The sequence below is a fragment of the Marmota monax genome, unplaced genomic scaffold (assembly GCF_021218885.2).
Source record: "Marmota monax isolate L192 unplaced genomic scaffold, Marmota_monax_Labrador192_F-V1.1 WCK01_AAM20220418_F8-fsc00064, whole genome shotgun sequence".
Classification (NCBI taxonomy): Eukaryota; Metazoa; Chordata; class Mammalia; order Rodentia; family Sciuridae; genus Marmota; species Marmota monax.
The window spans coordinates 8,490,321-8,551,268 of record NW_026694542.1 but is presented as its reverse complement, the minus strand read 5'-3'; the positions used below and the strand labels follow the sequence as shown (position 1 = coordinate 8,551,268).

Here is a 60,948-nt window from a genome sequence, read left to right as displayed (position 1 = left end):
GTAGAGACCTTTTAGGTAGTTTTTGTTTGGTTTGGTTTGGTTTGGATGGTGCTGGGGGGGGGGGGCGGCTTATGCATGCAAGGCAAGCACTCTACCAACTGAGCTATATCCCCAGCCCTATGTAGTTCTTTTTACACTCCGAAATATTTTCCAAATACTTTTCCAAAAAGCAGGTCAGTCTCAAAAATTGATGGCCAAGCTGGTTCAGGGACAACTTCCCCTTTCCCTTTTCTTCCTAGAAGGTAAAGCAGGGTATTAGCATTAAGGGGAGGGGCTGGATAATTTGGGTGGTGAGAGATAAAGTGTAGAAACAAATGCAGAACAGAAGACCCTTAAAGAAAAAAAAATTGAGACCCTCTTCCATTTAGTGAGAGTCACAAGAATAAGTATTTCTGAGAATTTCTGGCTCCTCTCCCTTCCTGAGGTTTATTATGGGGAGGAGGGGAGGTAGTTTCAGAGAACCGTAGCCCAGTCCCTGATCCAAGCTAAAATTTGTTTTCTTTTGTTTTTGCCATTTCTGGCGGCGGCTTGGGAAGCAGCTCTGTTGTGGCGGGCGAGTGAGGCTGAGGCCGCGACCGACCTCTAGGCGGCGCCCTGGCGTTGAGTCCTCCAGGCACAAATCCTCCGGCAGCTCTGTGTTCGGTGCTGGGTGAAAGGGCCGGTTTCTGCCGACGCACTGGGCTTGGCCTGGAGTTGGCCGCCGGCGCGTCGCCTTTGGCGCCCTCTGCCAAGCAAGAGAAACAAGATTAAAAGAGTGCGGGCTGGAAAAGGAATCACAACTAATCAAGGACCCACCGGCCCCTACCCACCCCCCCCCACCCAGCCCCATCCCCGACGCTAGGGAGCCTTCCAGACCCCGAATCTTCTTTGATCTCCCCAGCAGCCGGCTGCAGGGCAGCGCCAGCGACTTTAACTCCCTCCCTCAACTTGCAGAAGACGACACTGGGGTTCGAAGAAATTAAGTGTTTAGCCCAAGATCAGAGCAGCTTTTAATAAAGTGGTGAAGCAGAGGATGTGACTTCCACTTCGAATGGAATTTTCTTCCTCCAAATTATGACAACCAGCCACCCCAACAAACTTGTTTTTCTGATAATTCATTTCTGGAAAGACAGCCTTTGGGGGTTGTCTTTGTTGGAAGTGTGGGGGCTTGGGGGGCATATTGTGGGCACTGCATAAGAAAAGTGGAGGCCGATACAGGGGCAGCTCAGCCAGGACTCGGAACCATGACAAATCCAGTCCCCTCCCTTCCAGGAAATGGCCAGTTTATAACTTTCCTAACTGTGTGATACTGGATGAGTGTTTTCAGCCTTTCAAAGGCCCTAATGAAAAAGACCTATTGGACAGGGATATTGTGAGCTTTGAATAAGAGGTCCTGATAATTAAAATAAAATGTTGGCTATAGGACTGCTTCATAAACTCAAAAAAACAGGGACAATTAGGGTTGGTGGCAGGTCACTATTCTTCTTGGCCTAAATGAGACCTCTGTTAAGTCCTAGGTGGAGCAAAACATGAGAGCCCTTCCCTGGGACTCAACAACTCTGGGTCTGTGCTCAGAGTCATCCAGGACCTGGGAAACACTGCATGGGAGAAATCAAGGTCCCCTGGATCCCTTCACCCAAGGCACAGGCGCCATTTTACATGGCGGAGCCCTAAAGCTCTCTGCTTAAATTATTCCTAGGGGAGAGGATCCAGAGAATCCCCAGTAGGGGAGGAAAAGGAGAGAGGCCCAGCGGGACGCTGGGGCGGGGCAGCAAAGAGCATGTCTACTATAGGCCAACTACAGCGATGGGCTTGCCGGGGTCTTCAGTCCCAGGAGATGCTCCCTTCCCAGCCGGGCAGCAGTTCTCATGGACGCCTAATTACTGCGTGCACATCTGGAGCAGCTGTGCCCCACCCGGCCTTGGGCCCATTATTTCCCTCCAAACCCTATTTTCATTCCCAAGGCTGAGTCATAAAAGACTCTGGAGGCAGAATAAAGTCGGGTCTGTGTGTGTCAGCATTCCTGTGTGTGCGTGTGCGCGCGACCGCGCGGCGTCTGTGCGTCTCACTGTGATTGCCCAATGGATTCGCAAAAGTTGGGAGGAAAATGGAGTAACATCAGGCGAATTCAACTGCGAACATACTGTCAGCCTCATTATCCGCCCATTTCAAGGGAAAGCATTTGGGTCTAGGAATTAGCCAGTTAATTGCCTCACTTCTTTGTTCACTTTAGGGCAGGAGAAACTATTTGCCTTCTATTAAAACATTCTATATTTCAAAACTTTTTAAGATCTTCTCATTCTCCATTTTATTTCCATCTCGTTATACCCTTGAACATTTAGATCTGCCAGTATCACATCAACCTTACCGAACACACACACACACACACACCCGGGTGACTGGAAAACTGTTTCTGTGCCTGAAAAATCTGGATATCTTAACTCTTAAGTCTTTTTGTAATGATTGATTAGTGTCCTGTGTGCCTAGGATCTAGTACAATTCCTGGTGCACAGAGAGCATTTAGTAAATGGTAGCTATTGAGGAGGAGGAGGAGGAGGAGGAAGAGGAAGAGGAGGAGGAGGAGGAGGAGGAAGAGGAGGAGGAGGAGGAGGAGGAGGCGGCGGCGGCAGCGGCAGAAGGGGGAGGAGGAGGAAGCCTGCTTTGTTCTCAGAGAACCAGTCTAGGTTGGAGGGTGTGAGTCTCAGCCTGCATGTGTATAGTGTATTCTTTTGACTTAGAGCAATGTCTATAAAAGTGAGGCCCCTTGAACCCCTTGGCCTGTAACTACCTCTTCAATAAGGAACAGAGAATTGGGGCAATTATCTGGCTCATTTCAGGTTCAAACTCCTTTTAGCTTGAAGAATCTGGGTCTCATGGGGAAAAGTCTGGGAAGCCAGCCACAGCATATATTCAATTGACTTCTAGGTGAGCCCTTTCCCTTTGCTGGAGTGAGCAGGATAGGATCCTGCCTTAGAAAATGGATAAAAAATAAAAATAAAAACAGGGGTAAGGGGACTGGAATTAAAGAGAACAAATGAGAAATGCTTGAGATAAATCAGGTCTTATCCACTTCCTGGGGCAGTCAGGAGGTCTTGGGGCTCTCCATGCTCCCACCCAGAAAATCTTCAAACCAGTCAGGATTTTACCTGACGGGGACTTTCATTCCATATTCAGTGAACATTTATTGAGCACCTACTGTGTGCCCAGCATTGGGCTGAGATGTGCAGCTCCAGTGGGAGCCACACCCCACCAATCAGCAGTGCTGACTTGGCAGACATTGAGAGGTCTAGCTCCCAGAAATAAGCCCAGGGACAGGAGAAGAGGGGAAACCCTGCTGAGCAAGAACTTTTGGCCAATGGAAAGCAGCTTTTCAGGGCCAAAGTCCTGGTGCAGGGGTGGAGCCCAAGGGTCAGGGGAGCCCCCCACATTGTCTGTCAGAAAGAGGCCAACTCCACAGTGGAGACAGCCCTGTGGGAGTAAGGGTGGGGTGTAGGGGAGCAAGGAGGGGTGGAAAGATGACTAGAGGCTCCTGACCCTCAGTTGGAAGTTCCTGAAAACATTAATTAGCTTTCTTTAATTAGTAAAGTAGAGAGCAAATGGGCATATATTCCTTCTGCTCTGATTAAAAGCATTTAGGTCAGGTTTTCACAGCCAGGATTATTCAGTTTAAGCTGCCCCAAGCAGAAAATTGTTTATTTTTTTCTCTTTATCTTCAGGCAGGGGTTTGAATACTATTGGCTTCTTGTCACAGACCAGGGCTATAGGTGGGCTGGTAGGTGGTCTTTGTGCCAGTTCAAAGAGGGGCAATCGGAAATGGTTGGAGCCTTATCTGCTCCAAGTCACCTTTATTCAAAATGTGTAGGTAATTGAGGAACAGCCAGGAGAGCCGGGGCATGGTGTGTATATGTGTGTGCAGGGGAAGGTAAAATTGACCAGATAATTCTGGTTTCCTTAATATGTCTGAACATAGTCCTAGAAAAAAATTTGTTTACTTCCCAGACTCCAAAAAAGCCTAGCTTTTCTTCTGGAAGATCTGGCTTGGTCAACTCATATCATTTTACTAGGCTAGGCAAGAAAAGCTAACTCAACTTCTATATGGAAATAAACTACAACACTTGAAGCTGGGTAAAACTGGGAGATCTCCAGGACTGTCAGAGATTACATACTGTTTGGCTGTTATAAATATACTGTTTGGCTGTTTATAAAGATTATAAAAGTATTTAGGAGCAAATCCTCCCCCTTCCAGCACAGAGTTTTATATTCCCCAGCCTCAAACCTTGGTTTAATTCCTCAGTTCCCATGCCTAGTTGGAATACCTGAGGAAACTGAACAGATAGATCAATAAGGGACACAAAAGAACATTCTATTGCCTCATCTGATCCCCATTTTGCTTTCTTGGCTCAGAACATTAGCTATGGGGTTGTCTCTGGATACCCGTCTCTCTCCAGTAGAGTCCCAATAGAGTTTTTAGCAGCTGGGAGGCTGCCCAAACCTGGTCCCACCCATAGCCAGTCCAAGATCAACTTTCCCCAGTAAAACTCTTCCTACTGTCACCAGCTCCCTGGTGTCTGGAAAGAAACACTGACCGCCCCCCCCCCCAAGTCTGGACCTTACTGGCAATAGTGGGTATCATTGCCACCTGAATGTTTTGAAAGGTGAAGGTTGGCCTGGAGAACACAGAGGCAACAGTCAAAGGGAAAAAGTGACACTGTGGCATTTTCTGAACACCAGCTCCTTTGATCATTCCAAATAGGAATTCTTAACTTAGGCTCTGAGGAGACTAAAACCCTCTGAAATGGTGGGTTTGGCAAGTATAATAAAGTGCATCTTTCCCCTGGATAGATCAGCATTTTTCATCAAATTTCAAAATATCAGTGGGTGATATTTAAAATGATAAGAACTTCTCATCAACCATTCACATATAAGCACTCAAAAATGTGAATCAGAGGGAGGAGAGTGAACTGGACTTGGTGCCTAAAAAGACAAATTAAAAGACAGGACAATCATGTGCACAAAGGTCAGGTAGATACTGTCACCTGGTCTTGCCTGAAATATCAGGCATCTGATCAAATATGCTGAAATCTCTAGGACTAAGGCAAGGCAGCCCACAATATCCAATGCCCACTTCATGCACAGTTGCTTCATGGAGAAGGAGTATGTAAGCTGTGTCTCTAATCAAAATGATACAGAATTTGCTCCACTAGGGCCTGTACCTTCTCCTACAATGTGCTGCCGTGTCTTAAGCTGGTCCATACTGAATGTTTCAGGAAACATTTCCCTCCTCAAAAAGGCCCTCCCCTTCAAGAGGAAATATTTTTTCCGGTGTCCAGCTACCACAGTTACAGCCAAGTCTAAGGAGCTCACTCTGGACTAAGGAGCAGAGACCGCCAGTGGGGCCGCCTCCTGTAAACTTTGAGTTCTTTTGGCCCTCCCCTCGTTGGGGCCTGAAAAGGGCACAAGAGACAGCTGGTAGATAGAAGTAGGTAGATAGAAGTAGGTACAAAGAAAGTGATCCTCGACGACCGGCAGAGAAAAGATGGAGAAATACAAAGAGAAATTAAATAGCTGGTCAGGAAGAGAGAGCTGGAGCGCTATGAGCAGGTGGAGCAGTCAAAACCCGGGTGCTGAGAAGGGCTCAGAGGGGCGGCAGAGGCGGCCAGGCGCGCCTCTGTTTCCCATCCTTACCGGGAGGTTAAAGACACCTCCTCAGCGCCCCCTCGTTCCAAACCGCCCCATTACAACTTCTCGGGCTCCTTAATGTTCTGATTAATTGGCTGGCTCGGGGATAAAGGTACCCCTCTGCCAGGGACCTGGGGGTTAGATCGTTTGTTAATGATGAGGAGGAAGGTAGAATCCGGAGAGGAAAAAAACACACAACTGGAGAATGGGGCGAGCGACGCTGGCGCCGGCGGCCTGGAGAGAGCAAGTGAACTGTTCTTTGGGGGCAGCAGATATATTTTGGAGCGCTGAGATCCAGGCACTAGGACCCACTCCCCTCTGGGCAGATGATCGTGAAGATCTTGCTCACTCGTTACAGGCGAGGGAGTCCCGCGTGACGCTCCGCCCTAGGGTTAAGTCGGATCTCTCTCTATTGCTCTGTCCGCGCGGTCAAGATCCCGCTTGGGGCGAGGCGCTAGGTCGCGTTTATAGGCTCTCCTTGAGCTGATGTCTGGACTGAGCCTTCCGATCCCAGTTCATTTCCTCCCATCCCATACAGTAGAAGTTGTGGGTCTTTCAGGCTTTTGGCTTTGTGGGACTTGAGGGCGCATCTGTGTTAACTGCGATCTCCCTTTGCCCCTTAGGTGCTGCTTTGCGACCAAGGCCGGATTTGAAAACCTCTTTTCTAATCCTTCTGTTAGGCATCCTCCCCTAAATTCTGGGACTCAAGGCCTCCAGATTCCGCCGCTGCGGCAACTGCGTTATGGAGGCCTGGGCCGGAGGAGCACAGAATTCCAGAGAGCCCCTGACCCTTCTCCTGCTCCAACACTGCAGCTTCTGCACCTCCCTGTCCTTTGCAGTCATGATGCCCACAGTAGAGATGCAGTCTGAAAGGGGGCCAGCGGCTTGCACAGAGATCACTCTGTGCCCAGCCCAGCCAGAGGCGAAGGTACAGAGCCCCAGAGGGAAGCACTGCGGGTGCGCGCCGTCGGGGTGCGCCATGGAAGCCTGCGCAGGGGAATCTAGACTAAGGACTTGCGTTGGTTCTGCGCAGTACCAAGCTGTTCCGAAGACTGCTGTGGAGGGGTGCAGAGGTCTCCAATACCTCATTAAGACTTCCGACTTCCCCGACTACTCTACCTGGACTACTCTACCTGCGTGAGACCTGGTCCCACAGCAGTGACGCTGTCAGGAACAGCAAAGCAGGGGCCTCTTAGCTCTCAGGGGAAGACCAGCAGGGAGAAGGTTGCTGCAGGACCTATGTTTCCTCTGGTTCACCTCGGAGTCGTATTGAAAAAGAGGTAAGAGTTTTAACGAGTAGAAATTTGGGCCCGCTCCCTTTTATTGTTTTTAAGGAGTGAGGTATCTGGCCATTGATTTCTCTCTCCATAGGGAAGTTTTCTGCGTTCTGGCCTTGCTGGTCTGCACCTCAGCGCCCTCCCTGAGGACCATTCAAGGGTAACTTTTCTGGGTGGGTGAGGCTTGCCATTTCATGGATTTTTGTTGTTTGTTCGTTTTGTGATGCTGGGAATGAACCCAGGGCCTCCTGCAGTATGGACAACTGAGCTATACCCCTAGCCTCTCCTGGTCATGTTTTGTCATTATTATTACTAATATCCAGATTATTGTGAATTAAGGTCCCCTCCTCCACTCTGGCTGAGATTCTACCTTAAACAGTAGTCTAGAAATACTTCAAAAGAGAAGGGTGGTAAGTTCAAAGCCAGTCTCAGCAATGGCCAAGGCTCTAAGCAACTCAGTGAGACCCGGTCTCTAAATAAAATACAGAGAGAGAGAGAGAGAGAGAGAGAGAGAGAGAGAGAGAGAGAGAGAGAGAGAGAGAGAGAGAGAGAGGGAGAGGGGTGAGAATGGAAGAGACTCAGAGGGCCCCAAGATGGATGACCAGCTAGTGGGGATGCTTTGGCATTAATTATCCCTGCAAGGTAAAGGCTGTTCTCATAGCCTGTGGAGAGGTAAGGATGGAAAATAGGATCAGGGTGGCAACTTGGTATCTTCCCAAGAAAGAAGGCATTGTATTTCAGATCCAACTTTTAGGCTCTGGGTATTTTTTCCCTTTGATTTACAGTCAAAGGTAGGGAGGGACACATTGCCACCTGGGTGTTTTTAAGCTAAAGGTTGACCTGGTTAGGATGAAGATATCAACTGAAGAGGGGAAAAGGGAAGATCTACACTCTACTGACCATATTTGGTTTTACTCTCTTCCAGGCACATATTTCTCTGATCAATCCTAATAGATCTTAACCTAAGGTTTAAGGAATCTGAGTCCCTCTGAAATTGTGTGATTTCACAATTCTACCAAAAAAAAAAAAAAAAAAGAGCTAGATGTCACTTTCTGAGAAGCCCTGGGGAGGGGGTGTGAGCAAAATCGGGCATGGGGAAAGGAGGTTAGCCCTGCTGTCTAACTCCATTGAGTTCAGGACCCTCAAACTCTGAAACTCAAGCTGATCCTATCCACATTGCCACACTGATGGATAAAGATTTTCTTTATTGCTTTCAGAATGAGTCTGAGTGCTTAATCAGGGCTTCTGCCCTTTTCTTTAAAATATTCTTTATTTTTGGCCCAGAGTGGATTTGGTGGGGGGGCTTGGAGCAGTTAGATAGGAGAGGGACCTGGGCTTCTAGTATCTGATTTCACCTCTAGCAGTGAAGAGCTCAAGGTTCCCCACCAGCAAGTTCAGAACAAAGCCTGCCTTACATAGTTGCTCAGTTGGTGTCAGGCCTTGCCTCAACCCTCCTTCCCTCTACCCCCAGACTCCTTTCTCTGTGTGCCCAGACCTCCTGACCAAACTACAGACTCCCTCTACTTCTAGCCACCTAAATAACTAGTGATTTTTTTCTTCTCTCATTTTTGAAAACTAAAGAAGCCCCAAACCTTTAGTTCCTCTTGAAGAATAAGATGCTTTTGGATCTTGGAGTGGAAAGAGGTATTGTGGAATTAAATAGCCTGTAAATCTCAGAGAGCAGGCTCCAATATGATAATTTGGTTCCAATCATTGTTTGGGTACTGCCTGAATGGACCAAATATCTCCTCCTTTCCCTTGCCATCCCGTTCCTTCAAGCCCAGAAGTCATGCATTTTCTGACTTCCAGAGTTTGGAGAAAAAGAGAAGACAAAACCTATGAGTAAGAGAGAGATGAGGAAGGTGAAAATGAGAGAGAATTCTAATAGATTAAAATAATGAAACACTCTTTCTAACCCAAAAGCATTTGAAGGCTTATGTTTGTTTTAATAGGAAGAACAAAAGTTGGAGGTGGGCTGAGTAGGAGACAAAGTTCCCATCCCAAAGGACACTCCCTAAGGATGCTTCTTACATGGGTTCATTGCCTTTTGAGGTGATGCAAAGGTAGAACTGACAGCCATTTGTAGTAGTGGGTCTTTCAAATTGTACTGTGGTAGAGCAAGGATCCAAAGAGATCCTCAGAAATCTTCCCACAATACCCTACCTGGGGCTTGTTAAGTTTTTCCTTGCATTTGTTTTTGGGGCAGTGTGTACGTGTGTGTGTGTGTGTGTGTGTGTGTGTGTGTGTTGTGTTAGGGTAGTGGTTCTAAATTATAGCACAGGGCAGGCAGCTCTCCTCCTGGGGAGTCAAGGGCTATCTGGTTAGGAGTGGAGGTTGTTTCATCCCAATTAGGCTGGAGGGGGTAGGGGTGTATCTGGACTTGGATCCAAGCGGACTGGTTCAGACTCTAGGGAAAGGAAGGAGCAGCAGCCCCAAAGTGTGCAGGAAAAGCTTCAGCATCTTTTCCTCAAAGGGTCAGGGAAGTTCACTGAGAAACAGGAACTTTCACTCAGAGAACCCACCTTCTCCATTATGAGTCTTTGTACTTCTATTTATCCTGAGCACAGCCCTATGCAGTACACTGCCAAATTTAGCATGTATGGAGTACCTGAAAGGTACTATGTATTGTCTTACTTTGGAGAGGGGGTGCACGTTTCTTACCTATTACCTTTATTATAGAGCACAACACAATTGGAAGCACACAATTTTGTCTCTTTTGCATGTTTGGGTAAATCGTCAATCTTTTTTTAAAATATGTTTTGGTTGTAGATGGACACAATACCTTTATTTATTTATCTTTATGTGGTGCTGAGGACCGAACCCAGTGCCTCACCCATGCTAGGTGAGTGCTCTACCACAGAGCCACAACCCCAGCCGTGAATCATCAATCTTTACACGATGAGAGGAGTTGCTGTCATATAAGATTCCTCATTGACTCCTGCAGCTAATTCCTCTGAGACCACACAATACTCACAAGATCCACACCTTTCTTCAAAAGGGAATAATTTTTGTATTGACCCAATAGCTGGTTCATAAAGATTGAGACCCTTTTCCTGCCTTCTGCCCACTCCCATAAACAACAGGCCACTCTACAAAAATGCACACACGGTGTTTTTGTGAGTGTGAGTTTCAAGTAAGATGGCGGCGCCTGGCACCCCTAGAGAATCAGATGCACGCTTTCCCGGGCAGGAGGCCACCGGAGGCCCATCGCAGTTCAGAAGAGGAAGGAAACCTAGGTCCCCTTGCCGCCCCCAAAAGTGAAGCAAAAACTTCCCTGAGAATTCTTCCCCTGTTCCAGAGGGCAGCTAGAGAGAGCTGATTTTACACCTCGGGACCTGGGGGCTCATGTCTGGGCCCAGAGTTCCAAACAGAAATTTCTAATTTTTATCCAGAAAACGGCCTTTTTTCCTCTTCAAGCGTCTCCACCCCCCTGGGCCGCTGGACCCTGCCTCTCCCACTACCGCGGTTGGGGGCGGGAAGAACCGGCGCAGAAGGCCTGAGATTGAGCAGCACCGGGCCCTGGGGAGCCAGAGTAGCGGGTAGAGCGAGGAGGGGCGCCCCGCTCGCCCCCACGCACACACCTCCGCTTGGAGTGAGAGAGGAAGGCGTGAGCGAGTGGAGAGGCCAAGGCGTTCTGGGTGGGCGCTCGAGGCCCCACCCAGGAACCTGGTCGGTCTGGAGCTCAAGGTTAGGTTGTGGCCCGGAGTAGCCCACGCTCGCCACGGTCAGTCCTGGAAGCCTGGTCGGGGGCCGCCCAGCCTGGAGAGGGTTTTTTTTTTTTTTTTTTTTAAACACCGCAGCTCTGATCTGCGTGGTTGCGGCCCCCAGCAGCGAAAGCAAGAGCGGGGAGCGGCTCACCTACCTTTCACAACCGCGCCGTCCTCCTGCGTCTTCCCAAGAGGAATCCTGGGCTTCTAGGGACGAAGGTGAGGGCGCTCAGGGCAAGGGGCTAGGTGGCCCCGGGTGGCCGCCCGGACCGCCGCCCCTTTGAGGCCTCTGAGGCCGTGTCTGTGGCGGGGCGGCGCCGACAGCGCTGGGGGCGCGAAGGGACTCAAGCGTCCTGCGTCCCCCTGGCGCCGGCGAGTTTGGGGGAGAGGACTGGGCCGGCGAGGCGGATTGGCACCGGCACCTCCTTCCTTCGCGTCTGCCCGGGCGGGGCTCCAGCCAATCTCACCTGCCCCCGCCTTGGGGCGCCGTCGGATCACCGCGTGGCGGTTACTGGGATGGGCCTTGCGCGTTTGTGAAAGGCCAGAGCAGTGGCGGAAAGGCGCCGCGATGGCTGGGAGGGAGGAGGTTGGAGAGGGTGAGGGTGTGTATGTGTGTGCGTGCGCGTGTGTGGAGAGAGAGAGAGAGAGAAGGGGGGTATATGAATGAATATAACAGACAAGAGAGAAGAAGATCCAGGAAACGCTCCTGGAGAAACCGTCAAATGCAGGAATAGACAAAAGAAGGGCAGAAAGCAGAGGCAGGGGACGGAGGGAAGCCCCTGGCGTCTGAAGCGAGCGACAAGTTGTCCTTGGGAGTTGGAAATGTGAGAGGGAGGGGCGAGGCGGAGGAGCCTGAGAAGGGGAGGGGGCGCCCAGACCCTCAGCGAGAGGCGACACATCCAGGTTTAGGACACAGATGGGTGGGGGGAGAGTAGGGCCCTCCGCCACACCCCTCCTCCGCCCGGTTGCAGCCCATCTTCAGCTCTGCGGCTGGCTTCCCGCCCTTCACCAAGACCCAGCAGCTTCTGTCTGGAGGGCTGCACCAGACAGCAGGCTGCTCCTCTACCTGCCTCCCTTCTTCCCAGGGCGTTAAGTGGGATTCTTCCCTGTTGAAGGAACAAGTGAGCTCAGAAGGAACGACCTTGGCCAAGGTCACAATAAGAGCTTGGAATTTTCACTTTCCATACCAGCCCCTTGGAACTTCTTTGCTATTTGACCTGCGGGTTCTTAGGGTGTCATCCTGAAACTGCAGGTTCCTCTTACTTCTTTCTGAGATCCAACTTACCTACAATCAGTGAACTACAATTTTCCTGGCTATCCCTGTCTGGTTTCCAAGCAGTTGCCCCACTCTCCTGGCCTCATATCCCAGAGTTTCCTGCTCCTCCAGCCGTGGACTGCGGACCCACTCAGTCCAGCCCCTTCCTGAAAACAGTTGTCCAGGAGTCAGCAGGGGTCTGTCTGAAATCTGTGTTTTGTTTTGTTTGGAACAGGGTCTAAGTTACCAAGGGTCTTGCTAAGTTGCTGAGACTGGTCTCAAACTTTCAAACCTCTCGCTTCAGCCACCTGAGTTGCTGGGATTACAGGCCTGCACCTAGTGAGATCTGTGTTCTAGACCTAGTTTTACCGCTAACTTATTGTGGAACTTCAGCCCCTCTCCTCTCTCCTCTTTTGGTCTCAAGTTTTGCCTCCATAAAATGAGAGTAGGTTGAGTGACTTATGTTTTGCTTTTGTAGCCTCCTCCCATTTGCACATGTTGGTCACCTTAAAATACTGAAGGAAACAAAAAACACACACAACATCCAAATGGAAATTTTATTCTATGTGCATAGAAACATAGGAAGAGAAATATGACAAATTAAACTTTGTCTCTGATGGATCTGCTTTTAAATTTTTATTTTCTGTACTTTTGATTTATGGTGCACAGGCAATAAAGGACACTAAAATTAAGTGTGTGGCTCAATGTATTTTGGCATATGTACATAACTATGTAACCACCACCTAGAACAGGATATCTGCCATCTACTGAAAGACTCCTTGTACTCCTTCCCATCAGCAACCTTCTAGTCAATACTTAGCCCCCGAAGTAACAATGATTCTGTCTTCTCACCATGGGTTAGTTTTGCCTACCCTTGAACTTCACATAAACAAAATCAGTGGTTTATATTCTTTTGCATTTATCTTCATCTGCTCGATATTATTGGGGGTGGATGGACAATACATGTTGCTGTGTCCGAAGTTAATTCTATTTTTTGTCATATTCCATAATATGAATATATCACAATGCACTTGCCCATTCAGCTCTTGGTGGATTTTTTTTATTTGTTTTCAGTATAGGGCTATTGTGAAAATCTGCTATGAACATTCCTGAGATGTCTTTTGATAGACACCTGCATTTGGAGACCCTGGAGTGGAAACATCAGGTAGTAAGGTAAGGATATGTTTATCTCTGTTACATACTGAGACTTTTCCAAAGTAGTTGACCAGTTTAACACTCTCAACCAGTAATGTTTGAGAGCAATAGTTGCCCCATATCTAGTCTAACACCTGGAATTATCTTAATCATTTTAGTCACTGTCATGCATTTATAGTGACCTTATCAGTGTGACTTTGTTTGTTTTGGGAGATTTTTGTGCATTTAATAAATTGTAAGCACATACAACAAATTAATCATCTTAACTATTTTTAATTATACAGTTCCATAGTGTTAGGAACATTCACATTGTTTTGCCTCAGATCTCTTGAACTTTTTGCAAAACAGAGATTCTATGTCCATTAAGCAACAGGTTTCCACTGCCCCATTTTTCTAGCTCCTGGGGACCACCATTCTGTTTTCTGTTTCTATGAGTTTGAATACTTTAGATACCTCATATTAGTGGAATCATACAATATTTATCATTTTTGTGACTGCTTTATTTCATTTTACATAATATCTTTAAGATTCGTCTATGATATAGCATGTGACAAGATTTTCTTCTTTTTATAAAGTTAAATAATATTCCACTGAATTTATATACCTCATTTTGTTTTTCTGTTCATCCACAGGTGAGTATTTGGGTTGCCTCCACATGTTGGTTTTTGTGAATAGTGCTGTAATGAGTGAGTATACAAATATCCCTTCAAGATCCTCATTTCAGTTCTGTTGGATATATACCCAGAAGTGGTACTGTTGAATTATATGGTAGTTATATTTTTAATTTTTTAATTTTTTTTTATTTTTCTGGTACTGAGGTCTAGACCTAGGGGTGCTTTACCATTGGGCTACATCCCCAGCCTTTTTTATTTTTCATTTTGAGACAAGGTCCCACTGAATTACTGAGGCTGGCAAGAGTTTGTCGTCCTCCTGCCTTAGCCTCCAGAGTCAACTGGGATTACAGGTGTGTGCCACTGCGCTCAGTGACTGTATTATATTGTATGGAAGCACCACAATTTGTTTATTGATTTGCCAAGTATTGGACACTGAGATAGTTTATAGTTTTGGCCTATTATGCATAAAGCTACCATAAAGATTTACTTTAAGTCTTTGGTATGGACACATGTTTTAATTTCCCTTGGAAAAAACACCAAGCAGTGAATCAGATAGTTGGCATATATTTGACTTATAGCCTGTGGCCTTGTTAATATTTCTTATTACCTCTCCTTGCTTTTTTTTTTAATTCCTTAGGATTTTTTTTTTTTTGGTACCAGGGATGGAATATAGGGGTGCTTGACCACTGAGCCACATCCCCATCCATTTTTTATTTTGAGACAGTTGCTTAGGGCCTCTCTAAGTTGCTGAGGCTGGCTTTGAACTTGTGATCCTCCTGCCTCAGCCTCTTGAGCTGCTAGGATTACAGGCATGTACCATTGCACCTGGCATTCCTATTTGTTTTTATGATTGATTAATTGCAGTATTGAAAACTGAACCCAAGGGCTCTCCACCACTGAATTACATCTCTAGCCTTTTTTATTTCTTGTTTTGAGACACAGTCTCACTAAGTTACCCAGACTATGCTCAAACTTTTGAACCTTCTGCCTCAGCCTCCCAAATTACTAGGATTACAGGCATATGCCACCATGTCCAGCCCCCCTATTTGTCCCTCTTTTTGTCTGTTTTGTTTTTCCTTTTGGATTGAACATTTTTAAATATTTCTCTTATTTCAACTGTTGAAATTGTAAATTTTTTTAATATTTAGTGGTTCCTGTTACCCTAAAAATAAAAACATATTTTTATCAGAGTTCTAGGCCAGAGGTCCAGCTCTGTGGATCCAACAAATTAGGTCCATCCACTTGGACCCACAGAAAAAGTAATGGTGAAAAGCATGAAAGGAATTTTAATCAGTGCAGCTCTATGGGAAGTAAATGGGATCCATGCCTTTAGCTATGTCTTTGAGGGGCTGACAATGACTTGGAAGTTTTAAAGAAGGGGGAATGTGGGCAGGGATTAGGGATTTGCACAGCTGGAGGCTTTTCATAGCTGCCAGTGGAGGTGATCTTGATCAGGTGTGGTCTGTCCATCATTATCCCAGGTCCTAATAAGAAAGTTATTGTTGCATGGCGGGGGTGGAGGGTGGTGGTGGTAAGCTTCAACTCACCGCAAGATGTTTATCAAACCAGACTTTGTTCCTAGTTCCAAGGTGACTAGGAGCAAAGAAAATGAATGCAAAATGGAAGCAGACATGCCAAGTCTTTAATCCTGCTTGTAGTCAGCCATTGCACATTCACAGGCAAAAGTGAAGAGTCTAAGCACTTGCTAGAATATCAGCCAGAGTTCTCTAAAACACAGAATCAATAAGAGATATGTATATATAGAGAGAGTTAAAGAGCTTTATTATAAGAAATTAGCTCACCCAATTATGGAGGCCAAGAAGTCCCAAGATAAGCAGGTAACAGGTTGGAGATTCAGGAAAGTTTATGGTTCCAGTCTGTGTCTGAGCCTGAAATGCTGAAGATTGGTGTCCCAGCTCAAAGACAATCAGGCAGAGAGAATCTTCCTCTACTAATAGAAGGGCCTTTTGGTTCTGTTCAGATCTTCAAATGATTGGATATGGCCACTTCACATTGAGAGGACAATTTGCTATATTCAGTCTATCAGTTTAAGTGTTAATCTCATCCAAAAATATCCTTCTAGACACACTCAGAATGTCATTTAACCAAATAGCTGAGTACCCCATGGCCCACTCAGGTTCACACATAAAATAAACTATCACATCAAAGATTTGCAGTTTGCATCTTTAACTTATCACAGTCTATATTTAAATAATATTCTATCACCTTATGTACAGTGACACAATAGTGTACCTTCATTGTCCCCTCGTTTTTGGATATTGCCTGAGTATAACTTATTTATAGCTATGAACTCTTTAATACATTGTTATATTTTGCTTAAAGAGTAAAGTTATCTTTTATTTAAAATGAAAAAATATTATCTATTTATTACTGGTGATTGAGCACAGGACTATTCTCTGAGCTACATCCCCAGCCCTTTTTATCTTATTTTGAGACAGGATGTTGCTAAGTTGCCCAGGACTCAGCCTCTTAAGTAGCTGGAATTATAGGCACATGCCATGATGCCCAGTTTTTCTATGCATTTTTATCTTATCTGATGCCCCTTGTCCCTTTTATAGACCCAAATATTCATCTTTGTCATATTTCTTCTTCCTCGTGTTTATTATTTCTTCCTTTATACCTTCCTTCCCTCCTCCTTTTTTCCTTCCTTTATTTTTTGAGATGGGGTCTCAGCGTGTTTCCCAAGCTCGTTTGAATTCCTGGGCTCAAGTGATCTTCCCTCAACCTCCCCTGTAGCTGGAACTATATGCATGTGCAACCATACCCAACTTCTGATCTATTTTTTAAAAAATATTTTATATTGTGTAGGTCTGCTGATGACAGTTTCTTTCAGCTTTTATTTGTCTAAAAAAAAAAAACCAGACATTTCACCTTTAATTTAAAGTTTATATTTTCAAAATTGCTCCTGGAATTTCCATAAACTCTGTTCCCAGTTTCCCTATATGGTAGCATCCTACATAGCTACAAATTACTATCAAAACTAGGAGATGAACATTGATACAATACTATTAACTCATCTAGAGACCTTATTCAATTTTTGTCCTTTATCCTTTTTCTGGTCCAGTATCTAATCCTGTATGACTTATGGCCTTGAATTGTCTTTTCTCCCTGGTCTCCTTCACTCTGGGACAGTTCCACAGTCTTTCTTTCTTGACATTTGTACTGGTTGTTTGTGGTTGCCCTGCAGAGCAGGGATCAGCTCCTTATCCACAATTTGGTTTGGATGTGGAGACTGATGATGTATACCATGAAGACGTGAAAAAGTTAATCACTTACAAGATGAGACTTTCTGGGCAGAGCAGAACAGGCCTTCAAATGCCTGTTGAGAGAAAGGAAGGGGCAAATGGCCCTGGATTTTATTAGGGCTAAAGGATGAGGCTTAAATGAGGTTCCCATGCACAGGCCAGTGTTTTTATGATTTGGACTTCCTGCCAGAGCCAAGGGAAGAAGCATCTAGGCTTTTTTTTTTTATCTACCAAATGTAGGGCTAAAGGGAAAGGGGGAATTGTGAGGCTTCAAATCTGTCAGTGGGCAAACATCAATCATGGAATCAGACTCTGTTGCAATTCACCCTGACAGTAGATGTGAAATGGAAATGTGTCATATTTCATTTGATAAAACTTAACCTTGGGGAAGTAAACTGATATTATGCTCTATGAGGCCTGCAGGGCCAGGGCTAGTAAGGGAGCTGAGCATTTTGTTGGATGCTTTGTTCAAGAACCCAGTCTGATGCATTTTTTTTAATATTTAGTTTTTAGATGTAGTTGGACACAATACCTTTATTTAGTTTATTTATTTTTATATGGTGCTTAGAATTGAAACCAGTACTTCGCACATGCTAGGCAAGCGCTCTACTGCTGAACTATGACCCCAGCCCCCAGTCTGATGCATTTTTAGAAGTGAAATGAATGTCTTGGTCACTCTCAGTAATGTCCAAAACTCTGAAGAGGACAAAGCATGTCTTGGTGAGACCTTGTATTGTGGCTCTAGTATGTCTGACCCTGATTTATATTTTTGCATATCTTGAAACAAGACATTCCCAGAGTTCTTTACCTCAAAGAGGGTAACCTTGGAAAAGGCATCATTGCCATTGATTTGACCAGATGGCCAGATGATTAGCAATTACCTAACCATCTGAAAAATGTTACGTGGGGTCATTTGTTGTCCAGGACACAAATTTTAGAGCTAATATGAATGCCTTAAAAGTTGGGCACAGTGGCACATGCCTATAATCTCACCTACTCCGGAGGCTGATATAGGAGGATCACAAGTTTGAGGCCAGCCTTGGAAACTTAGTAAGAACCTGTCTCAAAAAAATAAAATAAGAAGGACTGGGCTGTAGCTCAGCAGCAAAGAACCATTGGGTTCAATTCCCAGTATTAAAAACAAATACTTTTTAAAAAATTGTGTGGGAGTTAGGGATATTGCTCAGTGGTAGAGCACTTGCCTAGCATGTGCAAGGCCTCAGCTTTAATCCCCAGTACCACACACACACACACACACACACAACAACAACAACAACAAAATACCAATGATAAAATTTAAAAATATGTATGGATATTTGGGTCCTGTCTTTCATCAGCGAAGTCTGTTAAGGGATGAAAGGTGCAAGTAGAAAGCAAGCACTGTGGCTTGGGGTGTGGCTCAGTGGTAGAATGCTTGCCTACCATAAGCAAGGCACTGGGTTGGATCCCTAGCATCACATACATATGCATGTGTACACACACACACACACACACACACAAGCAGAGGCACTGCCACCCTTATAGTATATGAACTCCCTTTACTGTTCACCCAGTTAATCCCAAGAGGATCCCTAAGTAGCCAAGAAGTCAGGAAGAACATTGTGGCATCTGGTCAGGAGATGAGGACAGTGGAATCTGCCTGTGCTGCAGGTAGGATATGCTACAGGACTCTATTGTAGCATATCTATACTGTGGATACCAATTTCATATTAGCAAGAAGGCCTCAATAGCCATGCCAAGATTGTATGATGCTGCTCCCATGGCCCAAGACATAATGGACAGCTGGGTAGCATGGTCTCAAGTGCTATGAGAGCCTCCTTTATGGAAGAATCCTGTATGAAGCTAGTAGTTCTCAGTCTAATGGTATATAGCATGGAGCTGGAGGAGAGCAATTTCTTGCATCAGAAGTCTGTAGATAAATTATAGGCATCATGGATGATTTAGAGACTAAGGAAACATGAGAGGAGGTTGTTAAAGCCTCTATGGTGAAGAAGTCTTTTGTGGGGGCATTAATAAAGGATCTCTTGTATTGCAATTTTTTTTTTTGGTACTAGTGATTAAACTACCAGGGATGATTTGCCACTGAGCTACATCCCCAGCTCTTCTTATTTTTTTTTAAATATTTATTGTTTAGTTGTAGAAAGACACAATATATTTATTTTATTTATTTATTTTTATGTGATGTTGAGGATAGAACCCAGGGCTTCGCACATGCAAGGCGAGTGCTCTACCGCTGAGCCATAACCCCAGCCCTTATTTTTTTTTATTTATATATGTTTTTAATTGTAGGAGGACACAATATTTTTATTTCATTTTTATGTGGTACTGAAGATCGAACCCAGTGCTCCATGCATGCTAGGTGAGTGCTCTACCACTGAGCCACAACCCCAGCCCCCCCATTTCTTTTTTTTTTTTTTAGAATTTTTTAATGTTTATTTTTCAGTTTTCAATGAACACAACATCTTTATTTTATTTTTATGTAGTGCTGAGGATCGAACCCAGCGCCCTGTGCATGCCAGGCAAGCGCTTTACCGCTTGAGCCACATCCCCAGCCCCCCCCTTTCTTATTTTTTATTTTGATACAGGGTTTGCTAAGTTGCTCAAGTTGGCCTTGAATTAAGGATCCTCCTAACTCAGCATCCTGAGTCACTGGGATTACAGACATGTGCCACCATGCCCAGTCTTCGACTTGTTTTATCATTAACTATATTGAGGGTCAATAGATGTTTCTTTTTTCTTTTTTTTTTTTAAGAGAGAGAGAATTTTAATATTTATTTTTTAGTTTTCGGCGGACACAGCATCTTTGTTTGTATGTGGTGCTGAGGATCGAACCCGGGCCGCTCGCATGCCAGGTGAGCACGCTACCGCTTGAGCCACATCCCCAGCCCCCAGTAGGTGTTTCTTGACAGCATCAGGGATGTACAATCATCAACTTAACAAATAATGTTCAGAAATTTTATGAGGTGATTTGTATTTATATTTTCTATTTTGTGTGAAGCAATGACTCATCCTTTTTTCTGAACTTCTTTTTTAATGTTTATGTCTTAGAGTGTCCAATGAGAAGAATGTCATTGACCTAATGTATGTCACATCTAATGAACATCATCAATTTAATGTCATACCTGTGTTCCTGAAGAAAGTTGGATGTAATAAAGATCTTGCTGGTGAAGATTGTATGCAGTGGCAAGTCTCTCCAGGTGCCATGTGGGTAGCTGGGTAAAGATATATTGTGTTGCTTCAAAGGTGAGGGTATGCCTGTAATCCCAGCTGCTTGGGAGGCTGGGGCAGGAGGATCACAGGTTCAAAGCTAGCTTAGGAAAACCCTATCTCTAAATAAATTATATATATATATATATATATATATATATATATATATATATATATATGTATATAAAGGAAGGCTGGGGATGTGGCTCAGTGGTAAGTGCCCCTGGGTTCAATCCCCAGTACCAAAATAATAAAAACAATAAAAAATGGTTGGAGGGGCCGGGGTTGGGGCTTAGCGGTAGAGCGCTCGCCTAGCACATGCGAGGCCCTGGGTTCAATCCTCAGCACCACATAAAATTAAATAAATAAAATCAAGGTTAAAAAATGGTTGGAGAGATGGCTCAGTAATTAAGTGCCCCTGGATTCAATTCCAGGTGCCAGGAAGGAAAAAAAAAAAAACAAAACTAGAGGGCAAACTGGCTGAAATAGGCATTTGACAGAACATACTAACCAAATATGATTGTGAAGTATTTGCCAGTTGCTGATTAAATAGAAGCAGTAATTTTAGTAATATAGGATAAGGAGGCTTGTCTGTTCTTTTTATTTTTATTTTATTTTACTCATAACACTTTTATTTGGGGTGGTGCTGGGGATTGAACCTAGGGTTTCACACTTAAGTGCTCCACCATTGAGCTACATCCCCAACCTTTTTTTTTTTAATTTTTTATTTATTTTTTTTTAAAGAGAGAGGAGAGAGAGAGAGAGAGAGAATTTTTAATATTTATTTTTTAGTTTTTGGCAGACACAACATCTTTGTATGTGGTGCTGAGGATCGAACCTGGGCCGCACGCATGCCAGGCCAGGGCACTACCGCTTGAGCCACATCCCCAGACCCCAAACCCTTTTTTAATTTTTATTTTGAGCAAGGTCTCACTAAGTTGCCAAGGACTGGCCTTGAATTCGTAATCTTCCTGCTTCAGCCTCTTAAATTGATGGGATTACAGGCATATGCCACAATGCCTGATTTGCTCACAACATCTCTGATGGCAAAAGTGTGAGTTTTTCTTATACCAACTCAATTTAATTCTGATACTATCTCCCTTGGGTATCCATCAAATCCTACAAGATTGCCTCTACTTCAGATACCAAGTCCCAGGGCTCCTGTACTTTTCATTAGGAATTCCCATGGTCAACTCAAATTTGACGTTTTATTAGAACTGCTCACAGAACTCAGGAAAATGCTTTATTTTGTTTACCAGTTTGTTATAAACATACAACTCAGAAACAGTCAAATAAAAAACATGCTTAGGGCAAGGTATTAGGCCTAAATAGCTATCAACCAAGTAGCACTCTGAACCCCAAAGGTTGGGGGTTTCACAGAAGTTTCATTACATAGACATAACTAATTAAATCATTGGCCATTGGTAACCAATCACAATCACAAATCACCAGTCACAGCCCCTTTGCTCACCCTAGAGATAGGGAATAAGGAGCATTCCAAAGCTATATAGCCTTTGTCTTTCAGGTAACCAGACCCATCCTGAAGCTACTTAGGGGCCCCAGCCACCAGGCATCTCATTAGCATGCAAAAGATACTCCTCACTGGAGAGTTCCAGGTTTTAGGTTGCCAGGAATGGGAGACAAAAAACAATATATATATTTAAAAACAGTACAAAAGTCTTAGTGCATGGAACTACAGCACTTTGATTGTGGTAATCCACCATCAGGCATCATTCACTAATTTTATGTTTAAGACTAAGACAAATCGGAGTGGAAAAAAATGGGATAATCAACCCTTCTTTTTATCTTTTATTTATTTATTTTTTAATTTGTTCTAATTGGGCTAGGGATATAGCTCAGTTAGTAGAGTGTTTGCCTTGCATGCTCTGGGTTCAATCCCCAGCACCAAAAAATGAAGAAAAAAAGAAAAAGAAATTTTGTTCTAATTTGTTATACAAAACAGTAGAATGCATTTTGACACATTGTACACAAATGGAGCACAACTTCTCATTCATCTGGCTGTACATGGTGCAGAGTCATACCGGTAGTGTTGTCATACATGTATGTAGGGTAATGTAGGGTCTGTCTCATTCCACCATTCTTCCCACCCCCACACCCCCTCCCCTCCCCTCACTCCCCTCTGCCCAATCCAGAGTTCCTTCATTCTTTCCTGCCACCCCTGCCATTATGGAGCAGCATCCACTTATCAGAGAAAACATTTGTCTTTTGGTTTTTTGGGTTTGGCTTATTTCACTTAGCATGATATTTTCCAACTCCATCCATTTACCTGCAAATGCCATAATTTCATTCTTCTTTAAGACTGAGTAATAGTTCATTGTAATCACCCCTTCTTTAAATAAATCTTATATATAATGGGTTTTCAAAATGCTTTTTTTTTTGTACTTTTGTTCCACCCAGGATTGAATCCATGGGTGCTTAACCACGTAGTTACATCCCCAGTCTCCTCTTTTTAAAATTATACTTTATGTTTAAAATTTTTTTAATACTTATTTTTTAGTTGTAGTTGGACACAGTACCTTTATTTTATTTATTTATTTATTTATATGTGGAGCTGAGGATTGAATCCAGGCCTCACGTGTGCTAGGCGAGCCCTCTACCACAAGCCACAACCCCAGCCCCCCAAAAATTATATTTTATTTTTGAGACAGGGTCTGGTTAAGTTGCTGAGGCTGGCTCTGAACTTGAATCCTCCTGCCTCAGCCTCCTGAGACACTGGGATTACAGGTGTGCACCACCATGCCTGGCCTAAAAATGTTTTGTTTTGCTTTTATTCTTTGTAGTCCTGGGGATGAAAGCCAGGGTCTTGCACATGCAGGTGAGTGCCCTACCACTGAGTTATACCCCTGGCCCTATACAATGGGTTTTCAGTTGCTAAAGCCCTTATATTAATCTATATTGGTCTGTGTAAACAATTTTAATAGATGTGGCAAATCTGTATGTTCCCATTTTGCTAAGCCAGTTGAAGATTTAACCTTGTTTTCATTTAGTTCTCTCTAGATCAGGGTATATGCCCATTATGAGATATTTTAGGGCAATGAACATTATGACCAGAGGAGTTTTGCACACCTATTTGCCCTCTATTTTGTGTTTGGCAACATGTCTAAGAGTATGGGGAATACTTTGTTTAAATTTAGTATAACTGTGATTTGAACCCCTGCATCCATTAAGACCATGAAGGCTTGCTAATTGGTGCATTGAAGCAGAAGTTAAAGTTAATTTAGAATTTATGCTTTTAGAAGGTCAAAAAACAATCAGGACTGTCTCTCCTGCTGGAGAATGATAGCCCTCATTCTCCCTTGAATATATATTTTTTTCTTTACCCCAAAGGCATCTCTCACTTTTGAGATTGTCCCCATTCTCCCTTTAATATGCATCTACTTTCCTAAATAAACCTGTATATGTCTTGTATATGCCAAATCAGCCTGTGTGTGTGTGGGGGGGTGGTACTGGGGATTGAACCCAGGGCCTCATGCATGCAGGTAAGCACTCTACCACTGAACTACATCCTCAATCCCTTAAATACTTTTATCTTACAGGTTTAAAAGTAAATTTTAGACTTCCAATTGGGTTAAATCATGAACTTCTGTTTCAGTTTTTGCTCTTTCTCCCTGATTCAAGGGCATGTGGGTTGTGTGTGTGTGTAACTGGCTATGCCTTCGGGAAAGGATCCTCTTTTCTCTGCTTATATTTTTAAGTTGATTCCTCTAGAATTCCAAATCAGTACTCTTAGGATCAGGGGCATCCTTCATGGCAACTGCTGTTTCGCTTGATTTAGGGACCCTGGGCTTAAGCTGGGTTTGAATGAATCCCTTGGTATGTTGATAAGCTATAGCATTTAATCAAACCCACATTCTTCCTGGGTCTGGTTTATAGTTATCTGGTTGGGTGATGGCATCTTCTAAGAGGAATGAGGTAAAACATTCTGGGCTACTTTTTATAATGGTTTATTCCATGAGTACTTGGACATATTTCTGTTTAATCCTGGTGACTGCTCTTCCTCACAGGAGCAAGAACATGATGGGCCTGTACATTTCACAGGGCATCTGTCTTTCCCTTGAAGGCTCTATATAGAACATAGGCATTAGCTGGTGCCTGGTTGAGACATACCACCAATGATCACAAAGTGATGACTTACTGTCATTTCTTTGAGTCTCAGCCATGGTTCCTGCTGGAATGAAGAAGACATATGAGGGCTGGGGATGTGGCTCAAGCGGTAGCACGCTCGCCTGGCGTGCGTGTGGCGCGGGTTCGATCCTCAGCACCACATACAAAGATGTTGTGTCCGCCGAAAACTAAAAAAATAAATAAATAAATAAATATTAAAAAAAAAAAAAAAAGAAGACATATGATATAATCTAGCTGCACAATAGGTCCATGTGGGTACACAGATCAGGGTAACTTTAGGACAGCCTCAACCTCGTACTCCTATGGGTAAATCTATAACAGGTATATTAGGGCTTAACAAATGTAAAACAATACTGCACAGCTCAAATTATTAGTCTTCTAATAGGCAGCAGAATCAGTTAGCAAGCCAGGCTGAGAAAGCCCCTTGGAGTTGGGGATCACCATCTAAGCCACTTGGTTCGCTATGTTAGTTGTCTTGTGATTGTCACTCAGGAGACAAGATCAAACCTCTACCCAAAATCTGGTTTAGATGTCAGGATTGATGAACACACACACACACACACACACAAACACACCTTTTGGAAAGGTTTATTAATCATATAATGGGGCTTTATGTGCAGAGGAGGGCAATTTCTCACACACGCCTCATAATGGCTTTCAAGGAGGAGTGAATGATCCTGGGGTTTTATTGTTAGGGAGTAGGACCAGAGTGAGGATCCTGATGCAAGGGTCAGGGTTTTCATGGTTTGAATTTCCCTGATGGTGCCAAGGGTGGGGAGTGCCCTATCTTTTTTTTTTTTGGACATAAGAGAAAGCAATAGGGGGAAAATCTTGAAAAATGTCAGCAGTAAAATATCAAAAATGGAGTCAAATACTTTATTATACTGATCAGTAAAAGGAAATAATAATTTTGTAATTTTTTTCTCAATTTTAGTTTGATATTTCTCATGACTAAATAGAAGGTATAAATTTTGGCATGAGCTGGGAATGGTAGTTCAGGCCTCTAATCTCACAGCTTGAGAGGCCAAGGCAGGAGGATCAAAAGTTCTAGGCCAGCCTCAGTAATTTAGAGAGTCGCCGAGCAACTTAGCAAGACTGTGTCTCAAAACCAAAAATAAAAAGAGCTAGGGAATGTAGCTCAGTGGTAAAGTGTCCCTGGGTTCCAATCCCCAGTACCAAAACCAAAAACGAAACAACAACAAATATTTTGGTATAAATATTCCAGAAGTGATGTTGAACCCTTCTCAGTGATGACACCAGGAGTTGTAGACATTTTCACTAGGGAGGGTGTGTGTGTGTGTACGTGCGTGTGTGTGTGTGTGTGTTCATCAATCTCTAAGTACTCTTGTTAAGATTTTCAACAATTTGATTGTGGTACATCTTGGTTTGGATATTATCCAATAAGGCACTGTTACTTTTGTGTGTTTTTCTTTGTGCTTTATTTTGAATAGTATCTATTGCTATGTTTTTGTTTTGGAGTTTGTTTGTTTTTGTTTTGGGTACCAAGGATTGAACCCAGGGATGCTTAGCCACTGAGCCATATCCCAAACCCTTTTCATTTTTTATTTTGAGAGAAAGTCCCACTAAGTTACTGAGGCTGGCTTTAAATTTGAGTCCTCCTGCCTCAGCGTCCCAAACCACTGGGATTATGGGTGTGCACCACTACATCTGGCTATTGCGATGTTTTCAAGTTCACTAACCTTTTTGTCTGCAGCGTCTAATCTGCTGTTAATTTCATCAAGTGTGTCTTTCAAATTTGATCATGTTTTTTTCATGTCCTGAAGTTCCATTTTGGGTCTTTTTCATACCTTCCTTCATCATATTTGTTTTTCTTTATATTCTTGAGCATATTTCTGAGATTTATAATGGCTGTTTTAAGGTCCTTGTCTACTAATGCCAACATCTCTGAATTTGGGGGTCTGTTTCTGTTGCTTGATTTCTCTCCTGATTATGGGTATTTTTTTTTATTTGACTACCTGGCACTTTTTTATAGGATGCTGAACATTGTGTATTTTTGTTGTTGTTGTTTTTAATTTTAATATTTATTTTTTAGTCTTTGGCAAACACAACATCTTTGTTTGTATGTGGTGCTGAGGATCGAACCCGGGCCACACACATGCCAGGCGAGCACGCTACCGCTTGAGCCACATCCCCAGCCCAACATTGTGTATTTTGGTTTGTTGCATGCTTGACATTGTTTATTCCTTTAAGAGTGTTACATTTTTTTTCTGGCATACCATTAAGTTTCTTGTGATTTCTTCTCTTATGAAGTCTTGTTCTTAATCTTTGTTAGGGCAGATCCAGATCAGCCTCTATTTCGGAGCTAATTTAACATCACAAACTCTTTACCCTTCTAAAGACTACCTAATACATTTGTGTTATGAGGTCTGGCTACTAGAAGCATGAACCATTCCTATCCCTGTGTAAGTTCCAAGAATTGTTTGGTTTACTGCTTTCTGGTTAGCTTTGGGAGTTTCTTGTGATACACATTTATGCAGATCAGTGCCAGCCAACGGTTTGAGGAGATCCCTCTGAAAGTCTGTGGGGCTAGGTGTTTTTTTTTTTTCTCTCTCTCCCTTATTTTTTTAAAACTGGGTATTGAACCCAGGGGCAGTGTACCCTGGGCCACATCCCCAGCGTTTTTTTTTTTTTGGTGCTGGGGATTGAACTCAGGGCCTTGTGCATGTGAGGCAAGCACTCTACCAACTGAGCTATATCCCCAACTCCCAAATCCCCAGCTTCTTTATTTTTTATTTTGAGACAGGGTCTCACTAAGTTGCTGAGGGTCTCCCTAAATTGCTGAGGTTGGTTTTGAACTTACAATCCTCCTGGCTCAACTTCCCAAGTCATGGGGATTAAAGGTATGCACCACCACACCTGGCTTTCTCTCCCTTACCTTGCACTCTGTTACAAATTCTGGCAGCCTTAGCTGCTTTGAATTCCAACTTTGTCTCCTAAACTTAGTGAGGCCCGTAGGCTGTGCTTTAGCAGCCTATGCAGCACCCTTTGAGCTGTCTCCAGGCAATCACCTGGGGCACTTGTGAGGCTCAACTCATTTGTTTCTCTTCCTTAGAGATCTTCCTTTTATGCTACCTGCTGTCCAATGTGTGACAACAGTTGTTTCATGTATCTTGTTCAATTTTCTAGTTACTTTGTGTGCAGAGAGGGGAATTCCTATAGCAGTTCATCCTTCCTGGGCAGAAGCAGAAGTCCCTCATTGATCCTTTTAAAACACAAGGCTAAAATTCACTCCTATGCTTAACATTTCAAATATTGATTTGGCTTCATAATTCAAATGATTAGCTGTATCTAGCTTTATATTTAGAATTAACAGGCTTCTAATATTTGAGTGTACAACTTGAAGACCAAATAAAGAAACTCTCACTTCTTGATTTAATTAGATTGAAAGAGATTGGGTCTGTGGAAGGGGATTTTCTCAGGAATCTTTTGCCAAACAAGGGAGAAAGGACCTTGGAGCATTGAAAGAACAGGAAGCAGGTCAGATGTAGCTGGAGCAGAGGGAGAGAGGAGAACAGTGGTTATGGACTGAGATTGGAGAGCCAGGCAGAGCCCAGATCATGCAGGGTCTTGGAGGCCAGAGTGAGGAATTAGGATCTTATTCTGAGTTTAATGAGGGTCACTGAAAGGTTTGAAGCAAGGGAGTGGCACAATCTGATGTGTGTGTGTGTGTGTGTGTGTGTGTGTGTGTGTGTGTGTGATGCTAGGGACTGAACCCAGTGGCACTCTATCATTAAGCTGTATCCCCATTTCCTTTTCTTTTTATTTTGAGCTAGGATCTGGTTAAGTCCTGAAGGCTGACCTCCAATTTGCAATCCTCCTGTCTCAAACTCCCAAGTCATTGGGATTACCAGTGTGCGCCACTGTGCCTGGCTACCATCTGACTTTGAAGAGCACTCTGCTGGGTGAGCAATGGATTTCACGGGCAAAAGGCAGAAGTTGACCATTGGGAAGCTGCTGTTGTAGTCAGGGTAACCTGAACAAAGGTAGTGAAAGTTGAAGGAGACAGGAGTAGACAGGCTCTAGCTATATTCTGCTAGGAGCTGGGAAAATAACAAATGCATAAAAGTGATAAGTTCCTGCCATGTGGGGTCTACAGAAGAATGCAGTGGCTGGTTGTTAACATTTTGGGTTCACAGACTCCTTTGAGAATTGCATGAAAGCCACAGGCCCTCACCAACAAGGAAAACCATTTTTGTGTCATTTTATGACTATTTTACATTCATAATGATAAATTCACCTGATCTAGTAGATACTAAAGGAAGAGCAGAGATTCCGCTGTGTGTAGAGAAGTAGCGCAGACAGAATTATGGAGAAATGAGGGTGGACCATCAGGACAAGCAGGGAGCCACCTGCGCTGTAGTAGAGTATGCTTGTGGGGAAAAGTGACAGGATGTGAGGCTGGTATCCCCTCAACCCACCCATCAGAACTGTGCTGGGGTTAGAAGCCTGGTTCTTCTCTGAAAGAGAAAATACAAGAGACAGAGTGGTTAATCAGTGCTAAGGACTGAATGTTGGTACCCCAGGAAATAATACATCTGTTGAAACGTAATCATCCATATGATGGTATTCAGGTGGTTATTGTTTAATTCTGGCCCTGCCTCCAGCTGGATGTTCCTCCTGCCTCAGTTTTTCCACCTGTATTTCAAATATCATCATCTTGATGTCCCCCTCCTGGGAAAGCCAGGTAAGTCAATTAACACAGGGCCTGCACACAAAAAGAACTGGGAACTGTTTTTTTTTAAACTGGCAATATTGTTTTGCAGCGGAAACCTGAAAGCAGCTTAGCATAAGCAACATTAGACTAAGGTTGGTGGGAGACAGAATTCTTGGCAATAAGTAGGGATTTTTAGGTTACGCTTTGGCCTGCCTTACCGCGAATAGACACTAGAGGGTGCTCTGCGCTCAGAAAGCGGCTTGTTTCCAGGTGCAGAGACCTGCAGAGAACGTTGGTCCTACCCGCCCAGAAGCTTTTTCTATGGGTCTGATGATTCACGGTGGAGAAGTAGCTGCTGCCTTGGCTCAAAAGTAAGGACTTGGGGAAAAACAGGAGAGAACAGCAAGCAGCTGTATCGAACAGAAACGTGGCTCCCTCAAACTTTTGTCAATTAACTTTCTGCTGATCTTGTGACCTGGAGGACTGGGGCAGTGTCTTATCCATCCATGAGCCTCAGAGCCTAAACACATAGTGTCTGGCAGCCCGTCAGCAGTTTGTAGATATTTATGGAAGGGAATATCCAATGGGAACGTCTGAGACCTAAATAATTATAATTACAAACTGGCAAATGCTGGTATGGATGGCTACTGAGCATTATAGGTACATCCAGAAGAAAGGGGGTTGGGGAGGGTTGACCAGAACGGCTTATTTAAATACAGGGTTTGGGGTTCTTTGGGGAGTACCAAGAAAAGATCTTTTCTTCCACATCTGGTTTCTGGATATTTAGAAACAGCTTCATGCTCCATTTCCTCCAGGTTTTTCCTGTGGAATAATTTCTAGGCTTTTCACCAAGTTGATGGTTCTCTGCAGAATTGTAGAAAGGCAAATGATAGTTTATACCTACTGAGTTCATCTCTTCCTATCATCTTAATTACCTCAACTAATTTTATCATTTTATCTCATTTAATCCTCATAACAACCCTGTGAGGCTAAGGCTAGTACTTACATTTTACAGATAGGATGTGACAGGGAGTGGCAGGATAAGTATTTGAACCTAGACAGTCTGCCTTCAGAAGATGCCTTCACAACTTTTTGCTTGTGGGGCATGGTGGTCCATGCCTGTAATCCCCGTGACTCAGGAAGCTGAGACGAGGGGATTGCAAGTTTGAGGCCAGCCTCAGCAACTTATCAAGGGTTTCAGCCTCTTAATAGAGACCCTATCTCAAAATTTAAAAAATAAAAAAAAAACTTTTTTGCTTAAAAGAATAACAACTGACAGTTAAATGGCACCAGAGAATCTGTGTTTTACATTTATTAATTCATTTAAGTCGTTTAATTTTGACACCTCTTTGGACTCCTATCTCCCATCTATAAAAATTGACACAAAAATGGATCAAGGTTCTAACTATAAGAACCAAAAGCATGAAACACTTAGAAAAAAATGGAGGTGTACCTGGGATACATCTATCTCAGGCTCTTTTTATTATTTTATTTTATTTTGACACAGGGTTTCACTAAGTTGCCCAGGCTAGACTCAACTTGCCATCCTCCTGCCTCAGTCTCCTAAGTAGCTGGGATTACAGCTGTGCACCACTGTATCTGGCTTATTTTTATTCTCTTCACAATTATTGAGAGTTCCAAAGAACTTTTGTTTATGTATTTGACTTTATTTTTATGTCCACTACCCACTGACATTTACTATGTTAAAAATTAAAACTAAGGCTGAGGATACACCTCAGTGGTAGGACATGTGCTCAGCATGTGTTGGGCCCTGGGTTAAATCCCAGCACCTCAAGAAAATATTAAAAATAAAAACTGAAAAACTCAAGAGGGCTGGGGATAAAGCTCAGAGGTAGAGCACTTGACTCAGATATGCAAGGTCCTGGGTTAGACTCCCAGCATCACAAAAAGAAAAAAAAAAAGCCTGAGAAAAATTTTTTTCTAAATATTTATTAATTCATTTAAAGTATCATCACAAATCATAAATATGTTAACATAAGTAACTGTTTATGCAAAATATATCTTCCAAAGCAAAAACTAATAGAGTGACATTGTTTTGCATTTTCACAAATGCAAATTTGTGAAGATGGGTAGATTATCATATCTGTTTCTTCCTATACTCAACCTGTTGAAATCTATTGTTTTGATTGAAATAATATGAAAATATTCTGACTTCACAGAGATATGTAATTGGAAGGGGAAATATTTTAATAGACTTTTCAAATGTGTTTATTTTTCTTAGACAACACACCAAAACTGGACAGGTGGTAATTTGGTTTTGTTTTGCTTTGTTTTGCAGTTCTGGGGTCGAGCCCATGGCCTTGTGCCTGCTAAGCAAGCATTCTACCTGTGAGGCATGGTGGCAGACAACTATAACCCCAGAGATCCAGGAGGCTAAGGCAGGAGGATTGCAATCCCTGGCACACATAGACACACACACATGGGGCATGAATAATAGTATACTGGGTTGGAGAAGTTCAAAAACCTGCTTCTGAAACAATCCTCCCATCCGAGCTTCAAGTCCCAAGTTACTTTATCTGAAAATGAGAAAGGGACTAGTTTCCACATCCACCTCAGAAAGTTAGGGTGAGTTCAGGTGACCCAATGAGGCACTGGAAGATTCTTCATACATTATAAATGTGTTGCCTACTCCTGTCAGGCTTAGCTGCCCTCACTAGCAGGTTACCTCTGCAGGCTCCTCACATGCAAGTCACTTCCCCCTCACTTTCCACAAAAATCTCATGCCAGATTTTTTTTTCTTTTTCTTTTTTTCTTTTTACTGGGGATTAAACCCCACAGGCACTTTACCACTGAGTACATACCCAGTCCTTCCTATCTATCTATCTATCTATCTTCTATCTATCTATCTATCTATTGGTACTGGGCATTGAACTCAGGGGCACTTAACCCCTGAACCACATCCCTTTCCCTTTTTATGTATTTTGTTTAGAGACAGGATCTCATTGAGTTGCTTGGGGCCTTGCTAAGTTGCTGAGGCTGGCTTTGAACTCCAGACCTTCATGCCTCAGTCTCCCAAGCTGGGTGGATTACAGGCATGCACAACCACACCCAGCTTTTTTATTATTTTTTTTTATTTTGAGACAGGATTCTCACTAAGTTGCTGAGGCTGGCCTTGAACTTGCAATCCTCCCACCTCAGCCTCCCATGTCACTGGGATTATAGGCATGTGTCACCATGCCTGGCAATCAGATTTCTTCCATACCAAATGGATATTCTTGATTGGGGGAGATAATAAAGGATTGGACATCAATCTTTATTTTTGAAAGTATGTTGTTTTTGAAGATTATTAAAATCTTTTCAAGTTACCTCCTAAATCAATATATTTTAATTGCTAACAAGCTTGTCTTTTTCTGTTTTTATCCAAGTTACAGAAAAAAAATGCTGAGCTCTGTACAAAATGCTAGAGACCTTCTCTCCAACACACACCTCCGGCTGGTTGCTGTTGAGCTGTTCTCTGTTGTTTTACCAACTTGGCATTACTATGTGGGCCATATGTCATATCTCCAGCCTGTTTTCTGGCTGTTCAGAGACTCTAGCATGTGTGGGCTGAACTGTACACAGGGTTTCCTGCAGAATGCTCCTCCTCAATTTTATATTAAGAAATGCGCATGGTCTTATTTAGAAATGCTCTGTTTTCTTTCAATCTAGGTGTTTAGCTAATGTCATTCAGCCCATGGAGGTGACAAAGCTATGCGTGGAGTCTAAAGGCTGAGACTACTGGCTTTCTATTTTGGGTCCCCCCTCCCCTTCTTTTTCTTAAGCAGTTCCGGTCAAGAGAGAGAGGGAAGGGGGGAGGAAGACGCTTTGGTGACCTCAGTTCTGCAGTTAACCCTCCGTCAGGACCCGGATCCTGACCAGATGCGGGCGGGAGTGGGGGTGACTTTGGTGACAGCGTCTGCTCTGTCGGAGAGCAGGTAGTTCTTTGGTCTAGCATTGGTTCATCTGCCCCACGCAAGGCTCGGATTCAGCCATAAAGCACATCCTGGGTGATTAAGACAGGGAGTCAAGGTCGCAAGACCCCGGGAAAGGGCCCCTGGTGCGATGGCCATCGCTGGCTGGTTGCAGCTCCACCATCCTCCACACTCTGGGAGAAGCGCCGGCCCCTCGTCCCCTCTGGCGGCCAGCAGAGGTCAGTGTTTGGCCGCAGGTGAGCTGGCAGAAGCCAGATGCTCAAAGTTTCCTGATTGGATCTTATGCCCAACAACCTGTCAGGTATCCTTCCCCGCCACATCTTTCCTGATCCCTTCGGATTGTCTTTTCCAAACACCATGCCTGCACCCCTCCTTTGTAAGCATTTGTAGCTGGACCTATGGATAATTGCTTCTTAGGTTCATACCAGATAGAGGTGCCACATTGGAAAGAGAAGTTGGCATACAGTCAAAAGGTCTGACTTCAGCTTTCTGTTCTGCTAATTACTGCTGTGTGATCTTGGGCAAATCACTTACTGCTCTGTGCCAAGTTTCAGTTCTTCAAAAATGAACTATTGACAGTAAGAATGGCTGTTTTACCATATGCCAAGGATTTATATGCTGTATACTATGAGTATTATCATCTAAGGGTTGAAGATGAGGAAACTAGGAGCTCTGGGAGATCAATCGTAGCAGAAAATACAGAGTTGGCATCTGAACCCAGATGTCTCTCTTACCAAGTTATCCTACCTTGAAGGGCCACAGTGAGATTTAAATATGAAAATTATATTGTTATTCTCTCTGGCAGTTTGGCCTGGGTCCTGGTGAGTACCCTCTCCAACTGAGAGGGGTACTGGGGGAGCTCATTTTTCAATTAGTGAGCTGTGGAAAGAGGCCAGTACCTTAAGACACCAAGACCAGAAGGGCAGGTGTCTCTTCTGTCTTGCTTATTGCTCTGAGTCTCTTACACAGCATAGTTCCTGATGCATAGTAGATGCACAACAAATATGAAAAAAAAATATAAATCTCTATGCTTCCTCCATCATTCTAAGATAAATCTTAGTTCAGAGCCATTTTTCATATCAACCATCCAATTAACAAGCAAGTGACACTAATTACTTGTCTAATGGCCATTGTCAAGTTTAATTAAAGGTTTTATTGTGTCTCCTAAAACTCCTACCACACTTTCATTATCTAAATCACAGAGATTCAATAACAATCTTTTTATTAGTATGCTCATAAGATAAATTGAGTAAATGATCTTAATGACTCATCTTTATGACTTATGACATTGAGAATAAGATACAGGGAAATGACAAATGACATAACACTGAAGTATCTGAGAAAATGCAGTGGGCATGTGACTCTGAATGTCCCCCCCCAAAAAAAAACTCTTCTATGTGTACCTAGGGACTTCAGAAACCCTCTGTGTCATATCACTCCTCATTCTACTTCGATAATTTATTATTGAAGCAATTTTGAGGACCTTGATTCTCTTGATGTTCAGAAGCCTAAAAACCGAGTCCTAAGCAGATGTGTGAATATTGACCACTAAGACAGCAGCATGAGGGCAGAAACAGGGGAGCCCGCAGTTTAGAAATGGGCATAAGCTTAGAGAGGGAATCTGGAAAAATAAAAACAGCTTGCGAATACAAATCCTAGAAGTCTATTTAAGAATGACAGCAAGCTGGGTGTGGTGGCACACACCTGTCATCCCAGAGACTCCTGAGGCTGAGGCAGGAGTATCACAAGTTCAAAGCCAGCCTCAGCAACTTAACCGAGTTCTAAACAGCTTACTGAGACCCTGTCTCAAAATAAAAAAGACTGGGGATGTAAATTAGTGGCTAAGTGCCCCTGGGTTCAATCCCTGGTACCAAAAATAAATAAATAAATGAAAATGAAAATGACAACACAGTACAATCAAAAAGCATGGATCTTTTTTAAATTTTTTTTTAGTTGTAGATGGACACAATACCTTTATTTTGTTTACTTATTTTCATGTGGTGCTGAGGATCAAACCCAGTGCGTCACATGTGCAAGGCAAGTGTTCTACCGCTGAGCCCCAGCCCCAGCCCTTCATGGATCTTTTTTTATTTTGATTTTTTCCCCCAGTAGTGCAGGGCAAAGAGCAAAAGACCAGGGTTTGAGTCTTGGAGGAGACCACTTCTTAGTCTAGTCCTTCAGCTCCAGTTTCCTGAATTCTAAATGGGGGCTAGTATTCTCTAGTTTCTCTTGACACTCCTTTTATTTTGGTTGTAAATTCTTCTGCTGCCTCTCCTTCCCCCAGTAGACTCTAACCTCTGACTTTTATTTTTCTCCCACTCCCCTGTCTTGTTGGTCTCACACATTTATGGACCAAACTGCTGCCTGTATGGGGTAATTCCCAGATGTACAGGTTTACTATTCTTCTTTACAACAACTTTAGATCAGGCCTCCATCCTTGACCAATCAACTGTAGCTAGGGAGGCGAAGTCTGTATGAACAGAAACCACCATTAGGATCCCAGAGATCAGGAAGGAAAAGGAGAATTTACCAGCAAAAGTCAGGGGAGCAACACTGGACAGACCACACTTGATGGTTGACAGCTGAGGTCATTTCTCCTTGGACGTGCCCACAGTGATATTGTACAGTCTTTGCCTAAACTTATCATCTTCCTCTGAAAAGTGAAATCTCCTCCCAACGAATGAGGCCACTATCTACCAAGTCACCCCAGCTAGAGATTTGAGAAACATTCCAGAATCTTCCATCTGTATCATAATACCAGTACATCTAATTAATCAAGTCTTTCTAATTTTGCCCCTGAATACTTTTCCTGTCCATTCCTACCGCCATTTTCTGAGACCAGGACTTCCATATTGTTGCTTCACACATACGAGGATTTTTTTCCTCATCTGCTTGACAGAGACTGACACATCTGTGTTCCAGCTTGTAGGAAAGAGGAAGAGGCTGTGGAAAAATATATGCTCAGTGTCTGAAAGCTCAGACTAAAAATGGCCTTCATCCTTTCTGCTCATATTCTGTGATGAAAACTTAGTCACATAGTCACCCTTAGTTGAAACGGAGGCTGGAAATGTGTCTCCAGTTGAGTGGCCATGTGCTATAACTCTATTATAGTTCCACTACCCCTTATCTCCAAGTTTTGAAATTCCAGACATTCTGAAAAGCTTTTTGTTAAGTTAGGCACAAACTCATGTGGTGGCAAAGTCTGTCTTGAAAAGACATGAGGAATTTATAGAGGCATCTATAAAGACTATTTATAGTCTTTATTCCACCCACTTAAAATGACTATTACTGTATTTTAGTTGCAGAAGTGCCAATATATTTGTGAAGCTCTCTCCAGACCTCACTAGGGTAATTAATACTATGCAGTGGATGTAGCATATTACCTTTCCGAAACTGAATAAATCTAAAATTGAAAAACCCCATACTTTGGAGGACACTGATTTGCCAGTCTTTTAAATGGTTCTTGCCCCCTAGGTGAGGAGTCTGTGGGTCCCCTGCCACAGGAGCATCCCCCAACCCTAGATCATGTCCCACGTACCTGGAACACTGGGATTTGCTGCCCAAATCCAAAAAGCTGTGAGGGCCACTGTAATAGGTCTACCTTCTGGACAGAAGAGCGTGCCACTATCATATACCTAAAATGTGACCAAAGAGCAGCTATTTGCTGCAGGAATGGATATAAGCTGGTTGTGCAAATTAAGATGTCTATACATGTGTTTGGGAGGACAAAATTGAGTGTGTAAAGAGAAAGGTACTGGATGGAATCATCAAAAATTGTGAACTTGTCCCTGATCAGATGTGTCAAGGTAGGACTGAACGAACACACAGTTATTTTACAGCTGATACCTTGGTTATTTTACAGCTGATACATTTTAATATTTTAGGCACAGATATGCAGCCTTCCATTTGTACTCTTACACCAGGCCCTGCAATTTCAGGTGAATCTGTACATCAACAGCAGAGGTTTGGAGAGGGTTGGTGCACCTGTGCTATGAAGGAAAAGGAGAATGGAAACCACATCTCCTTTCCTGGCACCTAGGAGATATGCAATACACATCGAACCGAAACCGGGATCACAACTAGCCCACAGAGCTTTTGGGGAGACCAAGGGATGTGGTATGTGAACGCACTGTGTAATTTATGAAAGACTCTACAAATGTGGATGATGGTAATCATGATGATTCTAGAGTACAATCTGAGAAAAGAGGAAGGGCAGGAAAATCTTAGATTTAGGATAGATGATACAGGGAAAGTAGAATTTTATTAAACCCGTACATCAAATTTAAGAGACTGAACATCTTTGCTGTGTTGAGTCTTGAGTTGAACTTGAGTCCATGAACATGACAAGTCTCTCCATTCATTTAGATCTTGCTTGATTTCTTTCATCAATATATAATTTTCAGCATACAAGTTTTGTTCATGTTTTGCTAGATTTACATGTAAATATTTCTTTTTCTTAGTGATTTAAGATTATATATTCTAAGTTTTGGTGTTCATTGCTAGTAGACAGTATATAGAAATACAATTGATTGTGGTTGTGACCTTGCTGAACTCATTATTTCTAGGATGTAGTGTGTGTGTGGTGTGTGTGTGTGTGTGTGTGTCCCTTGAGATATTCTATGTAAATAATCACGTCAACTGCAGAGACAGTTTTACCTCATTTTCAATTAATGTGCCTTTTATTTCCTCCTCCTCCTCCTCCTCCTTCTCCTCCTCCTTCTTTGTAGTAGTTTGCATTTTTTGAGACTAAAATTAAGGAGTTGGCAGGGTTGCTTAACCACTGAACTACATTCCCAGTCATTTATTTTAAACTTTTTTATTTTGAGAAAGGGCCTTGCTACATTGCTGAGGTTGCCTTCCAACTTGCAATCTTCCTGCCTCAGCCTCAGGAGATGCTGGGATTTGGGATTATAGGCATGCCTCTCTGTGCCTGGTTTCTTTATACTCTTAATATGGTAGATTACACTGATTGATTTTTGAATGTTGAGTCTTCCTTGCATCCATAAAATAAATCGTACCTGGTTATGGCATATAATTCTCCTTATGTGTTATTGAATTATATTTGAAAATCTTTTTAAGTTTTTATTTATTTACTTATTTATTTTGCAGCCCTGGGATTGAACCCAAGAATACTCTACCACTGAACTACATCCCCAGTGCCCCCCCGCCTTTTTTTTAAGAAAAGGGATCTCAATAAATTGCAGAGGCTAGCCTTGAAATTGCAATCCTCCAATCCCAAGCTCCTGAGTAGCTGGGATTATAGGCAATGCACCACTGCTCCTAACTATTTGCTAATATTTTGTCAAGGATTCTTTTTTCATCAAAATACTGGTCTTTAGGGGGGTTTTTTGTACTGTTTTTAACTGTTATTTTTTATTAGGGTAATATTAACTTCATAAAATTAATTGGGAAGTAGTCCCTCCTTTTTGTTTTCTGGAAGAAATTGTGCAGAATTTAATTCTTTAAATGTTTGGTAGATTTCTCCATTGAAACCATCTGGACCTGGAAATATTACAAGGGTAAGGAACATGGTTTTTTTAAATATTTTTTAGTGTTGGCAGACCTTTATTTTATTCATTTATTTATATATGGTGCTGAGAAATGAACCCAGTGCTTCACACATGTGAGGCAAGCACTCTACCACTGAGCCACAACCCCAGCCCCAGGAACATGTTTTTTATTACAAGTTCAATTTCCTTAATAGTTGCAGAACTATTCAAACTACCTATTTCATATGGGATGAGTTGTGGTAGTTTGTGTTTTTTGAGGAATTGATCCATTTCGTTTAAGTTGCCAATTTATGTGTGTAGAGTTGTTCATAGGGTATTAATTTCCTGTGGTTGTAGTAACAAATTAACACTATTTAATGACTTAAAACAACAACAAAAAATTTACTCTTGAACAGTTCTGGAAGCCAGTAGCTCAAAGTTAATATCAAAAGACTAAAATTAAGGAGTTGGCAGGTTGGAACACCTTCCAAAGTCGCCTGGGGATAATTTATTTCATGTCTTTTCCGGTTTCTGGTAACAACTAACATTCCTTGGTTTATGGCCACATCATTTCAACCTCTGCTTCCATGGTCACATTACCTTTGACTTATCTATGTGTCTGTCAAATCTTTTGTCTTTTTTTTTTTTTTTGGTACCAGGGATTGAATTCAGGGACACTCCACCACTGAGCCACATCCCCAGCGCTATTCTGTATTTTATTTAGAGACAGGGTCTCACTGAGTTGCTTAGCACCTCGCTTTTTCTGAGGCTGGCTTTGAACTTGGGATCCTTCCACCTCAGCCTCCTGAGTCACTGGGATTACTGGTGTAAACCACCGTGCCCTGCTTCTGTCTCTCTCTTGTAGGGATACTAGTAATTGTACTTAGAGCCAACAGGGTTGATTTCTTTATCTCAAAATCCTTAGTAAGGGGGCCTGGGGTTGTGACTCAGCAGTAGAGCACCTTGCATGTGTGCGGCCCTTAGCACCACATAAAAATAAAATGAAGGTATTTTTTTAAAAAATTCATTTTTCTTAAAAAAAAAAAAATCCTTAGTAAGGGGCTAGGATTGTGGCTCAGTAGCAGACCTCAGTAGCAGCATGTGTGAGGCACTGGGTTCCATTATCAGCACCGCATATAAATAAATGAATAAAATAAAGGTCCATCAACATCTAAAGACAATTTTTTTTTACAAAAATCCTTAGTAAGGTGGCTCAATGATAGAGTGTTTGCTTGGCATGCATGAGGTGCTGGGTTCAGTTCCCAGCAGTACACACACAAAAAAAAATCCTTAGTAAATCACATCAGTAAAGACCTTTGTTTTTTACTTTTTATAATACTCAACTCCACACCCGCTCCTTTTTCTCTCTCTCTGAGCTACATTCCCAGCCTTTTAAAAAGTTGTTGTTGTTGTTGTTTTGAGACAGGGTTTTACTAAGTTTCCTAGTGGGGAGTCAACTTGCAATCTTCCTGAGTTGACTGGGATTACAAGCAATGTGCCACTACACCTGGCAAAGACTCTTTGTCCAAATAAAATAATATTTACAGGTTCCAAGGATTTGGGGAACTACCAAAGTTAAATAATGGCCTCCAAAGATATTTCCCTATTGTTGTTTCCCATAGTGTTTTTCCATCATCCTTTTGATGTCTGCAGTGATATCTCTGATTTCATTCCTAATGTTTCTCCTTTCTTTTTAAATGTGTCAGTTGTATGGGAGATTTATTGATTTTTTTTCAAACAATCAGATAGGTCCCTGTTCATCATTTTTCTCTTGTTCTTTTCAGTTTTCTGTTGGTTTCTTTTTCTGATTTTAATTTCATGGATTTCTGTTCTTGTTATTTCCTGACTTCTGAATGCTTTGGATCATTTATTTTTCCTAGGTTCTTAAGGTGGGAGCTTTTCTACTTTTCTAATGTGTGCATTTAGTGCTACAGATTTCCTTCTCAGCACTCCTTTAGTTATGTCCCACAAATGCCAATACATTATATATGTATATGTTCACTGTCACTCGGTTCAGTGATATTTTTGCTGTTTTCCTTTCAGTACTGGGAACTGAACCCAGGACCTCACGTGTGCTAGGCAAGTGCTCTACCATTGAGCTACATCAGCCCCAGTTCAGTGTTATTTTTAAACTTTTCTTAAGACTTCCCTTTTTGGTTCATGGAATATCTAGAAGTTCACTGTTTAGTTTCTAAGGATTTGGAAATTTTTCTGGAATCCTTTCGTTATTAATTTCTAGTTTGATTCCATTTGGTTAGAGAATATACTAAATATGATTTTAATTGTTTTGATTTCATTGAAGTTTTTTTAATGGCTCTGGTTCTTGGTGTGATGAGTAATTTCCAGTTCATACCTAGACATTTTACATTAGATTATGAAAACTCTATCTTCAGTTGTTTTCTCTGACATTGCTTCTGCAGAAGAAGGAGACATGTGTCATCTCTTTACTGCCAAATGCCATGTTACCCACTTGACCTCTGTTAATACCTGAAGGAGGGCATATTCCTCATTCCTGCTGGTCGGGGTGAGTTCTGCCTCCCCACATGGTCTCAGCTGACTCTACAGTAGGAATAGATTTTAACCACTGAGTAGTGGTAAAAGTCCTCCTTTCCACTTGGCCACTTCTGCAAATTAGTGGAAAGCAGGGAGGACAGCTCCTTACTTCCAGATAAAGGTAAGGAGAAGCCTTCGCATGCAATTTTCATTGACATGGGGAAGCTGTAACTCACCTACAGAAATTAAAGTCCCTGATCTCCACGTGTCTTCTCTAGCAGCGCACCAGTGGTGGTGTCAGGGGACTTTTATGTAGCCTCACCTTCAAAAGAGTGGAGGTCTAGGCTCCTCACTCAACCTTCACTGATGTGGATGAGGCTACAATATTTCCTGTAGTGAGTGGCAGGAGTGGAGCAGTTATTGTCTGAAAACTCTCTGCCTTGCTGCCCTGCCCCTGTCCTGATCCTTTGGTTAGTGAGAACAGGCCTTGTTGAGACTTTTTTTCTTTTAATACTATTTAGTTGTTGATAGACCTTTATTTTATTTGTTTATTTATATATGGTGCTGGGAATCGAACCCAGTGCCTCACACGTGCTAGGCGAGCACTCTACCTCTGAGCTACAACTCTAGCCCCAAGACGTTTTTTTTTATTTATTTATTTTTTGTCTGCATCCATTGTTGTTTCTGGATTGCGATTGCTGCTCCAAGTCTTGGTTTTAGGAAACAAAAAAGAAAGCTGAGAGAGCTCACCACCATGCTTTTCATTAGGTACCAAGGTCCAAAACCAATCTGCCTTAATTTCTGTACCTTTGCTAGTGGTTGTTGTTGTTGTTGTTGTTTGTTTTGTTTTGTTTTGTTTTTAGTACTGGGTGTTGAACTCAGGACACTCAACCACTAAGCCACATCCCCAGCCCTTTTTTAATATTTTATTTAGAGACAGAGTCTCACTGAATTGCTTAGGGCCTTGATAAGTTGCTGAGGCTGGCTTTGAACTCATGATCCTCCTGCCTCAGCCTCTGAGCCCCTGGGATTATAGACCTGTGCCACTGTGCCTGGCTTCCTAGACTTTTTATGATTTTTTTTTCACAGGGGGCAGGTACTGGGGATTGAGCCCAGGGGCATTAACCACTAAGCCATATTCCCAGTCCTTTTTATTTGTTATTTTGAGACAGGGTCTCAATAAGTTCTTTAAGGCCTCGCTAAGTTGCTGAAGCTGGCTTTGAACTTGCAGTTCTCCTGCCTCAGCCTCCCAAGTCACTGGGATTTACAAGTATGCCCCACCACATCTGGCTTATACTTTTTTAAAAAATAAATAATATCCAGAATTCTTGGCTGTATTTAGAAGAGGAATAGAAAATAGTACGGATCCTTATCCTCTTAGATATTGAATTCTCTGTCTCCTTGGTTTTAAACAGTCCAAACTCAAGAGAGGTCAAGCAGAAAGCAATTTGATTTTTTTCTCATACCAAATCCTTTCAGTTTAGCTGTGGCCTCATTCTTCCTCTGAATAAAATCTCAGGCAGATCCACAGCCTTTTGAGTCACTTTCAGCTATAAACATGAGGAGGGGATGTGTTTTTATTAACATCAATATTCTAAACTCGGGGCTGGGGATGTGGCTCAAGCGTTAGCGCACTCGCCTGGCATGCGTGCGGCCCGGGTTCGATCCTCAGCACCACATACAAACAAAGATGTTGTGTCCGCCAAAAACTAAAAAATAAATGTTTAAAAAATTCTCTTTAAAAAAAATATTCTAAACTCTTTTTCCAATTTAATTTTTTTACATTCTCAAAACTTGGACCTACTTCAGGGCCTTCTTATGATGGAAAAGTGAGGGGGGTCTTTATTTGCTTATTTACTGTTTCCCCCTTCTTATTCTTTTACTCCTACCCTATTTCTTCTTTCTTTCTTTCTTAACCTTCTTTCCTTCCTTCCTTCCTTCCTTCCTTCCTTCCTTCCTTATTGAACCTAGGAGCTTAGACAAGTTAGGCAAGCACTCTAACACTGAGCCACATGCCCAGCCTTCTGGTACAGTTTTAATCACATGCTGGAGTTCTCTGGGTATAGTCAAAGGACTCTTCTGTGGTTTTTTTTTTTTTTTTTAACTTACATCTGGTTATTATGTGGATTTAGAATATCAACAATTAGGCATCTTTCCTTATTGAGCTGTGAACTGCCCACACCTATTTCCATGTACACATTTATTTGTTTGTTTGTTTGCTTGCTTGCTTTGTTTTCTCATCTTGGGGGTTGAACCCAGTGTCTGATGCATGCTAAGCACATGTTCTATCACTGACTCCCCCCTCCAACTCTCTGCCTGCATTTTCTCCCCAAAACTCTTCCTGATTAGAAAGCCCCCTTCTTCCTCATTTAGCTAAATTCTGCCCTTTCTTTGAGATCCACGTAGCACTTTTTCCTGGAAGCCTTCTATGACTATTCCAACTTGCTTCTCTTTCTGCAAGATCCTCCCACCCACCTTTCACGATAGACTCTTGCTTCATGATGTCTTATCTCTATAGTGGGCATTGTGCCCTTTGGAGTGGAATGGAGAACATGTTCAAACCAGACAGTCTGGGTTGAGACCCCAGATCTGGGGCTAACTAGCTACATGACTTTGGCAGATTATGTGACTTCTCTGAGCCTCAGTCTTTTTGCCTGAAAAAATGAGAAAAATAATTGCAATATCACTAGTCGTTCTGAGGATTCTAATGATAAATACAAAGCAGGAGAGGGAACTGAGCAGTTGCAGGCATGCCATTCCCCCAAACGGAGTCTTTCGGTTGTCATTGAATGATGTTGCCCATCAGAGTCCAGCCTGCTCAGGATCTTCCTGAGGGTTCAACCCTCCCAAAGCCCTTTGTACAGGGTCATGTCTCTCCCATCCTAACTCCTCCTAGGGAAGGTGAAGAATCATGCACATACAGCAGAACTGGAGATTTTAGGAAGTTAATGATTGTGTTCTGCTTCAGGTCAGAGGTGGGTGGGAAAGCCACTCCAAAGCCAAGACAGGCTGTTTCCTGGAAAAAGAAGACCACACTGAGCTCAGGGTGGCCTGGATCCTGCTTCATTTCCTGAACTGGCTCCTTAGCTGCTTATTGAATGGCCAATAAAGCAAAGCTTATAAAAATCGACACACTCAGGGTATATCACTGCCGTGGTATCCAAGCACCAGTCAGTCTGGGCTTCCATTTGCTGACGGACAACATACCCTGAGTGGTGGGGGTGGGGAGAAAATGGGAATAATGTTCTCTAGAGATTTCTCTGTGTCCTCTGATGTAAATAGAGGTCATGTTTTCCCCAACCACACTTGTTATCTGAATCTCTTGGACTCAATGCATATTTTCCCTTTACCCTTTGTGAAGCCTTAGAAGTGTACATTGTCTAAAGAGTGATATAGTATACACGGAGATCTCTTCAAGCTATGCAAGAGTTAAAGATGTGTTTAAGCTCTTCAGCCAATCTATTATGATCATAGACTTCCAAAATTTGAAGAGAAGAAAAAAAAATCATAGTTCCCAAACCAGATATTTTTCCAATGTCCAGATGTTCAGTGGCATGCAAACCAAATGTCTGGATTATGAGCTCATTTTTAAAATTTTATGTTTTTTCAACATACATCCAGATGCTAGAAACATCACCCAGGGTGCCCATTCCCCACCTTTCCTAGTCTCTTCCTGATTACTTTTCACACTGCTTCCCACATTCTCCCCTAACTCCCCTTCATGCTGCAGTAGGGATGATATAATTCACATCCAGAAAAAATGCTACCCTCCACAGGTGGGTTTATGAAGGCAGATCAGGAATATCTTTAAGGAAAAAAAATCTTGATCACTTAAAGCCCTTACTTTCCCCAGCAGACCTTAGAAGAGTGTAAAGTCAGGCCAGGGTACGAAGAAGGAGGTTCCAGGGGCTTCAGGAAATAAGGGCTAGGAAGTCAAGGGGGAGGATAAGGAGACATACCAGATCAGCATCTAGAGATCTAGAGTAGAGACACCTTCAGGTTCATAACCTTACCAAGGGCGAGAGCATAGAGGATAACTAAAGCATGAGGACAGGACTTTAAATGAGAGAAAGAGAGGATGGAAATCAGGCGCAGGAGGAGGCACCGACTTTCCCAGGTAGTGAGTCAGAGAACTGAGCACCCTCAGCCAGCTGGATTTGATTAGGGAAAACAACTTGATAAAAGACAGAATGCACCTTTCTTCCCCATTATAACAAGATGCTGTTGAATTTCCCTCGTTTGTAGATGTTCTACCAATGGAATGGGGGGCAGTCCAGAGTGGGAACAGAGAGCCCCTTCCTGTCTGGAGCTGGACATCCATCCTCTTCCTTGTCTCAAGACCAAAGTCCTCCTGACAGCTGCTTTAACTGCTGCCCTAGTTCTCTTCCTGCCTTTTCAAAACTCTCCCCACCCAGGTGGGGAACCTGGATCCAAGGCTGTACCAGCTGCATGGCTCCAAAGTTGGTAAGGAGGTAAGCAGAAGCTGGAGGCTGGCTGTCTCCTAGGGACTGTACCCACTACCAGGAGCTGGACAGATAGACGTGTTCCCACTGGACTACATGGTCCTCTGACGCTGCACATTTCAGGATACCAAGGACAGTTGTCATTGGGAATTTGTCTCCTGGAGGTCAGTGGGCATTTGGGCCTCAGAAAATCCAAAAAAGGCAGAGGACCACTCTCTTCTCTGAAGCTTCCTGTTATAGAGTTGGTACTGAGGAGGGGTGCCCACACTTAAAGGGCCAGCTAACACCAAATCATTATGATCTTTGTTCTAGGAATGAGGAGCTTCCTCATCTCAGTCTAGCAGGTCCCTGGTAGGATGGGCTTGTCCCATCTGGGATGTGAGCCTTTTGGGGAGAGGCCTGACTTTGAGTTTCCCTCTGAGGCTTTCCTAGGCATCTGCTTCTCCCTCTCATTCTGTTTCCTTTTTTGTCTTTTTCAGTCTGCTGTCCTTCTCTTTCCTCTCTTGTCTTCTCCATCTGTTTTCCTGTCTCTCTTCTCCTTGTTTCTCCCCATCTTTCATTTATTCTCTCACCCCTTTCTCCCTCCCCTCTCTGCTGCTGCCTGGCCCTCCATATATCAAGTGGAGTTTACAACCATCTTCAGAGGCAGCCCTGCCACCTGCCATAGGGCTGATGGGATGATGACAGTTCATGGATGTTGTCATTTCATAAATGGAGGGACAGCATCAGGGACAGTCCCTGATGACTAAACCACTTCTGTTACTTTTTTTTTTTTTTTTAAGAAATACATTCTCGGGCTGGGATTGTGGCTCAGTGGGAGAGCACTCGCCTAGCACGGGCAGGACCCGGGTTTGATTCTCAGCACCACAGAAAAATAAAGGCATTGTGTTGTGTCCACCTACAGAAAAAAAGATTAATTCTCTCTCTCTCTCTCTCTCTCTCTCTCTCTCTCTCTCTCTCTCTCTCTTAAAAAAAAAAACTTGTAAAAATGCGGCTGAGAATGTATCCCAGTGGTACAGCACTTGCCTGGATGTGCAAGGCTCTGGGTTCAATCCCCAATACCACAAAGAAAGGAAAAAAGGACTGTAAAAATGTATAAAGTAAACAATCTCCTCCCAAACTGTCTTCATCTCTCCCATTTTCACTATTGTCCCATCCCCTTAAGGGGAAACCAGTGTGATTAGTTTCTTATATACCCTTCCAATGTGCCTTTATGTAAATGGAATTTATTGTGATAACATATTCTTATATTAAGATAGATGATCGTAATCCCACTATATATCTTTTTTTCCTCTTAATGAAATCATGATTTCATTTACAGGTGTTTATTGAGCAATTACCATGTGCCAGACACCAAGCTGGGCACTCTGGAACATATGCAAATGAATAAGAAATGATCCATGGATTAAAGATCTGACAATCCAGTGACAGAGCCTGACAAGCTCATCCACCACGAGTAATCACAATACACAGGGCCAAATGCTTTAAAATTAGTAAAGTCATGGAACAATGAGATCACAGAAGAGGGAAGAGATCAGGACTCAAGGTAGAAGTGGTGTTTGAGCTAGACTTTGAAAAAATGGATGGGATTTTTTTTCTTTTTTTGCAGGGAAGGTACTAAGAATTGAACCAGGGGCACTCTACCACTGACTACATCCTCAGCCCTTTTTATTTTTATTTATTTATTTATTTTTATTTTGAGACAGAGTCTCACTAAGTTGCCCAGGCTGGCCTCAAACTTGTGATCTTCCTGCTTCAGCCTTCCAAGTCACTGGGATTACAGTCTTGTTCCACTGCACCTGGTAGGAACAAATGCAATTCCAAGCACACAGAGTTGGAGAAGTGGGGTTTCATATGGTCATAAACTTAGAGGTAAGAAAGGAGCTCTGGCACATGCAAGGAAGTGAAAGGGCTTAGGAGAGGAGATAACTGGAGAGGCAGTGTGTGTGCAGTAGGAAACAGAGAACTAGGGTTAGCATCTGGATTCAAGTCCTGGTTCTGCCTCCTATTGCTGGTAGGTTCCTTATCTGCACAATGGGGGTGAAAATTATCTCCCACATTATTAGAAGGATTAAATGAAACAACATTAGTAAAAACACTGTAAACAGACTTTGTAGTGTGGATTGTTAAAGCTAAAAATGTAGATAGGAACTTGAACACTGAAGAGTTTGGAATAAAAACAAAAGCGATTTCTATGACTAGGGCCAGAAGGAACAAGGCAGCACCATAGCATTTTACAAAGTGCCAAAAGGTATTACTAAAATCTTATCTCATGATTATCAAAAGTAACACAAATAAACTTTTACTTTATTATAAAAATGATTTATAGTCTTTGATGGTGTCTTTGAATCTATTAATTTATTTACTTCTGTTTATTCTTTTAGCCAACATTTATCCAGTACCTATGGAGTTAACTCACTTTTGTTGGACTTATGACCTTGAAGTGAAATTATTAAACTCCATAATACAAAGGTCCAGTGCATTCCATAACCTCTCTGTTGTACCCCAGTGCTTCTCTAGAACATTATGAGAAGCTGGGCATGGTGGTGCATGCCTGTAATCCTAGTGATTTGAGAGGCTGAGACGGGAGGATTGCAAGTTCAAGGCCAGTCTCAACAACTTATTGAGGCATTAAGCAACTTAGTGAGACCCTGTCTCAAAATAAATAAATAAAATTAAAAGGGGCTGGGGAATGTGACAGTGGGGAAAAGTACCCCTGGTTCAATTCCCAGTACAGAAGGAGGAGGAAGAGGAGGAGATCATGACAACACATTCAGTAATCCTTCTCTCACTCCCAGCTTCCTGCAGTCAAAGGAGTCAACCCTGGCAGGGCCAAGGGTGATAGGAGAGTCAGATGGGGAGGTTAAAGTTATGATGTCAACAGCGTGGATCGTAACAGTAGCCAAAGACTGGGGGTGTAACTCAGTGGTAGAGCATGTGCTTTGCATGCAGAAGGCCCTGAGTTCAATCCCCAGGATCAGAGGAAGAAAGGAAGCAAGGGAGGGAGGGAAAAGAAGGAAAGAAGAGAGAAAAAAAAGATCAAGGCAGAAAACTCTCAGTTGGAACTGAGAACTGAAGATATGTCATTACTGTGTTTAGTTCTCCCTTTAAGACTGGCTGTCAACGCCTCATTCCCACTTACCTTTCTCCCTAGATTCTCCTGTAGCCTGATAGTTTCCTGCTCATAGAAAATAAAGGGTATGGATGGAGATATAGCATGAGCTGAGAGGCAAACCTCAACCTTGTTAGTGAACTGAGGCAGTGGAAAAGGCGCACAGCCCAGCCTCTGGAAGACTCCTGCCAAGTGGGAGGCAGACATCTCAGCCCAGAGTCACACTTTCACCCAACAGCTGTGCCAAAAATGATTCCGGGCCATGGAAACATTCAGAATAAAAATAGTATGTGGGGCATATTGAGATGCTTCCAAGAAAACCTTCTCAGGGACAAATAAAATATTTTTATGGGGAGAGGGCTTGCATCCATCCTTCAAGTCAGCTCTAAAATGAAACAATGTCTCTGGTTACTCACACCTAGGATGAAGGATCTTCTCTGGGGAAACCCTTGTTGCTTATGTATGAATGAGGAAACCTTTCTGTTGGAACCATGGCTTACTGTCCAGTGAAGAGGCATTGGGAAAGGCAATGCTAATTCAAAGGTCTGAGGCTCAGAAAGTCATTCTGTGAGAAAGCCAAGGGAGCCCTACCTTGGGCCAAGCTGGGAAGGAAAAAAACACTGGTTGGGGTTTTGTTTTTGTTTTCGTTTGGGGTACGGGAGATTGAATGCAGGGGTGCTTTACCACTGAGCCACATTTCCAGCCCTTTTTTTTTTTTTTTTTTTTTTTTTTTTTTGTGAGACAGGGTCTGACCAAGTTGCTTACAGCCTCTCTAAATTGCTGAGGTTGGCCTTGAACTTCTGATTCTACTGCCTCAGCCTCCCAAGCCACTGGGATTATAGGCATGCACCACCATGACTGGCTACAACACTGGCTTTAATTGTCACCTGTACATACATTCCACAAGGGCCCCTGACACAAAGTTTTTGGTTCCCCCAAGCCTTAGACCACATGGCACCGAACATTAAAATGGAATATTCAATTAGGGGCTGGAGGTGTAGCTTAGACATAAAGACCCTGGGTTGGATCCCTGGTGTCACTACACGCGTGCACACACACACACACACACACAAAAGTTTAAAGAGAAAAATTCAATTAGGCACATAGGCACTATACTTCTTGCAAACCACTGAGATAATTTAAACAATTGGCAATTTGGATGAGTTTGTACTGCTTATCAAAATATTTTATAAAAAGGAAAGAAGACAGAAGGAAATAACCTTGAATCTTTAGGCAGAGTGTCAAGGTAAGAAAGGACAATAGCATGTGCCCCCCGAATCCCTAGAGGATCAAAATTTTCTTGGTTAGAGGCTGAGGGTGTGGTTCAGTACTACTTACCTGGTATGTGCAAGGCCCTGGGTTCAATCTCTAGCATTGAAAAAGAAAAGGAAAAAAAAAAAAAACATTCTAGGGCAGTTTTATGTAAATGATACAAACTGTCAAAGTACATTAAGTCAGCCACACCATATTGCAAAATGTCTGACATTCCATGGTGACTATATAAAAGGTATGTTGTTCATTAAGATACAAACCAAAATCTGAAATTTATGGACATTTTGCTATGATACAGCTGTACATAACCTCTGACCTCACCTCTTAGGAAGATTCCCAACACTATCATCATCTAAGTAACAGCTTCTCTAATTCCCATGTGCCCACTTTCATTTTTATTATTTATTTATGTATGTATTTATTTATTTTTGTGTGTTTCAGATTAAACCCAGAGCCTAGGCAAGTGCTCTACTACTGAATCACACCTCCTGTCCCCACTCCAAGCATTTTAGATGAGCTATCTACCAACTAGCTGGACAGTACACACTGCAAAATATACCTGGTTTCCTCATGTGTCTAATTCTTGACCTGGCCATTCAGATTACTTCCTTATATGTCTCTTTTACTTGACATGATACACCCAGACTTGTGTGACACAAAAAATTAATTGATAATTTGCATAATTCAGCCAGAAAGTTCTCCTTGGGAGACCTGAAGATGATGGAGAAGCTCTGTGGAGGCATCAAATCTGGCTCATCCCTAAAAGAGCTCCATAAACTGTCTCCCCCATTTCTCCCCCTCCTCTAACCCAGACTTCTCAGAACTACTCTCAAATCTTCACAGGAAAGAGCTGAAGACCAAAGTCAGTGAGTGGAGGCTTCTCTCACCTCCAAAAGGACAAGAAACTGCCTCCAAGGTATTACATAAAATGGGAAGATTCTTTTCCTCCTGTTGTACCTCGCCGTACCACATGATATAAAAGACACGAGTGTAGGCAGAGATGTTGAAAACACTTGGAAAATTAAGAAGCACTATACAAACATAAGAGTACCTCCAACATGAAGGAAATACAGAGCTCATTCTATTCTACCACAGTTACTAAGCAATGAGGCAACCTCTGTCTTGGGCCAGGACAGGGCTAGCCTAAGGGAAGAGCCAGTGAGCTGTGTTATCCTGTTGGATCCAGCAGGGAGTGTGACTGGAAAAAATGAAAGCAGATCCTGATGTTCCCTGGGCCCTGGGTGTAGCTGTAGAAACAGCCCTGCATTTCTTTTCTCCTAAATATTAAAATACCTCCTAATGCTCTCTATGTCCTAGATTACGATATGAAACTGGAAATTAGTATTCTGTTCCAATACACTGTAGCACTTTGCTTTGGGGGTTGAAATGATGGTTTTTAATAAGCTGGCTCCAAGCACCTGTCACCAGTAATGGAAATTCTGCCGGGGAAGATAGATCGATTCTTGTTAAAGGATCAGGAGGTAATAAATTTCACAAGACATAACTCAGCTTCCAAATCAGGACTCGGGAGAATCACTTCCATCTCAGGCACTAATCCTTGGGCATGTGGTCCCTGCTGACCCTGACCATTGCCTCAGTCAGTCAGCCCTATACCAGTGCACTTGCATTTAGGGGAGTTTGGGGAGATCCACACAGGCATAACTGGCAAATGTGAAGTGCCCAGGGGAGGGAAACTACAGGAAGGACCAGAACCATGAATCTTGATGCTCTGCCATCAGCAACCCCAAATCTCCACTGTCCCATGGACAATAAGGTTATCAAGTCTTCAAAATAAATTCATTATAGATACCCAAACTAATATAATCATATCCTTTGATGTATTGTGTTTTTTATTTTTCTTAAGTCTGATCATTTGCACCCATTGTTGTGGGGAATGGAGACTGACACATAATTTGATGCTTAAAACACCATATTACTAATAAAGCTAAACATATGCCTACTCCATAATCTATAAATTATATAGTAAATGAGTCAATTTGTTCACCAAAACACATGTTCAAGAATAATCATAGTAGCTTTATTCATAATAGCCCCAAATGGAAAAAACTCAAATGTTCACTAACAAGTAGAATGGATAAACTAATTGTTTAAAAGCAGTTAAAAGAATTAAAAACTGAGTTGGGCTAAGTGGCACATGCCTGTAATTTCATTGGCTCTGGAGACTGAGGCAGGAGGATCATAAGTTCAAAGCCAGCCTTAGCAATGGCGAGACACTAAGCAACTCAGTGAGACCCTGTCTCTAATAAAATATGAAATAGGGCTAGGGATATGGCTCAGTAGTTGAGTGCCCCTGAGTTCAATCCCTGGTACTCACCCACCCCCCCACAAAAAAAAAAAAAGAATTTAAAATTGATGCACACAACAACATGGATGAACCTATGAATCTGACAGACTTTTTGTTGAATGGAAAAAAACAGACCCCAAAGAGTACACACTATATATATTTTTTCTTTCTTCTTTTCTTCCTGTTTCCCCAACCCCACCTTAGTACTGGTGATTTGAAACCAGGTGTGTTCTACCACTGAACTGCATTCCCAGCTCCCTTTATTTCATATTTTAAAACAGGGTCTTACTAAGTTGACAAGGCTGGCCTCAAACTTATGATCCTTCTTCCTCAGCCTCCTGAGTCACTGGGATTACAGGCTTGTGCCATTGCAGCTGGCTTGTGCTATATAATTCTATTAAGCAGGCCAAACAAATCAATATTAATGAAAATCAGAATCACCAAAAATCTAATTTCAAAAATCTGAAAATCTGGAATATTATGCTGAAATGTATAGGGAGTGTGAAGGAATATTCTATTTCTTATTCTGGATTATGGTTACATGGGTAAATATTCACCAAGTTGCACTCTTAAGATTAATGCACAGGGGGCTGTGACTGTAGCTCAGTGGTAGAGCACTTGCCTAGCATGTGTGAGGCACTGGGTTCGATCCTTAGCACCACATAAAATAAATAAGTAAAATAAAGGTATTGTGTTCATCTACAGCTAAAATAAAAAGAAAAGATTAATGCATAGTGCTGAATATATGTTACTCTTTAGAAAAAGGGGGTAACCCTTTTTTATAAAATACCTATTACATAGTTTTCAACATGGAAAGATGGCTCTGATGTCTTTCTTCATAAGATATCACAAATCTCCTGGGTATGGCAGTGCATGCCTGAAATCCTAGTGACTTAGGAAGCTGAGGCAGGATGATTGCAAGTTTGAAGCCAGCCTTAGCAACTTAGCAAGTCCCTAAGTAACTTAGTAAGACCCTGGTTCAAAAATAAATACAAAAAGGACTGGGGATATAACTCAGTGGTAGAGCACCCTGGGGTTCAATCCCCAATACAAAAAAAAAAATTAAAAATCCAACTTTGTCTTGATTCTAAACCAAAAAAAAAAAAAAAAGAAAGAAAGAAAGAAATCATCCAGGAGAGGTGGGACACACTTGCAATTCCAGTTACTTGGGAGGCTGAAGCAGGCAGATCTGTTGAAAGTTCCAGGTCAGCCTTTAGAAAAAACCCTGCCTCAAAATAAAAAATTTAAAAAAGGTCTGGGGAGGAATGGGGATGTATCTCAGTTGGTAGAGTGCTTGCCTTGCATGCACAAGGCCCTGGGTTCAATCCCTAGCACCACAAAAAAAAAAAAAAAAAGGTTTGAGATGTGGCTCAGTAGTAGATCACCCTGGGTTCAATCCTCAGTACCGAAAGAGAGAGAAAAAGGAGAGAAGAAGAGAAATAACCCCTAAATATGAATGGGTAAAATCTCCTATCCAAAGCACAATCAGGGTGTGAAATCACTAGAAGTGTTTTTTCCTCTCTCTATATCCCAGGATTAAGTATGTGTCAGCAAGCAGCCTCAAACACAAGTAGGCTCAGATGCCAGGGCCAGGCTCTGCTCCACTCCTTCTAAGCCCTTGTTTTAATTCTGGAGAACAATTGATCCTTCAGTTTCCAACTTGTGCCTGATGTATTTTTAAAGGAAAGTAAATTACAAAATAAATCTACAAGGGTTTTATTTTGTGTGTGTGTGTATGTGTGTGTGTATATGTGTGTGTGTTTTTTGTTTTGTTTGTTTGTTGCAGTGCTGGGGATCAAACACAGGGCCTCAGGCATCCTAAGCAAGCACTCTACCATTGAGCTAATTCCCCAGCCCAAACCTACAGCATATCTGAATTAAAAAATACACACACACACAGTTCTCTTTAGCCTGACAATATTACACTAGTCAACTACTTGTCTGTTAATTTTAATTCTCTTTTTTAAAAATATTTATTCTTTAGTTGTAGGTGGACACAATGCCTTTTTTATGTGGTGCTGGGGATCAAACTCAGTGCCTCACGAATGCTAGGCAAGTGCTTTTCCTCTGTGCTACAACCCCAGCCCCTTAATTCTCTTTTTAAAACTCTTCTACCCTATTTTTATTCCTCTTCAACTCACTTCGGAATTCAAAGCACAGGAGTGCAACTATAATAGGAAAACCTCTAACTAACAAGGGTTAGCACTGAAATGGGGAAGAAGGGACAAGTGCTCCAGTTTGTGCTTGCTCTCTCCCCTCACCCCATCACAAACTGTCAAATGTTTGCTTTTGGTAAATATTTTGGTCTCTATGAATCAAAGATAATACCCCAGCAAGGGGCGAACTGATCCAGTTTGGGTTGGTCTCCACCCACTTCTTCACTTCCTCCACCTATTTCCTGCATGGCCCTCTTTCTGTGTAAACAAATACAGGCTTTGGAGGGAGAGGGAGCAGTGTTCAAAACTAAAAACTAAAGCACACACATTTTAAATGTTCAGGTAAATGAATTCTTACCATACGCACATAGGTAACCACCTCCTTATCCAAAACATGGAATATTTTAAGCACTCTAAAAGCCTCCCTTTTGTTCTCTCCCAGCAAATATTGAATAGGGAAATTTTTAACTTAATAACTTTTCAGTGTTCTATGCCAGGGGTATTCAGCTCTCATCTTTCTACTAAACACACTTAGGGAGCATAACAATTTCTCTGGTATGAATTATTTAAAAAAGTAAACATGGAAACCGTCTAAATGACCAATAATTTAAAAAATGCTTTTGATGGTGCATCTGGTGGATTGAATACTATATAATCATTAGGCATGCTTTTTAAGAATACTTAATGACATTGGGAAATGTTCATAATTTGATATTGAAATAAAAAGCAAGATGCAAAAAAAATGTTCATACAGAATCTTGCTTTTGAAATTACACACATTCAAGGAAAAAGAACTGATGAAAATATAACAAAAGATAAATTTTGGTAAATTTTGGTGGTAAGATATGGGGTGGTTTATTTTCTTCTTTATAGTTTTTAATATTTTAAAAAAATCTTAAAAATAAAAATGTGCTACATTTCCAATCAGGAAAAAAATGTTTTATTTTTAAGTGTTGGGGCAACCTAAATAACCCACGCTAGGAAAATGCTTTTCTAAATGCCTGACAATTCCTTTCATTGTATAATATGCAATTTTAAAAAGGCATTTAGAAAAGTACAATAACTTGAGGAATTTCTTATTACCTAATAATTATATACCATTTTGAAACAAGTTAGAATGTATATAACTACGAATTAGGACCCAGAAAGGGGTAAAAAGTAGACAGTGGTTGCTAATTGTAAAACACAGGCATTGAAAAACGAATAGAAATTTTTTTTCAAACAAGATTATTTTTAAAAGTTTTCATAGTATCTGTGTGTTTAAGCTCATTTTTTGATCTGTATTTTGCTTTTCTTTTTTATATTTTGAGCTTTTATTTTTTTTTAAGAGGCAGGAATGTTAGGGGAATTTATTTCAATGCGTAGAGTCTGAAACTTGGTGGGAAGCAGTGTAGATGTGGCCTCTTTTGCTCTCAATCAGATTCCGCAGAAACCTTTGTGTGTAATGCTGTAAATCCTTAACTTTGATTAACGCTGGTACTGAACTACCGCAAAATCACTCAAGTGCCCAAGACAGGACATTTCTGGGAATTTCATTACATGAGACCTTCGCATTTATTTTTCCAAATGAAGGCTTCGTTTCGCATGGAATTGTTTCTCTTCTCCAGAGCTGGGGACGGGGAGAAGCGAATGTGCGAATCGAATTGCAGATTAAAATTGAAAAGTGGCTTTCCTGTTTGCCCCACAATGTCACCATTGCTTAGGACTCTCCTAATCCGATGAGACTAGTGGCCTCCCTTGCCTTAAAAGATGCAGGACAGGTCTGTGAATTTGACCCTGGCGACGCCCAAGCCTCTCTTCCCCAAAGGTCAGACAAAGGGAGAAGGCTTGGCTGGATTTTTTCCAGGGCCGGGAAGGCCTAAGAATCCAAGGCTGAGGAGGAGGAGGACAAAACAACAAATCCTCTTGGTCCAAAGAAGTCTGTGGCGGGTAAAAGCCAAATTGGGGGGGGGGGCGGGGGGGGGGACACGGTCAGCGTTAGTGGGATGACTCCCTCAGGTCTCTTACGACTTGCCTGTGAGGACCTGCTTCGTTGCATTTTCTCTAGCCCCCAAAGAGAAGGCTGGGAGCTTTTCGTAGGTTCCCCAGGCTTTGGGGTCTTAGCGGATCGCTGCGGCCCCGGGGGCTCTGGGAAGGCGCGGAGCCAGGCCGCGTAAGACACAGACGACCCCGCTTCTCCCCGACCTCCCAGAGCGCCCGCTCTTCCTCTGCTGAATAATACTGGGCCTGGAAAAGACTCCGGCATGGACCTTTGACTCTTCCTTTGCTGCAAGATCCCGAATTCTTAAAACAACAGAACAAAATAACTGATACCGTCTCCGCAGGCCGCTCTGAGGCCTCCGCACTCAGCCGATCGGTGGAAAGATCTGCAAGTTTCCCGGGTCCCGCGGTTGCCCCGGCTGGGGCTTCCTGGACCACGGATTCAGGGAGACCAAGTTAAAAGTTTCCAGATCCTGGGAAAGAGACCGAGAACTGCATTGGGGAGGGATGGGGGGCTCGGCAACCGCTCTGGTGGCAGCCTGGAACTCGCAGAGCCCGAAGTTACCGCGCACCGGGAGGGGCTCTTTCAAACCGCGGCTGCTGCCTGCGGCTGCCTGCGAACGTTCTCTAATAATGCATCGTCGGCCTTAGCTGTCATCCGATTATTATTACTTATGTATTTTTTTATCTTGATTGTTAGAAGAAATGAAGAGATTTAGTGCCTAATTTAAGGTAAGATAGCATGAATTACGGGTGAAGGAAAACGTTACAATGTTTTGATCCTACCATTGGTCTCAAGGCTATGTAGCCTCAATAATAGAGGGAGTTCTTTGTTTTGTTATTTCGGGTGTTTTTCTTTGTTCTGTTTTGGGTTTTTGTTGTTGTTGTTTGTTTGTTTGTTTTTCTGGCCGTGCTGGGATGGAACCTTGTTCCTGCTAGACAAGCGCTTGCACACAAAGCTACATGCCCAGCCACAATAACCGGGTTTTTAAATGTAGCCCAGAGAGTCTTCCCGGGAGGCAAGGATCAGAAAGGCTTTGAAAAAGCAATACCGGCTTGAGTTGAAGAGGCCTGGTCTTTCGCATTCTGGCTCCTTCTATAGGCCCCTCTGCCTTCTTTCCCCCCACAGGCTTGGAGTCCCCGTCTGGCTCACAGAGAGGTGAAGGAATGTTTATAGCCAGACTCAAGTTCAATGACAAAACCTTGCCTGGAGGGGGAGGGGCACTGAACTTCAACCGTGGTCGGACAAAGGCTAGGCGCAGGTCTACCGCGGGGTTGACTGGCTTGGTCCACCTAGGGTCAGAGAGCTGGGAATCCAAGGGATGGGTGCGGACCCTGCTGTTAGAGAGCTGCCTCTCTCTGCCCCTTGCCTGGAGCTTGTGGAATGAGGCCCCTAGCGACCTCGCTCGCTGGCCTCGGTGGAGTTGGACGGTTCTGAGTATAAATGGTTAGATGGTGTCTGATTAGGGCCCAGACATTTCCTTGGCATCCAGGACAGTGTGAGATGCTCCTAGTGTCTTCCTAACCAGCTCTCTCATCCGGAGCCAGAGCCAGAGCCGAGCTGGGATCCACACAGTTTTCCCATTGTGATCTGCCTTTCCCCTTTTTCTCCCCACCCCCACCCCGAGTTTTCCTCACATTTTTCCTGAGGGTTTTATATTCTGAGCATCTTTCGGAATCCTTCTATACTGATTGCATCTTCTTGGTAGCCTCCAGATGCCACGAGTGTGTGCATAAATCTTTCTTACTCCTTGTTCCCCATTTGTTCTGATTTGTAATCATTTACAAAGGTGTCTTTCCACCTCACAGTGACAGAGCTCATAGAATATAGTCCCCATGCTTCAGGGCTGCAGGCCTAAGATCTTCAAGACCTTAGGAAGAGAGATTCTATTTCCAAGGCATTTCCTCCTGCCTTCCACCCCCCATCGAAGATTTTGTGTACAGCAGGCATTCAGTACATTCAGTAAATGAGTAGCTGGTTGAACTAAATTTCTGCATGTGTTTAATCGCCTGTGTTTACACTTAGATAAAGATGTCTCCTCACAAGCTGGAGCTGGGTCTAGGGGTTTGAGTAAACTAGTATGGCCTCAGCTGGGCAGCCTCAGATGGGAACAGGTGTTTGTCAGTGTCTGAAGGGACCTAGTGTAGAGAGGTTTGTTGAAGTGGGAGAGAGGCTGGTCATCCCATTCTGTCAGTTGGTGGAGACCTGGAGCTTAGAGATTAAAAGGATTTTAAAATGCTTTGGGGCCCAGGTTTTGTGACATCCTTCAGGTAACTGACTCTCTTATTTTCAATTTATTTATTTTGTAAAGTATTCACTCAGTTCTAGAAGACAAGGATCAGATACTCTGATAAAGCAATACAAGTTTAGGTGGAAGAGGCCTGGTCTTCTGAGAGGGGCAGTGGCAGGGGAGGAGCACGATGGAGGGTGGGGAGTTAGGTGAGTCTTGGTTGTGTTTGTAGATTCATGTGTCCATTCTAAGACCAAGTTAGTAGTGGCAGTGGCTGGGGATGTGGGCATGTGGCCCATGTCTCTGTGCTAGTCTTAGTTCCCCTGCACCTGCAAGAACCTGGGATGAGTCCCTTCCAGTTGCTCCTCAGATCCCAGCACTCACCAAGCCAAGGAACTTCTGAGAGGGCACAGGTTTCCGGGGAAGGAAAGCAGGGGCCCAGAGGTTAAAGTACACTTTTGTTTTTTAAAGGACTACAGCTTTTCCCTTAAGGGGGATTTAATAAATTGTTATCAAACTAAATTTTGTCCAGTTTTTGAAAGTTATTTTATAAAATACTATAGTTTTAAATTAAAATAATACTAATAATATTATCTTTTTTTCTGTTCCAGGACTCCATCTCTTCAAACTTGGTTGAGGGCTTACTTGTTGTGCTGGCTCCCACCAGCAAGCCTCTCCCAAGCCAAGGCTGTGCACGTCTGGGTGCTTCGAGGAAGCATTTTCTTTGTCCCTTTTTGTCCCAAGTGATTGCTGGTCTTTCCAGAAACCAGCAGGAGGTGTCCCTGCCCTGATGTCTCTGTGAGAGTCTGCTCCAGGTCCTTCTCTTACTTACAAAGACTTCAAAATCCCCCAAATTCTTAGAAGACCCCCTTCCAGAGCCTCCTGAAGCAAATTCCAGACTGGAAAATCAGTAATGCCCTTGGCCCAGGCATTAGCTAGTTTACCTATTAGAGAGAAACCCTTGGAGATAATAAAAACCGGACCGGTCCTTGGTTTGAAAAAACGGGCACTTAACATTTCTCCTCATTCTGCCAAGGACTAGACCAGAATCCAGCTTGCTTCTAGGCCAGAGCTCAGCAGGAATCGGCTTGAAGATTTCAGCCTCCCAGTGGTCTAAGGCTCCACCTTAGGGGTGCACCCAAGCTTAGGAGAGGAATTACCAGAGAGCAGCCCTAACTGCCGGCTCCCTACAGAGTCTGGGGCGGGGCTCAACAAGACTGCCCACACCTGGTGGTTCCCCACTTATAGCTGCAAGTCTGGAGGCGAGGAGCCTGGAGCGAAGACTGGAATGCCGCCCCAGGCTCCTCGCCTCCTCTCCCAAAGCGGCATCTCCCAGCGGGTCTTCCGGTAGCTCTTGCCCTTCCCAGTCCCCCCGCCCCCTTTTGGCTTCCTCGCTCCTTCGGGAAGCCAGAGAAGTCCCCTCTCCCCCTCACCTTCCTCTTTCTTGCCGTAGAGCGTTTAGGAGTGGGGGGGCGGGGTGGAGACCACCAGCCTAGATCCTCAAGTTCAATGGCAAAGTCCCTCCCCCTTCCCCCCAGACTGGGTTCCAGCAGTTGCTGCTTTTTTTCCCTTCTCATCATACTAGGGGCGACTGAATTCTTTTGCTACCCCTCTGTCCCCCTCCTATTTCGGAGGCAATTTATACAAAGGGAGGGGGGCAACCATGGCATTCTTTCAGGTCTCCTTTTACCGCTCCAACCCCCCCCCCCAACACACACACTTCTACACACTGGAATCGGAGATAGAAAGAAAAGTTGGCATCGATTCTCCTTTGGATGTTTTAAATCTCTCCAGGCCCAGACCAGCGTCTGAGGAGAGGTACCCGGTGTCCTGCCCTTGGGCAGGAGGCCGAGGGCCGATCCAGTAATTTCTCCCCCCGTGAAAACAGAGAGCAACTGTTCAGGTGGGTGAAAATATCATATAAATTTCTTTCAAAAACGACGAAACCTCCTCCTTTCACCCCTTCCACAGCAGTCGCCTCCATGCTTTATGGCACGTTTACGGGAACGAGTTCATTTATTTAATTCGCGATTGTAGCTCTGGGGTTTCTGTTCGACAGGACGGAGGTGGGGCACAGAGCTTTCCCTGAAGGAACCCTAATTAAAGTGCAGCACTTAGGATCTTGAATAAAACTTTAATGAAAGGGAGGAGGGGAGCTGGGGACAGAAAGGGTTGCTCTGGATTGGGGGAGGGGAGCCGGCGTCGCTCCCCAGAACTAGGGGACTCAGTTATTTTTTTAAATTTCATGCTGCTAGGGCAGATTTCCAGCCCAGAACAACACCCAGTAGTGGTACCGGTGGAGGGGATTCAGGGCCGATTCCCGGCCCGCTGTGGCCCCGCTGGGTGGTGGACGGCGGGAAGCGTTTCTCTGCAGCGGAGAGAAAGGCCCTAACCACGGAGCCTCGGAATCGTTCTCCGCTTTGCCGTGGTCGAAATCTAGATTTAAAAAGAGCTCCCGGAGGTCGCGACCACACATTTCACCACCACCGCTATTTATCGTCCTCTGTGAGGCCTAATAAAATCTACCTGGTTTGGAATTAGAAATGATTTTGGTC

At 43.1% G+C, this 60,948-nt stretch overlaps 2 long non-coding RNA genes across 2 annotated transcripts; one reads left to right on the top strand and one right to left on the bottom strand.

The window, feature by feature from the left end:
* Nucleotides 1–347: 347 nt before the first annotated feature.
* LOC124076414 (uncharacterized) lies at nucleotides 348–11,755 on the bottom strand. Its single transcript, XR_006846347.1, has 2 exons — nucleotides 10,798–11,755; nucleotides 348–724 (listed from the first exon to the last, which is right to left on the bottom strand). It is a non-coding gene; the product is annotated as an uncharacterized LOC124076414 (long non-coding RNA).
* LOC124076415 (uncharacterized) lies at nucleotides 10,421–20,106 on the top strand. Its single transcript, XR_006846350.2, has 3 exons — nucleotides 10,421–10,861; nucleotides 12,972–13,070; nucleotides 19,981–20,106. It is a non-coding gene; the product is annotated as an uncharacterized LOC124076415 (long non-coding RNA).
* The last annotated feature ends 40,842 nt before the right edge of the window (nucleotides 20,107–60,948 follow it).